The sequence below is a fragment of the Protopterus annectens genome, chromosome 4.part0 (genome assembly GCF_019279795.1).
Source record: "Protopterus annectens isolate FY-2018-M chromosome 4.part0, PAN1.0, whole genome shotgun sequence".
Taxonomy (NCBI): domain Eukaryota; kingdom Metazoa; phylum Chordata; order Ceratodontiformes; family Protopteridae; genus Protopterus; species Protopterus annectens.
The window spans coordinates 565,345,875-565,417,963 of NC_056733.1; the positions used below are offsets into that span (position 1 = coordinate 565,345,875).

Below are 72,089 nucleotides of genomic sequence, written 5' to 3' on the forward strand. Positions count from 1 at the left end.
GCATTCAATGTGGTAAAAAGAAGGGATTTCCTGTCTGAGGGGGTAGTACGTGGGGGTAAATTTGAATGCTGAGGGGGGGGAGGGGCCAGGGTTAGGGTGACTGTTGCCAGAGAGAAGAATGGTAATAAGTTGACTGTTGTGGGAAAAGAGGTGTTTAGAGTTCTTAGTATGCAGTTTGAGAGTCAGATAATATATTGAAATGGGGTTGTTAGGGATAGGATGAGTAGCTGGGGACAGAGATAAGTTTGTAAGGGAAAAGGAAGCAGTTATTGGAGTAGTAGAGGTAGGGGGATATGTAGAGTGTGGAGTGTTTGTCATAAATGTGGTATCGACTGGTTGTGTGGAAAGGGGGAGAGTAGTTAGTATTGGGAGGACTTGTGACAAGGATAAGGTAGGACAGGGAGAGAAGATGGGTTATAAAAGAGGAAGGTTTTAGAATCATAGTGGTGAATAAGTATTTCAAGATATGGGAGGATATATAGTTGAATGAAGAGTAGATTAGACTAGTGCTATTGTGGGAAGAACTAGAGGAGAGGAGGGGTATTAGGAAGGGGAGGGGTGGATGAGTGTGATGTGGAGGAGGGTGGGGAGCAATGATTGGCTGCTCTGGAGGTGGGAGTGGTTTTGTGGCTATAAGTGTAGAGGTACCGGGGCGGGTGGGAATTGGGGGCAGGGTAGGGGGAACGGAATGAGCCCACAGGGCGAACTGAGCAGGTACAGCCGAGCTGAAGGAGGGTGACTTACCAAGAACAATCACTGAATTTGAAAGAAAGGCAATGAGCGAGAGAGCAAGCTCAGAGGTAAGGATACACAGGGATGCACTCTGGGCCAAGTACAGAACTGTAAAACCATCAATAGAAAGAGAATTCACCAAAGTGAAGTTGTGACACAGACTAGGGCTGCTGTGGGATATGTTTAGGAACTGGAAGTGGGTGAACACTGTCACCTAGTGGCAAAAATGCAAATTACTACTGGGATATAACAGATACAGGCATGGGAATGAGGAGAAGATCGGGAGTAATGGGGGGAATATAGACCACAGTTGGCTGCTAGCAAGCACATTATAGAGCACTTTACTAAGCTGACTTTGGCAAAGACAGTAGAAATGACACAATAGTTGAGTTACATACACATTGTTGGTCATGGAGGGAGGCTGTATAGTTTTAAAATACTGTAGAATTTCCATTTGCTGATTTTCAATGGTGGTGAGCCAGGGCAATATGCAATACAGTAGGATACGACAGGGGAGGTGGGAATCCAACACTTAAGCTGTAATGGAGAAAATAAATCTGATTATAGTGTTTTTGCTAGTAAAAGGTGAGAAAAGAAAGAGAACAAACAAAAGAATACAGCTAGGTAGTTCAGTAGAGGTAGTAGGAGAGAGCAGAGGATAAGTTCAGTATAAGAGTGAATGCATACAAGAAAATGAATCTGGAAAGAGGGAAAGAACAGAGAGGTATAGCAGAAGATTAAAACACAGAAGTACAGATAATGTTTAAAGCAGTTATGGCACAGTAAAATGCAGCAGCAGTAGATGGGCTACAAAAAGAAAACACAACAGCAGTTTCAGTTCAATAAATGCAGCAGTAAGTGAAGGGTACAAATTAATGAACAGTTCAACATGAGTCTGGGCACTGCGACTAAACATTAAATATAATTAAAGCAGTTACAGCACAATAAAAATGCAGTAGAATGGTTACAAAATAAACCATGGTAGCAGTTTAGTTCAACAGAAATGCAACAGTAAGTGGAAGGTACAAAGTAAGGAACAGTTCAACATGAGTCTGGGCACTGTGATTAAACAACAGGTTGTCTTCTGCAATCAGGTTAAAGAGCACACACTGACTAATAAGATACAGGGAATACGAGTGAAACTAAGGCTCGGTGCTTTTATAACTGGCTATAAAACAGCCTGTGACACTTGAACAAAAAAAATAGCAATATAACCACTAATATGCACAGAGTTGTGATGAGTAGATGTCTGTACTCGCATAGATATCCTAGCTGGAAGCGTGCCTGTTGAACTACACAAATAACCGCTAACTGAGGTGATTGGTGTAGGACATTGTGTTTACTCCCTGTATTCTTTTTGTAAGGAACCTTTGTGGACACCCAAGTTGTGCATGTGCCTGGTCAGGTACATATCAAAGGGGGCACTATAGTCTATGAATGATGAAGGCCAAGTACGGTGGTATGATGACCTCTCTGACATAGATAACATGCCCTTGCTTATAAGTTGAGCAACATAGAAGGATTTTCTTACTACCTTGGACACAGGTTACTATCTACATGAGTTCCCAGATCCCTGTCTAATGAATTATCTTTTAAGGATATTTTTATTGATGATGCAGTTACCCAGGGTGGCAAACTTCCCAAACGGTACTATAATGCATATCTTAGCATGGAGTTTTAAGCCATGATTTTGGCATCAAGCATTTGTCTGTATTATACCTTTCTAAAGAGTGTTCTTATCTTGTAGGGATTCAATGACTTCTCCCATTTTGCAATCATCTGTGAACTTGGTTAGCCAGAGTCATTTGACATTGGCTTTGACACCTGAGATGTAGATGCCAAAGAGGACTGGCCTCTTTGTGGAGGTGGCCTCACCAATTCTAACCTCTTGGGTCCTGTCAGTAAGCCAGCTAGTTATGCATGTTATAAAGCAGTTTATACCTAGTTCTGTAAGTTTGCTGACAAAACTCAAGTGGGGTATTGTATCAAATGCCCTTAGCCAGATCTAGGTAGACAGCATGCACAGTTTTCCCCTAATCTATTACCTTAGTGGCTTTTTCAAAGAAGTCAACCTGATTCAATTAGCATTACTTTCCTTTGACAATGCAAACTAGGATGGATCCAGTGTCTGGAGGTCTTCTATGTCTTTGGTGATAATTTCCATGATAATTATTTCCATGGCTTTGCACATAAGACTAGTCAGACTAATGGATTTGTAATTTCCAGGATCTGTTGAAGGTTCTCTCTTATGAAGGGGGATGACCATCAAGGCTATAGTTAAATAATTACTCTAAGGGTCCTGATAAGTTGTATATTAGACTATTCAAAAGGCATCATGGGACATTATCAGGTCCCACTGAGGCCATGTTCTTGGCTTTAATGAGTACAGCCAGTACATGCCTCCTAGTTATAGTTGGAAGGGTTATGTTTGAGGGTATTATTGGGCGTGATGGTTGGGGGGGTAAAGCTGGAAATTAATTTGTTTGTTGACAGATTTGCTACATCACCAGGCAAAGTAAATGTGGCACACAATTTCAACATATTGTGTGCTGTCCTTGAGGTTTCTGACATAATTGTAGAAGGTCTTACGGTCATCTTTCACTTGGGAGGCTATCTTAGTGTCAAAGTTGGCTTTATTTGACTTAACTAGCCATCTTAGTTGCCAATTTACTCTGATGAGAGTTTTTATCTTTATGGGAATTACCCTTCCTGATTTTTGCCATGTTTCCCTTTTGATGTATATCCTGTTTAATTTTGGGATGCTACCAGCATGGTTTGGTTCTAGGCTTACTACTGGTAGGTACAGAAGCCTCTATGCAGCCATTGACATGGCTCTACAGAGTTTCTGAGAACAATTTGGCATAGGTTAGTGTATTCTCTGGGTTTGGAGAGGCACTGAGTTTTGACAAACTATCACTTAATAACAAGTAATCTGCCTTAGAATAGTTCTTAACTATTATTGGTTTTAATGGGATTACATAGTTGATTTTCATTTTGAAAGAGACAGCTTTATGGTCAGACCTTGTCAGGGAGGATAATACATCGGGGGAGCATTCTCCCATATTTTGAGCAAGAAGTCCAGTATGTTAGGTTCTCTAGTGGATGTATTCACTATTTGGTCAACGGTGTTTATACTTATGAAGTCCAAGAATCTCCATGCCTGCAGATTTGAGGCCATGTTGAATTCCCAATCTACAAAGGGGTAATTTAAGTCTCCCATGAGTAGGGTGTTAGATTGGATGGGATGTGTCTCCAGTAGATCTAAGTATGCACTGTGATGATCTTGTGACGTGGGACGTAACCTATAGCTGACTAGGATATGGTATGGGATTTTGTCATTGATCTGCATGTGGCGGAACACCAGAATGTCATCTTTTTTGAGCACTCCAGAGGTATGCTTGTTACTGATGTGTACTGAGACACCACCCTTAGCCCTTGTCATTGCAGCTACTGGTCTAAAAGTGTGGAAGGCACTGAAACCTTGTACTGCTGGGGAAATCACTTTAAACCATGTCTCAGACTGCTTGGAGGGAGTGTAATTTTTTTATTTAGGCTCCTGGCAGTGACCAGTAACACACTGAGGTTCTGCTGAGTTGATTTTGCTATGTCAGTATATTTGTCAATTTGGCATTGCCTAAAAAAGGCACCATGAGGGCAGACAAAGCCTTAGTATTCAAAAGCCTAGAGCAGAAGGTGCAGACCATCCTTGGCAAAGCAACATGGTCTGTTGACCAGGTGCTTCCAAGCTGACAAATATTGGATCTCCTTAGAATGACACCAGAAAGACAGCCAGTTGTTGAAATCAATATTTTGCTAACACTGTGGCATCATCCTCGCTGATGGTAATATGCTGCTAAGTGCCAGGCTCATACTAGCCTAAGACAAAGTCTGAAAGCTACATAATGACTCTCTTCATATAATCCAGGGAGGTACATCACAGGTCATTTACACCTACATGAACTATGAAGAAATCATACTGGTGCCTGTGGCATAATGACTTGAGTGCATGCGTGATTTGGCAGATCCTGGCTCCAGATAAGCAATAATAGCTATATTCTCCATGCTCAGACTGGTTAGAAGGACATTAATATAGCTTAAACTGAAGTACCTTATGATGGGAGTCCTGGAAGTGTTTGCTTGCTTTAAGATCTTAGTGTTTGGGGCTCTTTTGAGACTGACAGTATGTGTAGTTTTAGGTGGTGTTTTTTCTGAGTGCCTTTGGGCTTGCTGAGATATAGTTTTGACAGCAGGTGGTCTAGATGATATTTGTTTAGGAAGATTGCTTTTACGTGCCTCAGCATATGTTAGTGTGTATGTTGTATGCTATCTGAGGCAGGTGTGTGTGGGTGTGGTTTCGACAAACTGATATGGACTTGTATGTGAGAGTTTAGCCTCCAGTGTCATTGTGTAATTACTCTTCTTGCATACTGTGTCTGATTCTTTAAGGATTAATAGACTGTCAGTAAACATGAAAAAATTGCTACATTGTCCCAAGATGTCCATATCCACCAATTTGGCTACGGAAAAGTTAGAAAATTGCATATCCATACTGTTCAGTCCTTTGATTTGTGAGCTACAAAGGGGTGGTGTATTGGGGTTAGAAGGCTATTGAGTGCTTTGTTTGTGCAAACTAATAAGTATGCCTTATTGGGGCAGATTAAGCTACTAAACAGTACTAACTTCTACTAACTTTAATGTTTACACAACACTGAATTCTAATAAATCTGCAGGCTTTGTCACTTGAGGTCCATCTAACTGTTCTAAGCTTGTTGGTGCACAAGGTATTTGCACTATATTGCTGCTTTAGAGGTTACAGTTTTATGGACAGTTCTGCAGAGAAAAATTTGCTTTCTGTGGGTTTGCTACTGTACAGACCACTGCTAACTCGTGCAAACATGGAAGATTTATATCAGCACATAAAACTGAATAATGAGCCCTCTGGCCAATAAGGTGACTACACTAGGAGTCCTTTTGTGTACTTCTCAACTCAGACAGACCAGGAAAACACCCCCTGTCACAAGATGAATAAACCCCAGGCCTCGAAGTAAAAACACAGCAGAAGAGACCCACAAGTGCAATGCTAACACAAACCACTTAAACAGCTAGCTGGAAATCCCTTACTAAAGGTAATTTCAAGACAGTAACAGCATTTTTTAATTCAATGAAATGCACACATAAAAACAGGGAACAAATGCAATCACTTAAAATAACTTGTGTAATTTACCAATCAAAGGTACTTAACTTTGCCTGGATGGCACTGGAATGCAAGCTAGGATTTCAAGCTTTGCTGAGCTTCATAAAAAAAAGTACAGCCGAACCAAAAGAAGCCCTTGCTCTAGACTGCATGCCCAATTTATAATGAGAAATGAATGTGTGTACCTTTTGACCAGGTAGGTGTAGCACAAACATCATTGATGGGGACAATGGAGAAGAAGGCTGTAGATGTGGCCAGTGATATAGTTGAATGAGCTTTGGGTTTTGAAGTAAAGCCCAGACCTTTTTGTTGACATACAAAAGACATGCATTGAATCAGCCATCTAGATAAAGAAATCTTTAATACTGTTTGTTCCAATTGAGTCTTTGCAAATTATATGAATAGTTGCTCAGATTTTCTGATAGGGGCAGTTTGACATAAATAAAAACACAATTGGCAATGAATAGGTTCATAGATTCATACTAGGCTATCTGCCCTGGGGCAATTATAAGCCTAGCCCGATTCTGTATGGCTTACACCACCCCTTGATTTGAGTATACTGTGCCCTTTTTAAGGTTTAGTTTACAGTGCCTCTGTCTAATAGTGACACGGGAGTAATCCCTGGGACAAACCTACGATCCCCCATCCACCTATCGAGATTCTTCTTGAAGAGATTCAGTGAGGTGCTCTGCCTCACATGAACTGGAATTCTATTCCAGAGCGAAGGGAGCCTCTGGGTTATGAACCTGTCCCTCCAGCAAGTTCTATTTATTTCTGTGCTGAGGTTCAAGTCCCTCGAGCGTGTGGCTCTAAAGGGATTTAGATTTACTAAGGTGGAGCATGTCCATTAATTTTGGATTTGACATAGCTTTGTATGTCAGGCATAGATCGCCTCGAAGTAGGCGGTATGCAACTGAGTAGAGCTGGAGTTTTTTTAACCGAGCAGCATATGGCATCTGTTTGAGACCCTTGATCATCTTGGTGAGATACTTTTGGGGTCTCTCTAATTGCTGCAGGTGTCGGGTAAGGTACATCCCAAAAGGGGCATTGTATTCTATGATGGGCCTGATGAGGGATGAATAAAGGGGCACGATTACCTCTCTTGATCTAGATGTGAAACCCTTCGTGATGAGGTGGGCTATGTAGAAGGTCTTTCTAACCACTTTGGCAATGTGGTTTTCAAAGGAGAGATTGCTATCAACTTGGGTCCCCAGGTCCCTAATAACTTTCTCTGTACTTAATGGGTTTCCGCCTATGTGGTAATTTGTGGGCACATTGTTTTTGCCAAAGGGTATGACTATACATTTTTGGCATTTAGCTTTAAACCATGGCACTGGCACCAGTTATCTGTCTCTGTGAGACCTTTTTGAAGGATGTTTGTGTCAGCTGGAGAGTCGATTATGGTGCCCAGTTTGCAGTCGTCTGCAAACTTGGTGAGCCATAGTCCTTCCATGTTTGCCTGTACCTCGGAAAAGTATATACCGAACAAGAGTGGTCCCAGGACAGAACCCTGTGGGACGCCACTTATGACCGGTTTTGAGTCTGACATGGCTCCAGCAACTCTCACTCTGTGGGTTCTGTCTTTGAGCCAGTTTGCGACCCATCTTGTGACATAGGGGTTTATATTTAAGCTGGATAGCTTATCTATGATGCCCGAGTGGGGTATTGTGTCAAATGCCTTTGCAAGGTCCAGATAGGCTGTGTGGACTACCTTCCCTTCATCTATGGCTTTGGTGACTGTTTCGAAGAAGTCAACCAGGTTCAAAAGGCGGGATCTGCCCTTGACAAAGCCGAACTGGGTAGGATCTAGTGTCTGTAGGTCCCCAATGTCTTTGTTTATGAGCTCCATGATGATCCTCTCCATAGCCTTGCAGACTAAGCTAGTCAGGCTTTTGGGGCAATAGTTTCCAGGGTCCGTAGAGGCTCCACCTTTGTGGAGTGGGACCACTGTTGCTGTACGCCATTCTGTGGGCACATATCCTGTAGTGAGGCTGAGATTGTATAGCTGTTTTATTTGAGGGATTAGTTCCTCTTGGAGTTCATGTAGGATGCAACCTGGGACGCCATCTGGTCCCATGGAAGCAGTGTTTTTTGCTTTGGAGAGGGCAGCTTTCACCTGAGCATCAGAGATGTTTGGGAGGCAGCCCTCTGCTGGGATAGATACTTGCTCTTTTGGGGGGGGGGTGGAGAAGTTTGCACTGAACCTGTCTGCCAGGATATTGGCGATGTCTGTGGGCTCAGTGTATTTTTTGTCGTTTAGAATCAACTCAGAACAAGTCTGGGAGTTGCATCCCAGGTTCCTAACATAACTGAAAAAAGCCTTATGATTGTCTTTGGTGTCCTGTGCAATTTTTCTCTCGAAGCTGGCCTTGGAGGATTTTATGAGGGATCGTAATTTTTTGCTAGTACTGATCAGAGATGCCTTCCCTATTAGGGATTTTGCTCCATCATGTAGTAGCTTCTTCCTTCTGTTGTACAGTTTATTTATGGCAGGGGTCCACCAGACTGGACGCCTGCCTTTGGATGATTGGGTCTTGGTTTTGTTTGGGATAGCATGATCCATGCATTCCTGGAGATGTCCGTAGAATGCGTTTATATAGGATTCTGCAGTTTGGGCCGTAGTTTCCACTGGCCCTGGGGCCTTGAAGGATTCCACTTCGGTTTTGAGAAGTGAGAAGTTCGCTTTTGAGAAGTTTTTCACTGTGGTTTTCTGGGCTGGGGCTGGGGTCAGGATGTGGACATCCAGTGAAATTAATTTATGGTCTGATCTTACCAATGAGGGATATACTTCTGGTGTGGAGCATAGAGTCCCCATGTTGGTAATGATCAGGTCTAGTATGTTGTCCCCTCTTGTGGGAGTGGTGACTAGTTGTTCCATAGCATTTGAGTTTATAATTTCCAGGAACCTTTGGGCTAAGGTGCTGGGGCTTGAGTAGTGCTCCCAGTCAATGTTTGGGTAGTTGAAGTCACCCAATATAATGGTGTTTGAAGAGATCTTCATGTTCTCCAATGTTTTCAGGAAAGCAGAGTGGGATTCCTGACTTTGAGAGGGTGGTCTGTAGGATGCTATAAACTGAAAAGCAGTCTTGCCCACTATTAGTTGCATATGGATGGTCTCCGATACTTCGTGCAATGCCTCTAACCTGGAGGTGTGGATATCCTTGATAAATATGGAAACTCCCCCTCCTTTTGTGGTTCGGTCTGGGTTTTGGGGCCGAAAAGCATGATATGAGGTATAGCCTGGTAGTGATGGGGTGCTCTCTGGAGCCTTGAACCAGGTTTCTGTCACTGCACAGATATCTATGTTCTCCATACTGAGAAGAGCTTCGAGTGCGTGCATCTTGAGGTTAAGACTTCTGGCATTAAGCAGCATTACCCTTAGTTTCTTGTTCCTTGTGCTGTCTATGGGGGTGGGTTTGACTTTTGAGCCTTGCCTAAAAAAGGCACTATGGGGGTGGCAAGAGCCTTTGCCAATATCCGAAAGCCCAGTGGTGACAGGTGCAAGCCGTCCCTAGCGAAGCAACGTGGATTGTCGAGCATGTCATCCCAGGCTGACAGACACTGGATCTCCTTGAATGACACCACAATTTTAGCCAATTGTTAAAATCGATTATTTTGTCTTTGTACTGTGGCATCATTCTAGGTGAGGGTAAGATGCTGCTCAAGGTCAGGGTCATACCAGCCTGCGCTACATGATCAGAGAGCTCCTCTATGTCTCTTTTCATGTAGTCCAGGGAGGTACGTCTCAGGTCATTCACACCAGCATGTACAATGACCGAGTCATATTTGTATTTGTATTTGCTTTGGAGTGCTTACGTTATGTGGCGGATCCTAGCACCCGACAGGCAGCTCACCGTGACCTTCTCTTTATTCAGCCTGGTGAGCAGGACGTCAGTGTGTCTGACAATAGAGTCACCTATTACAAGAGTATCAGGTGTGTTATTCAGCCTTAAGGGCTGTGGCTGCTTGGCACACTGACTTTGTGGGCTATGTGTTGTGCGTGTTTTGTTTTGAGGTAGCGTTTGCTTGGATGTCTGCTTTGGAGGTCTCTGTTGCTTAGGTAGATTTTTATTTAGAGCCTCCGAGTATGTTTTTGTGTATTTATGTGTTTGGTTCGCTGATGTGGTGGGACTATGTGATACTGGAATTGTGTTGTGTGAGGTTACCTTCTCCTCCTAACTGGTTACACCAGTTTTGAGATGAGAGAGCTCAGCCTCCAGTTTGGCTAAATAGTTGCATCTCTCACATATATTTGAACCTGTTTGGAGGAGGAGAGGGTTGTCTGTGTACATGAGACAGTTGTAACATTGCCTCAAAATTCCCAGATTCACCAGCTGGACTGGAGAGGAAACCATTGACTGACCTTTGGACATGCTAGAGTAATATAGGGAAACTGAATTTAAGACGGACCAATAGAGGACAGGGTAATCAGAGGGCCGGGTAATCATAGAGAGTATAAGAGTAAGTAGTGCTTATGGTTTAATAGTGCTAACTTGTAGGATTACTTAATTGGACCAATGAAGGACCTTAGAATGAGAATATGGTGTTTAAATTGAGTGACAGAGCAGTTCTAAGGGAAAAAGTGAAGAGCAGACTTTGTGGAGCCAGGAATAGTTTAAACCCAATTTGGCGGCACTGCCCGCTGTTGCGCTATGCACAAAAATGTGCAAAACCACGCAAAAGAGGGTTTTAAGATAGGAAGATGAAGGAGTTAGGAATTGACCCACAATGGCCAATAAAACTACAGTTTCAAGTCAGTAACCACTCCCACAGGGGCAGGCAGGCTGCTCAATGTTTTTCACTGCCACTGATCAACAGAGAGACTTCCCTTTAGCCCAAGCAAAAAATGGCCTCCAAGAAACTTACAAACAGTTCAAGAACAGCAAGCCTGTAACTGAACTTTTTTAAATCTCAGAAAAGTGGGATAAAAAGCAAGATTTGTTTTGTTTTTTCAGAGATAGCAGAGGTTCACAAGTATCAACAAGTTATAACAGTGCAGTAAATGACCCCACACAAGAGTGCTAGGCCAAAGACAGGTAAAATGCAAGTTTTGAGAAAAAAAGGATTTTAAAAATAAGTGCAAACAGGAAATTCAGTAAACAGCTCTAGGTTGTGCTCTAAATACAGTTACTAATGCAGAATGTCCAGCAAATGCAAAGTGCATTTACCCTTGTTGGAGAAATTCAGAAAGAATACTGGCAAATAAATATATGGCCTGATTGATGGAGGATTCTGATGCCAGCTTTTGGAGAAAGGATGGATTTGCCCTCAAATAAATTCTATCTCTATAAAAATGCAAGTAAGGGGATTTTGAAGAAAGCACTTGCAGCTCAGAAATCATTCTTGCAGAGGTTATGGCCACCAAAAATAAAGTTTTCCATAACAGGTACTTCAAATCAACTTAAGCAGCAGGTTCAAAAGGGGGTCTTGTCAAAGACTGTAAGACAACTGTAATATCCCAAGGTGGAAATGAATCTCTGAGAGGGGGATGTAGCAGGAAAGTACCCTGAAGAAAGGCTTTAGATAACCTGAGAGAAGCCACAGGGGTGTGCCCTTCTCCTATGTGAAAGGCAGAAAATGCTACCAGCTATACCATGACAGCTGAGTAACTTGCTCCCCCTTGAGATTAACCAGAAAATCCAAGATTGCAGGAAGAGGAACTAAAAAGGGGTCAAGGTTTTCTTCTGATGCCGGAATAGAAAATCTTTCTTTGTCTTACTAATAGAAAGTTTATGAGAGGAGGACAAAATGTGAACAATGGAAGGGGAAAGCCTGGACTGTCAAATCATCAGCAGAACTGGAGAAACCATGCAGTCAGTTTGTATCCGTATGACCAGGTAAGGCTCTCCAGATGGGCGATATATCAGATCTGGATCTGAGCCCAAGTCCTAAGGTGGATGAAGTAGATGAGGCCAGAGGAAGGGAACCTACACCTGTCAAATGTTGATTTTCCATGAGATTTGCATTGGTACCAGAAAGCACAGAGAAGATATATTGCCCACTTCCCTATTCTCATAAGATTTGATTTCTCCCTGCTTGTTGATATGCCAAACGATAGCCATACTGTCTGTTTGAATGGAGATCACATCCAAGGGGAGAATGTCCTGGAATGCTAGGAAGACTGTTCTCATCTCCAGGATACTGATGTGTAGACTGGTCTCTAAGGGAGACCATATGCTCTGGACTGTCCTTCCTAAATAATGGCTCTCCCATCCTAATAGGGAGGCATCTGTGGTCACCACTGCCTCTAGAGCAGGAAGAATAAAAGGATGTCCTCTTTAAGTAGAGGGGTAGACAATCACCAGTGAATGTGTTGTCTGCAAATGTTTGTGAGAATGATCAGACAATTCATTGATTGATGCCTGATGGACCATTGTACTGAAAGTGTCAATTGAATTACTCTTGTGTAAAACCTGGCTAGAGGGACCAGAGTAACAGAGGCAGGGAGAGAACCAACTTTGCTGGTGGTTTCTTTCATGATAGAAGTTGTTGAGCTTGTGACATGATGTGTGACTGAGGAAGCTTTGCAGTGAATGTTGCTCTGTCTAGATGGGCTTCGATAAATTCCAGAAACTGAGTTGGCTGAAACTGGGACTACAGAAGATTCACTGTGATTCCAAGATTTATACATAAATAGAGCAAGTAATCCCTGACAAAGCAGGAATAGATCCTTGGATGGGGTGGTAGTGAGCTAGCCATCCAGATGGAAAGACCCAGAATCCCTGCAGATGTAGGTAAGCTGCCACTATTGCTACACACTTGGTGAACACCTGGGAGGTTGTGGTGAGACCATTAGGTAGAGCTCAGAAATGGAAGTGACTGGCTCTCAGCTGGAAGTGAAGATGTTTACTGGAGTGCCTGTCCATTTTGATGTGGTGGTACACATCATGGAGATCTATATCAAGCAGATCCAGTCATTTTTCTTCAACAGAGGAAAAATTGACTTACTGTGACCATACGGAACTTGGTTCAAACTACAAATCTTTTCAATTGATTTAGATCCAAAACTGGTCTTAGGTCCCCCACTTTTCTTTGGCACTAACAAGAATCTTGAGTAAATTTGGGATCCTGTCTGGGTTGGTGGGACCACTTGGATGACTCGATTTTGTATAAGCTTCTCTAATTCTGAAGCTGAAAATTCCCTTTGTAAGGATGGAATATTGGGAATTTTCTTCTGAGGTGGGGGAGGAGGGGGGAAGGGATGAAATAGCCTGTGGTTATTATTCTCTGTATCCACTTGCCTTGGGAGATGGATGTCCAGGCCGTGGAATGCAGAGACAAGTGGCCCTAACTGCCTCTGGAGTAGGACAGCTGGGCAACCTTTCAGGAGTGCTGAAAGAGCTTTTCTGAGAATGGACTCTGAATCCTGATTTTGAGGACCACCTCTGCCTCATGGGAGATGTCCTTTGTTTTAAAAAGAAACCCTGTCCTTATGGAAAGTGAGGTAGAGTTGGCTCACCATATGTGCTTCCAACTCAAATACCATTCTTGTAGAGGTGAGAGCAGGCAATTTTTCTGTTAAGAACCTCAAGTTAGCCAGATTACCTGGTTCAAATGGGACAAATGTTAGCTTCTCTAGTACAAAATTAATATCCAAGGAGGGGACTGGTTTACTTGGTGGCCTCTTATGCAAAACCTCTTTCAAGAATATTCAGACATAAGAATGCCTTGAAAGAGGAGGATCGATGGGCAGACATGCTGAAATGGTTGATAAATGAACCTTGATAGAAGACTAAGAAAGGCCAAAGGACAATAACGCACAAATATTGTAAAACCAAAGAACAACTAGTCCTGAATGGGTGCTGGTTTTGTCATTGGCACCATCTAGAAAACCTTTTCCATTTCCTAACATATGATTTTCTAGTAGCAGGGTTTCTTTTCTCCATTAGTACCTGCTGCACACCTTCAGTAAACAGATACCTAAAAAGAATTAAGACCTTAACCTCATCATATAGGCAAGTCAATTGAAAATGATTGATGTTACAGTGTATCAAACACCCCTGTTGTGTGAGTAGATCTAGTCTGCGAGGAAGTTTGTGGTAATTGCCCCCTGGCCATTTCTGAAATAAATGAGAAACACAGTTACCTTGACCAGAAGGGAGTTCCCACAAAGATCTTGGGGGATTCCTTCTGAATCTTTAGAGGTAACCTGGATATTAGTGGAAAGGGTGTACAGCGTACATGAACATTCCTTTCCAAAAAAAAAAAAAAAGAAGGCATCTCACTTCCAGGCCTCCTCCTCCTTGCACAGACTCCTGGAATAGAATCTTGTCAGCTGGCTGTTCAAAGAAGAGGCAAAAAGGTCTACTTGAGGAACTTTCCACAGACGGATCAAACCTTGGAAGATCCTTGATCTAGTTTCCATTCTTGAGGGTCTGCCTCATCCTTCTCAGTTTGTCTGACACACATTGTTGCTCTGACAGAATGTAGGATGCCTGTAGAGTGATATTGCGCTGTAAAGCTATATTCCAAGCTAACATGGCAAGTCTGTAAATGGGGGTACAACCTGGTTCATCCTTGCCTGTTGATGTACCACAAGAGTGTGGTATTGTCTGAAACCATTTTGAAGAGGTCCCAAGGTCAAAGATGGTTCAAAGAGTTAAGTGGCTTGATCAGGGCAAGCATCTCCTAGATATTTATCTGCTTGCATATGTCCTTGCTGTCCCACTTGCCTGCATTTTTATCCCTCCTGAAACTGCTCCAAAATCAAGGTCTGAAGGACCTGTGGTGACTGACTGCTTTGGAGTAAGGAGAGAGAAGGGGAGACCTGGATTTCAGGATATCCATTGTCTCTACCAAAAGATTTGTCTTTTGACAACCCCCAGCACTGAGACTTGAATAAATAAAGGGTGTTGATAACTAGGACCAAAGAGTTTTCAGATACCACTGTATCTTTCTCGTGTGGAGTTTTGCCAGGAGTATCATGAGAATCACAGATGCCATTGAGACCCAAAATCCTGAAGTATTCCCCTCACAGTGACTGAAATCTGAATGGCAAACCTTAGAAACAGATCTAAATAAGGATCTATTGTTTTCTTGTGGAAGAAAAGCTCTTTGAGCTGAGGTGCCTAGTTGACATCCCCAAGAACAAAATCCTGTGTGAGGAAGTTAGGACAGTTTTTTGACTGTTCTCTTGGAATCTCAGCATGTGTAAGTCATCTCTCACCCAAGAGAAAGATTCTGGACACTTTGAAAGACTCTGCAAAGATAAGCAAGTTGTCTTAATATGGAAAAATGTGGATACCCCATAGCCTGTGATGAGCTATAACAGGAGCTAGACACTTCATGAATACTGTTGGCACAGTGGAAAGTCCAAAGGCTAAGGGTAGAGAACTGATAATGTGATCCAGACATACAAAATCTTAAGAAACATCTGAAGTCTGGATGAATAGGGATGCAATGATAAACATCTTATAAGTCTAGTGTTATCAGGAAACTTGAAAGAGAAAGACAAGAAGAAAGGATTGGGAAGAGAAACTGGATAAGCAATTCACAAAAAAGAATGTGAATTGTGCTTGGAGTGGGTGTAGTGTGAAGAAAGAAGCTGAGGTTTTCATCGGTGGTAGTGTAAGGTATTTTTTTCAGATGCTGGCAGTGGTCAGCAGCTAACTTGGCCAAAACAGTTTGCAGAAGGAAGGTGAAAAGGCCAAAAACCAGGTATAGATTTTAACTATTAATATAATGTTCTTAAAAAGTTAATAGAACATATTTTGCACATCAGTGTACATTTTCTGAACAATAAGGATGAGACTGCATCGCTTGGCATTACTGATGGACTGTAATCCTTAGTAATTTACTTGAAAAATCAAACATTTTGCAAGGGACACCACAGCAAAATCAGGGAGAACTGAGAGGTATGGTGAAAATGAATTTACTTATGTGTGTGTGTTTGTTTGTGTGTACATATATATATATATAGACACACATACACATACACACACACACACAAAATCAATGGTTATCTAGTACATTCATAAAGTAACTATAATTGTTGGGGCTGCTTTGGAAGAAAATGCTAGCTGTTGATGTTTGCTCATTATTCTAGCATTGTGATTTATGTAAAGCATCTTGGAACCATTTGGAACTAGATGGGGATTGAGGGTTATCTGAATGAAAGTAACTGACCCTCTTGTGAATTGCTCAGTCTAAACAGCCACTATTTGTCTTTGAAGGACTAGTGTGCATTTGTGTGAAGTAAGATGGACTACTTACCTTGACTTCTGAGATGCATAACAAAGTAGGTATAACTGATGGGTTGTCTGTGGAGGAAAATAACTTGCTGACTGTTGTTTGCTCATCACTCTGGTCTAACAGGATTAATGTGATTCGTGTGATGCAACTTGGGATAATTTAATGTTTGTCAACTGTTTGTGTGGCACAGAAATGAAATGCATTACATGGCCATCCTCATCACAATTAAATGTCTGAATTGTACACAGAAGGGGCAATGACAATGAGCTTGGTTGGGGTTGTTTGAATTTGCTTGGTTTAAACAGTTATCTTTAAAAAAGTAAGGCATAAAATGCATCCCAGAATATCTTGTCCTTCAGAGCTTCTAAGGGCCTACTGGCCCCCCTCAACTCAATGCTGTATGAATCAATTTTACTCAGGATAAGTAGTAGACCATGTTCTGGATCCCCAGCTTGTCTAATTCAGTCTTACTCTTCAGAGGTATGCACAGATGATCTCTGCACCTAGTAAGGGAGCTGTGGTAATGACTCTTTACTTGTCCTTCCAAACCTCAGTGGTGCACATAAGGCACTATGTCTTATATTAGACTGGGGACAGTGTGGTTATTTCTTTAACATTCTGCATAAGCTTCAGGGGTATGCATAGAGGATCACCATAACTTGCAGGGGAGCACTGTACTGACAAGGAGTATCAAGTTGGAAATATTACTGTGAACATTATTTTTTCAATTTCCTCGAAATCATAGATCAGATGCATATACTGGTGGCTGTCTTTGTTTTTTTTGGGGGGGGGGGCTATGCTGTTTGCATATGTCTGACAGCCAGCAAAATTGTTTTTATAGTGTTACCATGGTTTAACATCAGAGTGATAAGCAGACTGTATCTGTCTTTTGATGATTCAATTGAGGAGATGTACTGCATATATGGATCATATCATATGATCAAATTGCAAAAGATTGATTCTAAGAACATGAAACCAGCATCTTCTTTAGAAGGCAGAAACACAATCAACAGTGTTTCTGTAGGGGGCATAGCTCCCCCCATTCTGCAATTCCCACAACCCCTGCATGTTATATATAATAACTCGAAGATAATTTCACATTGAGGAAGGGGCAAACACCTGACCCCCAAAAATAGTGACTTCCAGAAGCTGGCTCTATGTTCCAAGAATTGATCTTTTGAAATTCAATCATATGGTCTTAACAATCATATGATATAGACCCCTTTTATACATAAGTCAGCAGCAACTTCTTCAGCCCACCTCCCTAAACTGGTTCCATAGCTATCTCACTAACCATCAGCAAGCTACCAAATGGGAAAACAGCCTTTCCACCCTCCTACCCATCTCAGTTGGCGTACCCCAAGGCTCCATACTGGGCCCACTCCTCTTTAACATATTTACAAATGACCTCAGTTCTGCTACTAACCATGCCTCTCTATTGTACAATATGCTGATGATTCCACCCTTATATGTTCAGCCTCATCTCCCCAAGAACTTCAGGCAAAATTGCAGTCTTCCTTTCAAGATATAGAAAAACATCTAGCCAACCATCAACTTATTCTAAACCCAAATAAAACTAAAATAATAGTCTTCACAAATAAGAAATCAATACATTGCCAAACCCCTACTCTCCGTCCTCTCCTCCAGTGGAACCACGTTACTTCCAACTGACCAAACTAAACTTCTAGGCATAACAATTGACTCTCATCTAAAATTTGATAAACATATTTCACTGTCTATCAAAAAGGTACATACCAAACTAGGAGCACTCTATAGAGCAAATCTATTTCTAACCAACAATGCCAGGCTAGCCACTGACCAGTCTCATCTGCTCTTAACTCTCCTCTATGGCTCTCACACTTTCACCAATCTGCATAAGAAAGATCTCAATAATCTTGAAGCCTGTTACAACAGAATTGCAAAATTTGCAACCAGTCATTCTCATACAACCCACCACTGCACAGCCCTCTCTTAACTAAACTGGCATGAACTCCCTAACCTTTAATCCCTCAACCAACTTACCATAGTCCACAAAATCATCCACCATCGCAAAGACCTCCTTGCACTGGCTAACTTAGTTCAACCTAATTGTAATTCCAGACCCCTCAGATCAACATAAAAACTAATGCTAAACACCACCTGCTCCCACAACCTTCAAGGGGACTCCCTCTACTCTTACAAAACTGCCAAGCTATGGAACACACTTTCTCAGTCAATCACAAAAAACCCAAAAAAAACAGGAGTTCAAAAAACTCCTAAAATAGCACCTAGCAAACCACTGGCTTTGCACCTGCCATAATCCAGGTTAATATCATCCAAAAAATCCCTCAACTGCCCCCTCCCTATTCCTACCTCTTATGTCAATCATCACACCTATGAAGACAAAACCCTGCAGCTTGGAAATGAGCAGTCCACTCACAAAACTTTGCTTACAACTGTATGCTCTCCCACTTACTGGTAACCACATGTAATCTCTGTATCTTCTCAGAAACAGTTTGTCCAATCCTTACATAGTCTATCAACAAATTTAACAACATTCTGTTTAACTATATAATTTGTATTTTTTATGCTGTACCATGCTTACACAATTGGAATGATTACCTTCTATGTAATTTTTTAACCTGTTGCATTTGAATGTATGATATAACTGTACCTCTAGGGCACTGAAGTTATTACCATATCATCTACAATACATTTTCTCTATCATACTGTATTCAACTAACTAACTAGCTCTATTTTTAGCTAGATTATGTCTACTCATAGTATGGTTATATTTTTAATTTTTTTAGATCTGTTATTGTTTGCATTTTTATACCTGTTATTGTTTGCATTTTTTTATCCGGAGCTTTTCTCCCCGGGTCTCCGCTGAAAATGGGCATTTAACCCAGTCGGACACTACCTGCTTAACAAATGTAATAAATAAATAAAATAAACTTGAAATATATTACTGTGGTGATTTGTGCCTTAATTTTCATCCCAGTATAACATCAGAGGGGGATATGGAAGGTGACTTTTTTGTAGGGCAGGTACAATTCCCAGATATGATTTAAGTAGCCTGGCAAGCATTTGTCTTCTGAGTTTATTGGGAATCACTTTGTGTGAGCGTTGAGCATTAAAGCCTTGGATACAACTTTTCTTCCTTGTAATAAAAAAGTAAAACTGATTTTGTTCCTTAGTCTTGATTTTTGTTAAAACCATCATTGGATCAGAAGCTTGGAAAATACCTCTAAAATATACCTCACAGCATGTAGAAACTCCAGAGCTTCTGTAGGCCTAGTGCCCCCAGACCCCTAGTGTAATGCAATTATTTCTTCCACATTTGCTACAGTGTAATCTTAATCACTTAGGATGTGTTAAAAGAATGTAGAAAAAAGAAAAATTGAAGAGCAAGACTGAATTTCTTTCATTAACCATTTTCCCCCAGGCCATAACTGGATGCAAAGGTTATTTAAAAAACTCTCTAAATTGTATTTTAGACCATCCCCAGCTCAATGCACTTATTTCCTCCACAGTTATCAGAATGCAGTCTTGCCTAGTTAGGACGTGTTGAGTGAGTGAATATAGGTGAGAAATAAAGGCTAGGGAAAACTGTGAGTCAGGAAAAAAAAAAGTAATGTGGATGATGTGAATCAGCCAGGATTGAAGGGTGAAGAGACCATGGGGATAAGCATGAGGAGTGGAGGGTAGCATGTCATGGAGCCCTTCACCTAGGTGAAATGGTTCACCAGAGGCTGGCCTTTCCAGCAAGTCATCCCTTGCTTCACTACCACAGAGTGGTACAGTGCCTCCAGTAGTAACTTTGGTGTTTCCATCAACTGGTAAGTCTTATCTGTTCTCCTTCATGCACAAGACCTCAAAATATGTGAACTCTTTTACCTGGAGTGGAGTATTTAATTACCTCTCATTTTCAGAGAGTGATCCACTCTTTTTTGAGGCAGGAACCACAAATTCTGTGTTGAACATTTCATGTTTCCCTAATCTTTTCTACACATTTTTATAGTTATGGTAAAACTGCTTGCCCGAAAAGAAAAAAAAATAAAGGTAGTAACTTGGTTTTAAGGCAGCTTAAAGAAATAAGACATGTTCTCACTTTCATAAAGAGTTCAGCCACACAAAGTTAAAGTAGATTGTATGGCAAGTTATGTTGTTGGCATTCATATCCATTCTGAAATACAAGAACTATCAGGTAAGAGTATAAATTCTGGGAAAAAATATTCAAAATACGTCTTCATTGTATTTCTATTACTGAAAAAAATTAGCTAGTGTTATATTTCTGTAATGGAGGAGGTGAAACCATGCCTGTCTGAATAGTCACATTTTGATTTTAGACACTAAAAATAATTTTGCCTGTTCAGTTTTAATTTATGTAAAACAGACAAACTTGGTTCATCCTTTTATATTTAATGTTAACCAGTTCTTCAACAACTGTAAACGTCTGGTACATCCCGTATTACAAGGCACCGGCTATTAACCTAGTATAGTATTACCAGCTCAACGAGAAAGGAAAACACTGACCCTTGTGTGACGCCCGTGCCCTGGCCCAGCAATCAAGGAGTCTCAATCCTCACCACTAACACCAGAGAAGGCATCTCATAAAAGAAGAAAGGATAACAAATACACACAGTAAAGTACAATTCCCTTAAGTGCACACAGAGATCACAGTCAAGCTGGGGCTGTTTGCTCCCTTGCTCTCCAGGTCCCCAATAAGACTCCCCACTGGCACAGCTATAGGGTCCAGATCTCAGCCTAGCTGGCAAGCTAACCTCCAGTACCCGCTCTGTCCAACCAGTGCTTCGTGTCCCTGCCCAAGTAGCTGACACACACACTTTGAGATAAGTATTTATATAACTTCACAGACACTCCTGGGAAAGGCTGAGACAGATTATCCAGCTGTGCCCCTTTACCCTGACTATACAGTAGTAATTACTGCCACCACCAGCTAATAATTATCAGCTAACCAAAGGCCCTTAAAAGGGTGTCCAATTAATACTGTGCAATATTATTATCCAATTGGTAAGTGTGACTTAACAGTCTAAGGCTTATTAGAGTGGCCTTGTACAATAAACTCTAAATATGCAATGTACTCTAGAGCTTAACTTGTCTGTACACAAACCAGCTACAGACAAAAAGTTTTAAAATATTTAATAATAAATAATTAAAACACAAGACAATACTACTACACCACAGTGCTATTAAAGAGTTCAGAGATCACACAGAAACTTAAAATAATTCAGTAGACATAACAGAAAACACTTAAGTCTAATCTTTATAGTCCTAGCTATTTCTACAAGAAAACACACTTCTAAGATAACTTACTTAAGGCAACAGGCAGTGCTGAGGTTGGATAGCAAGAAAAAATACTTAATCTCTGGCTCTCTCTGTTTAAATTGAAACTCCAGTTCTGATAAACATTACATCATCTTTTCCCCCCTTCCTGGGGTTCCCAGGTTACACATTAACTGCATTTACATTATTTTACACTTAGAGCAATAAAGGACATTCAACATGTAAATTCTGGTCATTACATTTAGCCTTAAAACAATAGGCAGGATGCTTACTCTAGACACATCGACTCCAAATTCTAACTTCAAAGGACATAGAAAACATAATTTTAATTTCAAAGAACATTTTAAATGCTTGGCTTAGTTTTCCTTACAGCAGATGGCAATGTTGCTACAATCTTGAGGTTCACATTTTACAGTGTTTTCTTTCATTTAAGAAACAAGCCTGTATTTTACATTTATATTTACAAAGGATAGAATTATCTATAAAATCTATCTGGCTAGACTGGCAGCCTTCATCCTTCTCTACCAGTCTGCACATCTCCCCCCCCCCCCTGGAGAACTCAAGCTAGTGTTTCAAGTGACCCTTGATAAACACCACTTGAGAGGGTTAGGTCTGAGTATACCTTACTCCATTCCCTGTCTTGAGAGTCCTTCTGTATTGGCATTGCTAATCCAACTGTGGTGCTGCACTGACATATATGCTTGCAACCCCAGGCTCCATCTTAGCAACTTGGCATTTTGCTGACTGGCTCTGTTTAATCATGTTAGAGGGTTGTGATCCATCATAACAGTGACTTTCCTTCCATACAGATAAGGCTGAAGTTTTTGCAATGCCCCCACTATGGCTAGACATTCCTTTTCTACAGCTGCATAGCATTCCTCCCTGGGTTGGAGCCTACAACTGAGATAAACCATTGGGTGCTCTTCCCCCTCTGAAGAAATCTGGCTAAGTACAGCCCCCACCCCATAGTTCAAAGCATCCACTTGCACAACACATTATTTGCTGTAATTTGGACTGGCTAACATGGGGGGGGGGTCCTCCTAAAGATCCTCTAAGCTTCTGGAATGCCTGCTCACATGCTGGGGTTCAGACTACCTTATCTGGCCTGTTCTACCTTATCAGGTCTGTGAGGGGAGCAGCTATGGTACTATAACTAGGGACAAACTTTCTGTAGTACCCTGCTGTCCCTAAGAATGCCCTCACCTGCTTTTTGGTAACAGGTGTAGGCCATGCCTGAATGGCTTCCACTTTGGCAGGTTCTGGCCTTATCTTACCTCTCCCCACTGTATGTCGTAGGTATGAGACCTCTGCTATACCCACCTGACATTTGCTCGGTTTAATGGTCAACCCTGCCATCTGTAGTCTGCCCAGCACCTCCCTGACATGCTGAAGGTGCTCTGGACCGGAATGGCTGTAAATGGCAATATCATCTAGGCAAGCAAAGGCAAACCCTCCTGCTCCTGCTAGGATATGATCTACCAGCCTCTGGAAAGTCATTGGGGCATTTTTCATCCCAAAGGGCATCTTTGTGAACTCATACAAGCCAAATGGAGTCACAAAGGCTGATTTCTCTCTAGCACTGGGAGACAAGGGCACCTGCCAGTAACCCTTGGTAAGATCAATGGTTGTAAGACACTTAGCCCCACCAAGCTGCTCTAGGGCCTCATCTGTCCTAGGCATGAGGTAAGCATCAGACTCTGTGTGACTAATTTCCTGTAGTCCACACAGAACCTGGTGCTGCCATCCTTCTTTGGCACCAGCACCACTGGGGAGGCCCAGGGACTGTTGGACTCTTGAATCACCCCTAGTTCCAACATCTCCTGTATCTCTTCCCGCAGAGTCTGTCTGATTCTCTCAGGCACCCTATAAAAAGCCTGCCTAATAGGCCTTTGGGGTCCTGTACCTACCTGGTTCTGCACCAGGTGGGTGCACCCTGGTTTCCCAGTGAACATGTCCCCAAATTCCTGCAACACCGCTTGGATTTCCTGAACCTAGGTAGGAGATAGCTGCTGGGACATTGCTACCCCTTCCACTGAGGTATCAGCCCGAGCCTCACTGAGAAGATCAGTCCCCAGATCTCCCTCACACTCCTCCTGCAATCCACTGCAAATGCTCATCACAAGGGCCTCCCTATCATGGTAAGGTTTCATCATGTTAACATGGTACAATTTGTGCCCCTGCCTTCTGCCTAGCAGTTCCACCACGTAGTTAACATCACTTACCTTTCTTACCACCTAGTAGGGTCCCTCCCAAGCTGCTTGCAGCTTGTTGTGTCTGACAGGAATGAGAACCATTACCTGCTGCCTCAAAGCATACTCTCTAGCTCGATTATTCCTGTCATACCACACCTTTTTCTGTTGTTGGGCTTTTGCCAGGTTCTCCTGGGCCAAGCCTATGAGTTCCCTGAGCCTTGTCCTGAGGTATAGGACATATGCCACGACAGACTCCTTCTGTGTCTCGCACTTACTTTCCCACTCATCTCAAATTAAATCTAGAGGTCCCCTTACCCTATGCCCACACAGCAACTCAAAGGGTGAAAACCTGTGAATTCCTGGGGAAACTCTCTGTAAGCAAACAGATGGGGAAAATATTTGTCCCACTTCCTCTTAAACTGATCTGCAAATGCCCACAACATGGACTTGATTGTAGAGTTTAACCTCTCAACAAGATCATTAGTCTGGGGTAAGGGGTGGTCTTCATGTGCTTCACCCCACAGGACTTCCACAGACAGGCCAGCAGGTCTGACATTAAATCGGCACCTCTGTCAGACAGTATTTCTTTTGGGAAACCCACCCTGCTGAAAATCTTTAACAAAGCATTTGCCATCTTCTCTGCCTCAATGGAGGAGAAAGCCACTGCCTCAGGGTATTGTGTAGCATAATCCACAACCACTAGGATATACCTTTTCCTGTGGAGCTTGGGGTACTCAGAGGACCCACAATATCCCTAGCTACCCTCCGAAATGGCTCCTCAATCACAGGCAAAGGCATCAAAGGAGTTCTCACCTTGTCTCCTGCCTTGCCTACCTTTTGGCACTGCAGTATTCTGTTACATCTCTGGAAATTCCAGGCCAATAGAAGTTTTGCATAATACGCCTCTTTGTATGTTTTATGCCCATATGACCTGCAAAGGAAATATTATGGGCTATGGTTAGAAGCATCAGACGGTAGACTCTAGGCACTACCAACTGCTGTACTCTCACCTTCTAGCCCTCGCTCAGGGGTTCACTCTCTGTATAGTAACCCTTTGTCCCAGAATACAGATTCCCCCTTTCCTTGAGAATCAGGTGCCTCCCTAGCTACCTGCCTCAGGCCTTGCAATGTAGGGTCTGAGAGCTGAGCCCGTCTCAACTCTCCTTGTAACTCTTCCCAGCTCCCCTTTCACAGGACGTCTGGCATCCTCTGACAGCTGTGCCTCACTGTCAGCCTGGGTACTACTACTCACCTCTACCTTTGCAGTTACCCTGTACAAGGAAACATCAGTACCCACAAGCAGCTGGGGCTCACCTTCAGTCTCACTGCTACAGAGTAGCTCACTCCCTGAAGTAACCACCTCACCAGTCCTGGCTGCAAGTATGCAGTCTGTCTGGGTCTCCCCCAGGCTACCAGACCCACATGCTTGTCTCCTAGCCTGACCGTTTGTAACTGCATAAGTACATGGTACTGCCTCATCCAAATCCTTCCCTCTCATGACATCTGCAGGATGGTAGTTTAGTACCTCTGTTGTCTCAAGACAACCTACTATTGGCATTTTGTCTTTCCCACTTACTGGCTCCCTCACCTTTGGTTCCCCACCTTGCCTCTGTGGACACCTGTATGGTACATGGCCCCACTGGTTGCATTCAAAACATTAAACCCTAGCTCCTGGACATGTACCTGGACTAGTGGCTTCCCCTGCTACTGTTAGATTCTGTTGGGGCAGTCTGTGCTGCCCTCCATGGGTTCCTTTAGACCTATGAGCAGTACTGGGGGTCCCCTTCCTGTGCAGGGCTGCCCTGCTTGCTAGGTATAGGTCTCCCTTCTTCCCCAACTCATCTGAAGTAGCACATTGTCTATCAGCTAACCAGATCCTCATGTCCTCAGGCAAAGTGCTAAGGGCTTCTTCCCTCACCAAAAGGTCTGCCAGCCCTTCAAAAGTGGTGACCTGACATCCACTCACCCAGCTATGAAAATAAGTGCTCAGTTCGGCAACATATTCACTTTCATCTACCTTGCGTCTATGCTCATGAAACTTTTTCCTATACAATTTAGGTGTTAGCTTAAAACATTCTAAGAGACATTTTTTTACAGCAGTATAATCAAAACAGAGTCAGGCATTTTTGATAGAAAAGTTACAGCTTTCCCATGGAGTAAGGGGGTCAGGAACCGTACCCAGAGCCTTTGGTCAAGACTATACTGTTTGCATACCCTCTCAAACATATGAATGAAACTATCAAAATTATTCCCCTCTTTAAATTGCGGAAGAAATTTATTGACCTGTTGTGCTTCTGGGGTCCAGTTACTCCCTTCCCCATTACCTCCATGACTCTGGCGAACAGTCAGCACTTCTCTCTCATGCCTCTGCTGATGCTCCTTTTCTTAGGCTTCTATCTCCAAACGCCTGGCCTCCAACTCAAGTGTCTTTAGCGCCAGCTGGATTTTTAAGTCCACTGCAGAAAGGTTGAGCTGTCCATTCTCTGAAGATATTGTATCTCCACTGCCAGTCTGACTGTCCTCTGCAGAAAGGATGAGCTGCCCATTCTCTGAGGATATTGCATCTCCACTGCCAGTTTGATTGTCCTCCTGGATGCTGTTTTCTGATGCAGCTGTAACCAAGGCTGCAATCAAGTCTGCCTTAGTCAGGTTTCCATGCACCAGTCCCCTAGCCAGGCACGTCTCCACCAGCTGGCTCCTTGTCAGCTTTCCATACTCCTCTGCTGATATGCTGCCTACTCACCCTGACTAACTAAGCTGAAAAAAAAATAAAACAATTGTGATCTGAACTCTGAGTATTCACTGAGTGGCTGTTTTAGAGTAGAAAACACCTTAAGAGATCACTGCACATAAGCTACAGGATTCACTCTACCCACACCATTACATGACAATTAGTATTTGCCAAATAAATAATATATGGTGTGGACATACCACTGCTGCCAAACACATGTGACTCCCGTGCCCTGGCCCAGCAATCAAGGAGCCTCAATCCTCACCACCAACACCAGAGAGGGCATCTCATAAGAGAGGAAAGGATAAATACACATAGTAAAGTACAATTTCCCTTAAGTGCGCACACAGATCACAGTCAGTCTGGGGCTGGTTGCTCCCTTGCTCTCCAGGTCCCCAATAAGACTCCCCACTGGCACAGCTATAGGGTCCAGATCTCAGCCTAGCTGGCAAGCGAACCTCCAGTACCCTCTCTGTCCAACCAGTGCTTCGTGTCCCTGCCCAAGTAGCTGACGCATCCCACTTTGAGATAAGTATTTATACAACTTCACAGACACTCCTGGGAAAGGCTGACATGGATTCTCCAGCTGTGCCCCTTTACCCAGACTATACGGTAGTAATTACTGCCACCACCAGCTAATAATTATCAGCTACCCAAAGGCCCTTAAAAGAGTGTCCAATTATTATTGTGCAATATTATTATCCAATTGGTAAGTGTGACTAAACAGTCTAAGGCTTATTAGAGGGGCCTTGTACAATAAACTCTAGAAATACACAATGTACTCTAGAGCTTAACTTGTCTCTACACAAACCAGTCACAGGTAAAATGTTTTAAAATATTTAATAATAAATAATTAAAACACAAGTCACTACTACTACTACACCACAGTGCTATTCAAGAGTTCAGAGATCACACAGAAACTTATAAAGTAATTTAGTAGTACAGTTCTGACATAATAGAAAAATACTTAGTCTAATCTTTACAGTCCTAGCTATTTCTACAAGAAAAGACACTTACTTAAGACAACAGGCAGTGCTGAGGTTGGATATCTAGACAAACAAGCTTAACAATCTATGGTTCTCACTGTTTAAATTGAAACTCCAGTTCTGATAAACATTACATCATCTTTTTCTCCCTTCCTGGAGTTCCCATGCTACACATTAACTGCATTTACATTCTTTTACACTTAGAGCAATAAAGGACATTTCACCACATATAAATTCTGGTCATTAACTTTAGCCTTAAAACAATAGGAAGGATGCTTACTCTAGACTCATCGACTCCAAATTCTAACTTCAAAGGACATAGAAAACATAATTTTAATTTCAAAGAACATTTGAAATGCTTGGCTTAGTTTTTCTTACAGCAGATGGCAATGTTGCTACAATCTTGAAGTTCACACTTTACATTGTTTTCTTTCATTTAAGAAACAAGCCTGTATTTTACATTTATATTTACAAATGATAAAATTCTATCTGGCTAGGCTGGCAGCCTTCACCCTTCTCTACCAGTCTTCACACCTTGTCTGGGGATTGGTCCAGTAGCAGTTATGACTGTATGGAATGGAGCATTTTCAAGGTTCAGTCCTCAGACAAGGGTTAGTGTTTTTCCTTTCTCTTTGAGTCCTTATAAGGAAGACAATTTCAAATAAATCGTATTGAGGAAGCCCTACACCAGGGGCTGTTTTTAAGAGTCAGTAGTATATATTGTTAAGGCAAAACAGAGAACAACAAAAAGAAAAAAAAAAGAGATTATGCTCCATACAGGCATTGTGGTAAAAATGTATTATTCTGACACACTTTGAATGTGTATTTTTTTTTTTTTTAACAAGAAACATATTTATTGAATTATTACCTATGGCATAGGCAATCCTACATTTATATAAAAGAAAAACCATATTGACATATTTTCAATTGCAAACATTAATACATCACATATAAGCTTCTACACAGTCATTGTCAATCAAACATTAGTTAATTCTATTCCTGCCTTCCCTTAAATCTCATTCTTCCTCTAAAACACTATTCTGCATGTATTGTAACCACAATTCCCATTTTTATTCTATGTAATTTGCTTCTACCCTTTTTTTAAAGATCCCACTTCCAGTTCTTTTACGTCTGTTACTATATACACTGCTTCTAGTATGGCTGGTTTAGACTTTGATTTCCACTTTCTAGTAATTGATTTTATGGCAGCCACCAGCATTAAACTCAGCATGGCCTTACTATGTCTAAGCGATTCAGATTCTGTATCACAGCTCCAAATAAATAAATAAATTAAAAAAAAAAAAACTTTTTTTCTTAGTTACATCAATTTGCTCATCCAGTATTCTGACAGAGTAGTCTTCAGGGAGTTTTTACAGTCTGCCAATTCATACACTCCCAAAGATATGTTCCCAGTTGCCTCTTTCTTCCCCATCATTCCACCAACATTCCATCATTCCTCCAACATTTGCAATCTACCTGAGCAAAAATTCTTTCGAGTCTTCTTGGGGTATAAAAATACCTACGCATACTCTTCCAAGCAAAAATCCTAAATCTTCTAGATGTTGCATATTTGGGAGCTATACATAATATCCTCCCATTGTTGTACTGCGTGGGCTTTTCTGCAAGTTCAAGTATAATGAGACTTGAATGCTATAGGCATGTTTTCTTTAAACAGGGGCACCTCAGGACATTTAAACATTTTATTTATTTATTTATTGAAGCAAAGAAACTGCATTTTATTGCTCTAAAAAAAGAAATAAATAATTGTGGAAATATACCCCTGGAAGAATGGTGCCATGGGATGCCTAGCTGGCCTTTGTATAAGGCCAGCTCCGCTTACAAAGTAAGACTCTAGTTTATGTCCCCGTCATCACCTGATGTCATGTGCTTTCAGTACAAAATGAAAGAACGAGACTGGAGGTGTGAGTGATGGAACTAATTTTCCTTCGTTGGCTTGCTGGGCTCATTCTCCATGAAAGAGTGAGGGAGCCAAGCAATATGGTAGGATCTTAAAGTCAAGTTGCAGCTTTTATGGGTTCACAGTAGTCAGCTAAATTCGTCTTGACATTTAATAAGGATGGCTCTTACTTGGAGGTGTACCAAACGTATCTGAAAGTAAGCACTAAGGCAAACCTAGAATATGCTGGAGATTATACTTCTCAGGTTGTCCAGAAATACCCGTGGATCCCATAGGATGAAATGTGAACTGTCATTGAGAACAGGAAGGGTCTGGTCTTCTCAGATGAGTTTTATACCACTGCAAGCTTCACCAAGAAAAGTGGTTTACTAAACAGAAGGAGAGATGGATGAAACCTACAAGGAGTTATACAAATTATTTCCAACTTTTCATTCTGTGATAAATAAATGTACATGCATATTTAGGTATCAATGTTATCTGAAAAGTTAAACAAAATAAACTGAAATGAAATAAGCAGATAAAGCTCACAACTCATCATCAGCAGTACCACTACAACTGTGAATAAAAATATACTCTGTTTAACAAAAACAAGAAAAGAAAGCCACTTTAATTTTGCAGAAAACAGCAGAAATAAATAGAGAATACAATACAATACTGTACTGTTTTCATCCTTTTCATTTTGCATGTTTACATATGTAGGTCAAGCCTGTGGCAAAGAAATGATGTCCATCACACAATAGTATGATCTAAGTTTAATGATCTGAGTACTAGCATGTGTGATTTTTAATAACTGGCTTAGTTTCTGGTGTCACTCCAGGGGGATCCAACATCTGTCATCACGGAAGGACATGGCAAACAGACCACGTTGTTTTGTGAAGAATGGGCTGGTCCAGTCTGCTGCAGGTTTTTCGATATTGGCTAAAACTTTATCCACCCCCTTAGAACCTTTTTTTAGACAATGTCAAAAAGACAAAACTATCAACATAGTGAAAAAGTCTCCAAGCAACTTTAAGGTGTTACTGCTTAATGCTAGGAACCTAAACAAAAATCTCTGCACCCTTCAAACCCTCCTAATTCTGAAGAATGAAGGCATCTGTGCCATGACAGAGAATTGGTTTAAAGTACTCCATCACTACAAGGCTACATAGCCTTCTGCACAGTTAGACCAACAGCAGCACAGAATAGGGGCAAAGATGGAGGTGGCTCAATCTACATTAGCTATAAATATACCTCAAGGTTGGTCAAACAGGATGATAACACAGAGCTCATCCACTTGCAAGTACACAGAGCTCATCCACTTGCAAGTCACCATAAGTAAGGTCCCTTAGCATATTCATCTATGCCCTTAGAGTCACCCTGTTCAAGGGTGATTTTAACTACCCCCTCTACAGACTGAGAAATTTACACTGCCTCAAACTCACACATATAATGCTTCCTGGACTTTAACATAAACACTTTAGAACAGACAGTGCACACTCCAACAACAGGATTAAACATACAAGTGCTGGTACTCTTCAACATGCGACATCATTGCATCCCTCCCATATCACGTCCTCAGTAGTGAGGTTGGATCATGAAGCGGTCTCCTTTGAAGTAAAAATCAAGCTGAAAAACCAAGTATAACCCGAATAAACCAGTAACAGTTAGGCACTATTCAAAGGCAAACTACATCCTATTAAGTGAGTTTGTCAAAATTCAAGGCTCCCTTAACCCTGAAACCACAGCTACCGATGCAGAATTATTCACAGAGACCCTATACAAACATGTGAATGGCTGCATAGAGGCTGCCGTACCTACCAGAAGTAAACCCAAAGCAAACACAAAAAAAAAAAAAAAACCTCACTGGTGGAATCCTCTCTCAAACATATATATAATAGAAGAAGAAAACTCGTGGCCAAAAATCAGGAACAGCAGCTACCTTAAAGACAAGTGCTCTCTTATACAGCTAAGTAAGGGGCTAAGAGACCTAATTAAGTCCAACAAGACCAACTATGAGGTCAAGATAGCATCACAGGCTAAGGACGATCACAGGTCTTCTCCGACTATCTGGAAATTTAAAGGTAACATGCAGCAGTACACTAAACTAGTGATGAATGATACCACTTTCACTGATCAGTATGACATAGCAAATCTATTCGCTGATAAATTCAGCTCAAACTTCACTCCCCAACACTTGTCCACCAGGTAAAAATCCCCCTCCAACCTATTAGCAAAGACCAGGTGCTGGCAGCACTCGCTAAAGCCAAGAAGACTGCCTCCACAAGTCCCAACATCCCCAGTTGCCTTCTGAACAGTCTAAAACACAACCTATCAGGACCACTTGAGGCACTCCAACTACAGCCTGGAAATAGGCTACATTCCAAGTGAATGGAGGACCATAACAGTCATTCCCCCCCACAAGGGGGGACCACCAACTGATCCAGGGAACTAAACACCCATCAGTCAAATAAGCCTAATATGCAAAACAATGGAACAAATTAGCATGGAAATGATAAACAATGATATTGGCTACCTAGAGAAAGCAGACCCATCCCAATTTGGCTTTAAGTGAAGGTCATGCCTTCTTAACTTGGCAGACTTTTCTGAGAGGGTCACCAATGCAATAGTCAAGTGCATATTGCGTATCTTGACCTATACCATTCCCCACTCCAACAATGCTGACAAGATCTCTGAGCTAGGCATAAATCCCTACATAGCTCATTGGATTGCTGCCTGGCTGACAGACAGGATCCAAGAAGTCAGGATCAATGAGACCACCTCTACCAAGGGAGAGGTCACCAACAGAGCACCCCAGGGCTCTGTGCTGGGCCCACTCCTATTTGACATTTTGACATCTACTTCTTATAAGTCAAGGCTAATGTTCAAGGTCTCTGGCTCACCAAGTTCACAAACTATAAATTGGGAGCTATTATAGATTTCCCCTGAGATACCAACATCTTGCAAGAGGGTTTAATACAGACAAATAACTGGTGCCAAAGCCATGGCCTAAACACCAATGCTGAAAAATGCATTATAATGCCGTTTGGGAAACTGTCAACCCAAGTTTATTATTCCATTGATAAAACAACCCTTAGGGATCTGAGAACATATGTAGACAGCAATCTAGCCTTTGACCAACATGTAGCTAAGACAGTAAGAAAATCATTCTATGTCGCTCAATTTATAGGTAAGGATACAGTATCCAGGACCAAGGAAGTTATAGTACCACTCTACATGGCCCTTATCAGACCTATCATTGAAAACAGTGCCCCCTTTGATATGTATTTAACCAGACACTTGCAACAGTCAGACTACACACAAAGGTTTTTCATCAGGAGAATTAATGGCGTGAACACCCTGTCCTACACTGATCACCTAAAAGCTATGTCTCTGTATACAGTCTCCTACAGGATGCTGAGTGGTGATCTTTCCCTGGCTTACAGGGCTTCCTCAGACCCATTACTGATAAATCTGTTGTATATGCATAAAACAAACAGCACCAAAAACACTAGATCCAAGGATCTGAACTTCGCTTGTAACAAACAGAACATGTTGGAAAGAGACAGATATATGTCCAAAAGGATCTCCACATTATGGAATAGGCTCCCCTTCCATGTAAAACAGAGCTCATCCCTGACCCTATTCAAATGAAACCTTGACAACTGAAATGTACCCCCATCTCTGGCCCCCATGTCCCTTAGTGTCAGAGGCCATCAATAAGAAAATTATTATCCTAACATCCCCCCCATACAAATCCTTAGTTACCTCCACACTCAGGACCCAAATGGTTTGGGATGAGCAGCTAGACTTGTAAGGGCTCTATTGGTTATTAACCTAGTAACAACCTGTGAACCTATAAGGGTACTGCTAAAGAAAGGAAAATAATTTCCTGGTATACTACATCAGAGAGTGGCAAAATCAATGCAAGATTAAAATTTTTTTTATTCCAAGACTAAACATTGGACATTATTAAATATGGCAGTGGGGGACATTATTTTCTCAAAAACTTTGTATACTCCAGAATTATATTCAGCAGTTTTCTATTTAGAAACAAAAAGGAAAGCATAACTAGTATAGAAACTTTAGCTTAAGCTTTGCTCCACAGTTCCCAACAGCAAAAGCTCCTCTAGTGTGGCTATACCTCTATCAAAATGACTTGTATACTTGGCTAGAAGAGATGCAGCATTCATTAATGCCGTTTATGCTCTCAGCATATTGAAAAGCTAAATGTCAAAAATGTATTTATACCCTTTATTAAAAGCATGGTACAAGAAACTAACAATATCAACATGGTTAGTGAATACAGCATTATTTTCTGCAGCAAGTAGGCAGGAACAAGCCTTTCATGGAATCATTAAGCCTTGATACATCAGAAGTGTTGCATCTTCAACAACTTTTTTTTTTTGCTCTTGTCCTCTCGACTATAAAGCCTGCCTCCCACTCTGCCGCTCAACTGGCCTATTTGTTCCTCCCAGGCAGTCCACTTTTTCCCTGTGGACAAGGGTTAGGTACAGCTAACAGTGGCCATCACTAGTGAGTGGAATGGGATTTTCTAATGCCCAAAATGTACTGGCTGCACCATGCTCGTTTTGTGTGCCAGTGTGCAATGGGAGACTACAAGGGAAATGTCTAGCTCTATGGTGACATAACCCTTGGTTGGAGCCACTCACATGCTTGCAACTGATTTCCATGACCTTCAGTAATACCATGCATGACAGACATGCTCATGCTTCCAGCATATCCTGTACAACCCTTCCACCACCCCACAAGACAGGCAAGAGAGTTAAGCTTCATCTTTCCTCTCCTTTGCCATGCCAGCACCAACAGGAGATTGAATAGGTCATAGTCATCTCTTTATGTCAACAAAGCTCTAAGTAAGTTATTTTAAGAGCTGTCAATGCACAGCATTTGTTAGATTTACCCAGTCTGAATCATTGTCTGGATGCTGATTTCATGGTAAGGCTATACTAGAAGACTTGCAGTCCTGCACATTGCTACCCACTGGTATTTGCTTGTTCAAGACTCATTCATTAGAGCAAGGGTCTACTGACTGGTATTGCCTTGAAGGGGCAGGATTGATCATGCTGGAAATTTTAACTGATATAGTCAAAAGCAGCACAGTTAGCTGATAAGCTAAACCTATTTCCAATTTAATTTTGCAGGAAAAATGTCTCTCTTCCTAAAGCTATATTTTAGCTTTTGTTCAAGTCTTTGCTTTAGACTTAAGCTGAAACAATAATTTCACACATCCATAATGATGTCATAAGTTGTAAAGTACAGGAAAAATCTCTCCTCTACTGAGGACTGCTGAGAAGAATTTTGAAAAACTGTTCTTTCTGGCAAATCAAAGTTTATGATGCAAGGAAGTATCAGGAGATAATTTGCAAGATCCAGGATTAGAGTAGATACATAGGTAGCCAAAAAGTTTTTAGTCAGTGATAGTTTCCTCAGCAAGTCACAGACAGAATTTCTGGACACATCAGGACTTATTAAAAGTTTTTCTTCATTTTTCATAACAGTTTAACAGTCATCTAGTACAACATCCACATCACTTTAACTAGTACTTTGGTAAAACAAACTTTGACACCTTCTTAAAGTCATCATGCCAAACACCGTCTCTGTTATTCAGGATATACTTCTCTGAGATGCAGGCCAAAACCAGTGGGCTAAGGCTGAACAAGTCTGCAGATGACTGCAAGCTGGGCACAGTCAACAATTGCCCAAGTGATGTGGATGTCCTCCAAGAGGGTCTCACCCAAACAAATGACTGGTGCCAGAAACATGGCCTCATGCTGAATGCCAAAAAATGCATCATCATCCCCTTTGAGAAGAGTGACATCCTCACATATTAGCACATTAATAACAACGTCCTAAGTACACAATCAGTAGTGAAGGATTTGGGCACCCAGGTTGATAGCAACCTGACTTTTGACCACCATGTTGCTTCTGTTGTATGGAAAGCTTTCTATATGGCCCACCTCATAATTAAGGGTATCTCATCCAGGGACAAAGAGGTCATAACATCCCTGTATTCTTCCCTTATAAGACCAATTATTGAGTATAATGTCCCCTTCGGCATGTACTTCGTAAAGCACATGCAGCAGTTGGAGAGACCACAGAGGTTCCTCACCAGGAGAATCCAGGGCCTCAAACATCTATCCTACACAGATAGGCTAAAAGCCCTGTCTCTCTACTCAGTTTCATACAAACTCCTCAGAGGTGACCTCTGTCTGGCATTCAAAGCAATCTCAGACCCCGTCTTGACTGGACTGCTGCATATCCACAAGTCAAGCTCCACTCAAGCAACCTGTATGCATGACCTCGACCTGATCTGTGATATCAGTAGGACGTGTTGGCAGGACAGATTTGTGTCCCAGAGACTCCCCCATCTGTGGAATAGACTGCCACTCCACATCAATCAGAGTACCTCATTATCCCTTTTTAAGCACAACCTGGATAACTGGATGGGAAACTGAAAATACACCCCTGGGAGTCCACCTGTGTCCCTGCTGGACAGGGGCTTTGGGTGCTGACTTGTCTAAACATGGGCTAAACTCTTGGCTTGGTTTATAAAGGGCCTCAGGGCCAATAGCCTAGTAACCTCCTATGATAAAAAAAAACTGCAGATTTAAGGGCGCTCTTCAAAAGGTAAAATGAGTGAACCCCTTATAATAAACTGTTAGTATAATTAATCTGATGAGTAATGTCTTTTCCCCCTTTCTATTGTGACTTATTTCCCCTGCTGAATGCAATGTACAATTATATGCCTGATATGTACATCTCCCTAAACAGAAGATGGCTTCACCGTTATCAATATATCATACTGCTGATACTTGCTAACCACAAGGTGCAGTTAAGTGAGAGTGCATGTTTCAGATTCTCAACTCCTAATTCACTTTTTTCAGAAAGCATCAAGCCTTGCCAGTATGCTATAGCTTCCCTCATTGCTGTGTACCACACTGTTGGCTTACATGTATGTTATGAATTTTGCAAACTTTATATTTTTTAAAACATTTTCATTTGGTTAGTATTTTTATAAATACTTAGGAAACAGCATTATTCCTTCAAGGAGCATGCAAAGCCGTATTCTGGCATTTAAGTGAGAAGTTCACAGATTCTCTTGATCTTAGCTGAAATTCAGTGATATAAAGATGTGAGCAGTACATCATATGCACATTCGTAAAAATTAATTACAATATATCCACATTTTTTCAGTTTTCAAAGTAATTTTACAAATATGTTAATTGTGATGTTAAGTATTAACTGCAGGCCCCTCCTTTTCCAGCTAAAATAAAAAAAAAATCATTACAAAATTACTTGTTTATATACTTGGGGAAAGAATAGGATTTTTACTCGCTTAAAGAAATATTCTTTAAGGCACAGGATGTTCACAAAAGCTTTCTGCCCAGAATCATTCCCAAATTTCTAACATAATATTATGTTTTAATGTAAATAGTCCAAAAGCAGACACTGAGTCAGAGCCCATCCATGGTGATATTATCTGGCTGCTGCAAAAATACTTCAGATTAATTCCTGTATTCTTAATATGCTGGAGAGACAGATTGTCTCAGACATTTCCCCTTCTTTGGAGCAGGCTACCTATTCATATTAAGCAGAGCCCCTCCCTGGCACTTTTAAATGCTATCTGGATCAATGGACAGGGAAGCGAACATTCACGTGGGGTAGTGCCTATGTCCCTTATGGACAGGGACAATCTGTAACATACTCAAAGCACAGGGACAAACCCATGCCATCCTCTTGCTCCTAGGGGCCATATATTAGTACAATCAGGTTATATTGGTTAGGCTTGTAAGGTATCTTAAGCCATTAGCCTAGTAATCTCTCATGAACTTATGAAAGACCCACTACCCAGTACTCTTAATACCCCATATTCTTCCAACGTGAAAGCGTCTTGTGGGGTGGGGGAAATATTAAGAGTGGAGAAACCACCTACTACACTTTGTATTAATCTGGGCCATTAACATCTTACAGGCTAGATGAGTCATTTATTTTTAAATTAGTAGGTACAATAATATATTTTTTTATACTGGTACCTAACTGCTATGATGTGTTCAATTAAAAAGAAAAACAGATGAAGCAATATATGAGTTATTGTTTAAATATTAAAAAAAAATCTCTCTCTCCCTATATTTATATATATATATATATATATATATATATATATATATATATATATATATATATATATATATATATATATACACACACACACATACACACACATATATATTTATATACGGGTCCTGTTTGTTTTGTTGACAGTACGGTTCATTGAACCGTACTTTGTCAAAATTACTTTAGCGAAAGTGCATTTTGTCAAAAATGCACTTTCGCTAAAGAAATCAAATAAAAAACATGCCGTTTGCATGTAGCATTAGTTGTACATTAATGTATACCGTTGATGTACAACTACGGAAACTCTTGTTGAGACCGTAGTACAGTGGGGATAAGGGAATATTCCCTTTTCCTCACTGTAGTGCGATTTAGGAGTGAGAATATTAAAGGAGGGAGGGTGTGGGGGGCGGAGCCCCCTGCATAATACTGTATAGTATGTTATTTTTTTTAGTTTTTTATTATTTTATTCTGCAAAAGTGCATTTTCGATGGAATGCACTTTCGCGGAAATGAGTTTGACAAAGTATGGTTCGATGAAACGTACTTTCGATTTAACAAAGTAGACCAATATATATATATATATATATATATATATATATATATATATATATATATATACACATATATATAAATACACACACATATGTACATACATATACATACAACAGCTGATAAGATTACCTATAATTCTTAACATTCAAAAACGGAGTGAAAAGAGTTTTCTCAAAAGGGATTTAGAACAATCACATGTGCCGCACTACTGCATGCTGTCATGCAATTCAAAGGAGGGAATTTATCCACATAAGGCAGTAAAGAGCCCATGGAGCAAGGTCCAATGCTCCTTCTCTTATCCTAACCCCTAACAATGGACCAGGAAAGGGAGCGTGCACTTAAAAAAAATATGACCTTTACAGAACAAATAGGGAAGGAAGAGAGGAGACACAGATGGCCACTTTCCTTTTCCAGGGCCCTAAGAATGAAGCCAATACACTCAGGCAACGCCACTCTGAAAACTGGCACAAATAAACTTATCCCACTGGGTCACTAGACCTGAAAAGTGAGAAATGCTAGATTATTCCCAATGTTCAAAACAGTGTAAGAAACTTCTGTGTGTGGAAAATTTTCAGTCTATATATCTCTAGTTAACCACTGTATATTAATCAGATCAGACAATAGTAGTAGAAGTAGCAAACTTAAAACTCGTTTTAAGTAAAAATAAATAAATAATAAAAAATATATAATTGTACAGAATTAATAAGTATTTGAAAGTAATCCAAGCAAGGCAGGCAGTCTGTTTCCAGTCGAAAATCCTTTATTAAGTACACAGACAAGCGATCCAAGTAAAACAAAAACAGAGTAATAGTTTCCTCACAAGCTTTCTAAATATATATATATATATATATATATATATATATATATATATATATATACTTTTTATCTCACAAGGGAGTGGTTTATTGTGCTGTAAAATAAAATGTTATTGGTACACATGTCAAATTCACATCCCTTCCCCCATCAGTGTGACTTTCAAGCTGGTACTGCTCTACTTAGTAGCTGTCATAATACTATAACCCTTATGTACGTTAAATAAAATTTATATTGATGTGGTACCTCTTATTTAACCAGTTATTAAGTAGATTATTAAATCTGTGATTTTATCCAAGACGATCAACCTTAGTCCATTTGGCAATCAAAAATTATATATATATATATATATATATATATATATATATATATATATATATATATATATATATATATATATATATATATACATACATACACTTTGCATGTAAAAAAAATCAGTTACTTCTTCAGGTCTTTGTACAAGAACCCTAAAACTATCTATAAAATATATATAATTGTATAATTAGTATTGTTATTATACATCATTTTGAATAAAGTATCCTTGTACACAGTGCTCCCTTTCAATTACTGTATAACAGCAGCTATGGAGTATTTTAAGAAACATAATTAAGGTACACAAGCACAACTGCAAAAGTTAAGCAAGCTCATTAATCTTGTACTGGACTTCACTTTCTTTACTTTCAATGGCAAACACTACATACAAAAAAACTGGTTTAGCAATGGGGGCTGCCATGGCTCCCAGCATAGCTAACATAGCCCTGGGCAAGTGGGAGAAGGATTTTGTGTTAGACTACATGCAGCATATTACATGCTATTTACGTTTTATTGATGACATCTTTATTGTGTGTGGGAAGGTGGCAACTTGCAGCTTGGAGATTTTATCACTTACCTCAATCAAACTACCTCCTTCCTGAAGTTTACCTCTTCCCATAGCTATACTTCAACCACTTTCTTAGATATACAGATTTCCAAGGACACCAACAATAACAGAATCATCACTGATCTATTCAGAAAGCCAAGGAGGGTTCACTTATTACTCCACAGTAAAAGTCTACATCCTACAAAAAACAAGTATAATGTAGTGTAGTCCCAAGGCTACAGATTAGCTAGAATTACCACAGAGATGGAACCATTTTTGAGAAACCTGAGCAACTTTGAGAATGATTTTCTAGTGAGAGGCTATGAAAGAAAAATGTTAAAAAACATCCTGGAACCCATTATAAAACTGAAAAGGACTGAAGCACATTCACTCGACCTCCCCAGTAGGAGAATGTTAAGAAATTCCACAGAGAATAACACATGCAAAAAGAGCTGCATCCTGACATACACTTTGGATTATCACAGTATCAAAAAAGTTATTGAAGAAAACTGGGACATTGTTACAGGAAACCCTTTTCTGATTAACATCTTATGTGAAGCCCCATCCTTCGTTTATATGAAGGCCAGGAACATTAGAAGTTTTGTTGAATTTAAACCTAGACCATATGAGAGAAACACTAAAAGATGTGAAACTAATTGTACATTTTGTATATTTATACAGCAAGGTGATAGCTTTTATTGCCCTTATTTAAAGAAAATGATTAAGACCATTGCAGGGGGTTACTGTAACACTACAAAGCTATACTCTGTGGCATATCATCTACTCAAACGAGATCTCTGCTTAACATACAAGGCCATGTCAAACCCTGAGCTGTTGCACATGCTCCACTTAAAGAAATCCCAATCTGTCAGAGCCACACCCTCCAGGGATCTAAACCTTGTCATCACAATGAACAAAACATGCTGGAGGGATAGGTTCCTGACCCAGAGACACCCCAGACTCTGGAATAGACTGCCCATACATGTTAAGCAGAGCGCCTCCTTGGCCCTCTTCAAAAGGAACCTTGATGATTGAATGGGAGATAGGAAATTCACCCCGAGGATCATGTAAGTCGCCTTGCTAGACAGGGATCCAGGGAAGTAAATATTGTGGGAAGAAATATCCAGGGAATTGTTTGGCTAGGCTTGTATAGGCCCTAGGGCTGATAGCCTAGTACCAACCTATGAACCTATGAAAAGTAATTTACAGGGCACAGTGCAATGAATATGATGCATTCTATGTGGGCAAGACTGTTAAATAAACTGAAGCGTAGGATTTCATGTCATCTGTCAGAAATCCACTCTGGATGTAAAAATAATGCACTAGCCAAATACCTTTCTCTTCATAAAAGACACACAGGTTATAAGTTCCAGATCCTGGATCACATAGACATGGTTGATCTTGAAGGAGACATTCTGAATTTTCTGGAGAAACATGAACTCATGTGGCAATTAAAGCTGAACTCTTTTAGGAAGCCTGGACTAAACTACTACTGTTCAATTAAAAGTGCACTGGAACTTAGAAAATTGCCACATTGTTTACATGACTAATTTTATTTTATTTTATTTTATTTTATTCTACCAGTTGGTTTTAAATAGCATTTTAAATCAGTTGTAATTTTTTTCTTATTATTTTTTTCTTTTTCTGGTTCTCTTTTTTCCACTTTATTCAAAATGATGTGTAATAACAATACTAACTAATTATACAATTATATATATTTTTATAGATAGTTTTTAGGGTTCTTGTACAGAGACCTGAAGAAGTCTAGAAGGACGAAAGCGATCTTTGTTAACAATAGGTTATGAAAATAGAATATGATTTTACAATTGATTTTTTACATGCAAAGTGTATATGTATATATAGTTTTTGATTGCCAAATGGACTAAGGTTGATATATTTCCAGCCATGTAGTATATTGTCTTGGATAAAATCACAGACTTAATAATCTACTTAATCTGGTTAAATAAGAGGTACCACATCATTATAAATTTTATTTAAAGTACATAAGGGTTATATAGTATTATGACAGCTACTAAGTAGGGCAGGGCCAGCTCGAATGTCACACAGATGGGGGAAGGGGTGTGAATTTAACATGTGTACCAATAACACTGTTTTACAGCACAATAAACCACTCCCTTGCCTGATAAAAAGTGTATGTATATATATATATATATATATATATATATATATATATATATATATATATATTTAGAAAGCTTGTGAGGAAACTATTACTCTATTTTTGTTTTACTTGGATCGCTTGTCTGTGTACTTAATAAAGGATTTTTGACTGGAAACAGACTGCCTGCCTTGCTTGGATTACTTTTGAATACTTAGTACATCTGTACAATTATATATTTTTTATTATTTTTTTTTTTTTTTACTTAAGACGAGTTTAAGTTCGCTATGCCTACTACTATTGTCTGGTCGGATTAATATACAGTGGTTAACTAGAGACATATGGACTGAAAATCTTCCACACAGAGACATTTCTTCCACTGTTTTATTTCTGGACCCACTACACTTGTTTAGTGGGTTGTTTTGAGACTTCAGGGATACCACAGAGATTACTTGTTTTTTTATTTCCAATGTTCAAGACCTCCCCCAACATAGGTGCCTCAAGAGTCAAGTGCTGAGATTTGGTAATACCCTCCTACCTACATCATGGAACCATCTCATCAGCCTGGAACTGAATTTAGTCCCTGCCACAGGCCTCTAGCAAAGACAGGGAACTCAAGTAGTGACTGAAAAGGTGTTCATTACCCCTTCACTATCCTGTAGAATAAAGCCTGCTGGGACTATTAGGAGACTTCCCTGTGGATCACAGCCTCCACTGCCAAATCCCACAGAACTGAGCAATATTCTTGGGATCAAAACTCTAAACCAGAAAGGAGGTGGTTAGAAGCCTGACCATGAGCAACCCTTCCCAGCTGGAGAAGGATTCTTAGTGCCAAAAGGCAACGGTTGATTCTCGAAGCTCTATCTCAGTCATCAGGCAGCGAGCTAAGGAAAGGACATTAGGGCACCAAGACTGATGGCTGCGAGCCACTATGACAAAAAAAGGACTGAGATCCATGCACTCAGACAGCTCAGTTCAAGCCCCTCCACCTTGCTTAGGAAGCTTAGAGAAGAGAGAATTGTATTCCCTTATGAAGTGAAAGGGTGGGTCTCCAAAGAAAGGTCACCATCCCTATTCTGGGGAACTACCTTGCAGCCAGGCTCAAGGATGGTCCCTTCTCTCTGAGATGGGAGGAAAACATGAAAATGCCATCTCATAGGGTTTAACCTATCCAAAAAACAACTGTTATGGATGAAGTATTGAAGTACGTGCACTGAGATGAGAATGAATGTTTTCTTTTCTAATCACCTGGAATCTCCACAGATCACCTGCTGAATCAATACAGGGAGGCACCGCCAGGAGAAAAGAGGATGATTAAGATGCCAGCCATCAACCAGCATTGTAGTGGGACCTACTATTTAAAATCAAGTTTTTAATTTAGTTAAGACAAGGAGTTACCTAGAAAAAAAGAAGGGACACAGACCTCCTGCCCGGAAGCTGTTGCACCTGCCATGGGACAGAGACTTCAACAGACCTTATCCTGTTTTCTCCAGTACAGTTCTACATGTAGTATTCAAGAGTTGTGTATCTATACATTATGCAGATCTACACAGCAAATACTGTACACATATTGTTACATCAAAAGTGCATCTCCTTAAAGTATAAAGCCAAGCCATATCCACAGTGTTTGAAATCAAAAGGGATAAATAGATAATAAACATAGTTACAAATGTTTATAGAAATGCCAGTAAATAACTGAGACTGCAATGTCATATCACACAGTGAATACAAGTTCTCAAATAAAACAGAGATAAACCACCGTATGTGTCATAATATTAGATCAGTTTTAGCTCCAGTCTGGTGGACTTCTCCTTAAGGGAATCATACTTAACTGCAAAACTAGTACAAATATAGGTCTAAAATTATTATAAGATTTTAAGTATTTTCTTCTGAATTTTTGTTTAGAATTACTGCTTTGCTGCCTACTTTTCGGCATTTTCTGGCTTGCTAAAGTTTATATCTGTATTAGAAACAGTATTTAGAACACATCTAGAGCCTGTTTACTGCATTTCCTGTGTTGCACTTAATTTACAATCTTTTTTTTCTCTTAAAATTGCAGTTTACCTGACTTTGGCCTAGCACTCAAGTGTGGGGTCATTTATAGCACTGTTGTGAATATTTTGCTACTTGTGTATCTCTGCTACCTTTAAACTAAAACAAAAAAAGAAAAAACAAAAAAAATCTTGCTTTTTTCCCACTTTCTGAAATTTACGAAAGTTCAGTTACAGATTTGCTGTTCTGAACTGTTTGTAAGTTTCTTGGAGGTCGGTGCTTGCTTGGGCTAAAGGGAAGTCTCTGTGTTCACCAGTGGCAGTGGTTATCACTGAGCAGCCTGCCTGTCCCTGTAGGAGTGGTTACTGCCTAGAAGCTGTAGTTTTATTGGCCATTTTGGGTCAATTCTAAACTCCTTGATCTCTCTCTCTCTCTTAAAACCCTGCAACTCTCTTTTTGCACGGTCTTGCGCACAGAGCAGCGTCGGGCAGCGCCGCTTAAACAGGTTTAAACTATTCCCGGCTCCACAAAGTCTGCTCTTCACTTTTTCCCTTAGAACTGCTCTAAATGTCTAATTAAGCACTCTATTTTCATTCTAAAGCCCAGCACTTGCTTGTATAAGTAATCTCATAGGTAAACACAAACTAAAGCTCTACATCCTCTTATACTCCTTCTAAGCACTTGCTCCCTATTAGTTCTTTCTGATCAGTCAATAAGTAGTTCCCTATATTATTCAGGCATGTCCAAAGGTCAGTTTCGAGTTTACTCTCCAGTCCAGCTGGTGAATCTGGGAATCTTGAGGCAATGTTACAACTGCCTTATATATACAGACCACCCTCTCCTCCTCCCAACAAGCTCAAATATATGTGAGAGATGCAACTATATAGCCAAACTGGAGGCTAAGCTCTCTCAACTCAGTACTGGCACAGCCTGTCAGAAGGGGAAGGTAACCACACACACCACAAATCCAGTCTCACATAGACCTATCGTATCAGCAAACCAAACACATAAACACACAAAAACATACTCAGAGGCTCTAAATAAAAATCTGCCTAAGCAGCAGAGACCTCCAAAGCAGACATCCAAGCAACACCTACCACGAAACAATATCCACGTAGCACATAGCTCACAAAGTCAGTGTGCCACACAGTCACAGCCCTTAAGGCTAAACAACACACCTAATACATTTGTAATAGGTGACTCTATTGTCAGACACACTGACATCCCACTCACCAGGCTGAACAAGGAGAAGGTTACTGTAAGCTGCCTGTCGAGTGCCAGGATCCGCCACATAACACAAGCACTCAGGTCACTCCAAAGCAAGTACAAATATGACTCTGTCATTGTCCATGCTGGTGTGAAAAAAAGATGTACAGGAGCTCTTTGATCATGTAGCCCAGGCCGGTATGACCCTGACCTTGAGCAGCATCTTACCCTCAACAAGAATGATGCCACAGTATAAAGACAAAATGATCAATTTTAACAATTGGCTAAAGTATTGGTGTCATTCAAAGGGGATCCAGTGTCTGTCAGCCTGGGATGACATGCTCGACAAGCCATGTTGCTTCGCTAGGGACGGCTTGCACCTGTCACCCCTGGGTTTTCTAATACTGGCAAAGGCTCTTGCCTCCCCCATAGTGCCTGTTTTAGGAAAGGCTCAAAAGACAAACCCACCCCCATAGACAACACAAAGAAAAAAAAACTAAGGGTAATGCTGCTCAATGCCAGAAGTCTAAACCTCAAGATGCACGCACTCAAGACTCTCCTCAGTATGGAGAATATCAATATCTGTGCAGTAACAGAAACCTGGTTCAAGGCTCCCAAGAGCACCCCAGCACTAACAGGTTACACTTCATACCATGCTTTCCGGCCCCAAAACTCGGACTGAACCACAAAAGGAGGGGGAGTATCCATATTTATCAAAGATACCCACACCTCCAGGTTAGTGGCACTACATGAGGCATCGGAGACCATCCATGTGCAACTAACAGTGGGAAAAACTGCCTTTCAGTTTGTAGCCTGCTACAGACCACCCTCCCAAACCCAGGAACCTCACTCGGCTTTCCTGAGAACACTGGAGAATATGAAGGTCTCTCCAAACACTATTATACTGGGTGACTTCAACTACCCAAACATCGATTGGGAAAACTACTCAAGCCCAAACACCCACGCCCAACGGTTCCTAGAATTTATAAACTCAAATGCTATGGAACAATTGGTCACCACTCCCACAAGAGGGGATAACATATTGGATCTGATCATCACCAACATGGGGTCTCTATGTTCCACACCAGAGGTATACCCCTCATTGGTAAGATCAAACTATAAACAAATCTCATTGGACATCCATATTCCATCCCCACCCCTAGCCAAGGAAACCACGGTGAAGAACTTCTCAAAAGCAAACATCACACTTCTGAAAACTGAGGTGGAATCCTTCAAAGCCCCCGGGCTAGTGGAAAATACGGCCCAAAATGCAGAATCCTTCACAAAAGCATTCTATGGACACCTGCAGGAATGCATGGAGCATGCTATCCCAAATAAAACCAAGACTCACTCCTCCAAAGGCAGGAGATCTGTCTGGTGGACACCGGCCATAAATAAGCTATACAACAGAAGGAGAAAGCTACTACATGACAGAGCAAAATCCCAAAAAGGGAAGGCGTCACTGATCAGTACTAGCAAGAATCTACGATCCCTCATAAAATCATCTAAGGCCAGCTTCGAAAGAAAAATTGCACAAGACACTAAAGATAATCACAAGGCCTTCTTTAGTTATGTCAGAAACCTGGGAGGCAACTCCCAGATATGCTCTGAGTTAGTGCAAAATGACAAAAAATACACTGAACCCACAGACATTACCAACATCCTGGCAGAAAGGTTCAGTGCAAACTTCTCTCCCCCTTCCCCCCCCAAAAGAGCAAATGTCTATTCCCAACAGAGTGTAGCCTTCCTGAAATCACAGATGAACAGGTGAGAGCTGCCCTCTCCAAAGCAAAAAAACACAGTATCAATGGGACCAGACGGTGTCCCGAGCTGCATCTTACACGAGCTCCAAGAAGAACTAAACCCTCATACAAAGTCACTGTTCAATCTCAGCCTTACTACAGGATATGTACCTAAGGAATGGTGTACAGCAACAGTGGTCCCACTCCACAAAGGTGGTGCCACAACAGACCCCAGAAACTATCGCCCTATAAGCCTGACTAGCCTGGTCTGCAAAGCTATGGAGCGTATCATCATGGAAATCATAAACAAAGACATTGGGAACCTCCAGACACTGGATCCTACCTAATTCGGCTTCGTTAAGGGCAGTTCTTGCCTCTTGAACCTGGTCGACTTCTTTGAAACAGTTACCAAAGCCATAGATGAAGGGAAGGTAGTCCACACAGCCTACCTGGACCTCGCAAAAGCCTTCGACACAATACCCCACTCGGGCATCATAAATAAGCTCACCAGCTTAAATATCAACCCCTATGTCACAAGATGGGTTGCAAACTGGCTCAGAGATAGAACCCACAAGGTCAGAATAGCAGGTGCCATGTCAGACTCTAAACCAGTTACAAGTGGTGTTCCACAAGGCTCAGTCCTGGGACCTCTCTTGTTCGGTATATATTTCTCCGAGGTACAGGCTAACACGGGTGGACTATGGCTGACCAAGTTCGCAGATGACTGCAAACTGGGTGCTGTAATTGACTCTCCGGCTGACACAAGCATCCTCCAAAAGGGTCTCACAGAGATGGATAACTGGTGCCAGAGCCATGGCCTAAAGCTAAATGCCAAAAAATGCATAGGCATCCCCTTTGGGAAAAACAAAGTGCCCACAAATTACCACATAGGTGGTAATCCATTAAGTACGGAATTAGTAATTAGGGACTTGGGGACCCAAGTATATAGCAATCTCTCCTTTGACAATCACATTGCCAAAGTGGTTAGAAAGACCTTCTATATAGCCCACCTTATCATGAAAGGGTTCACATCTAGATCAAGAGAGGTCATTGTGCCCCTCTACTCATCACTTATCAGGCCCATAATTGAGTACAATGCCCCGTTTGGAATGTACCTTACCCGACACCTTCAGCAACTGGAAAGACCCCAAAAGTATCTCACCAAGTGGATCAAGGGGCTCAAACAGATGCCCTATGCAGTTCGGCTAAAGAAATTCAAGCTCTACTCAGTTGCGTACCGCCTACTCAGAGGCAATCTGTGTCTGACGTATAAAGCCATGTCCAACCCAGAATTAATGGACATGCTTCACCTCAGGAAATCCAAATCCCTTAGAGCTACACGCTCCAGGGACTTGAACCTCAGCACAGAAATAAATAGGACATGCTGGAGGGACAGATTCATATCCCAGAGGCTCCCCTCACTCTGGAACAATATTCCAATCCATGTTAGGCAGAGCCCCTCACTGACCCTCTTCAAGAGAAATCTTGACAAGTGGATAGGAGATCGTAAGTTTACACCTGGGATTTCTTCTGTGTCCCTGCTTGACAGAGGTACAGTAAACTAACCTTAAAAGGGCTACTTTCTGTGACCACCTATACAGAGGCACAGTCAACTAATCTAAAGGGTGGCGAAAGCCAAACACACTCTGGCCCTAGGGCAGATAGCCTAGTATCAGCCTATGAACCTATATAATATATTACACAGAAATGCCAAGAACAAAAACATCAAAATAATCTATTTATAAAAACTCAAATAAATCTGACAATTAAAAACAATGAAGACTATGCCAAAAAACTGCATATAATTAAATGTCACAAAACGCTTGATTTAATTATACAAGTTAAAAAATGTAAAAATCCACAATAAATATTTAATGTAAACATTAAATAGGTGCATTCAGAACATAAATACGCAGAGTACTTTGAAAAAAAACCTTATGGACATAACACAAAGTGTGATTATCTCCATAACATTCTCAGATAAGACAATGACTGCCATTTGGATGTTACATGGTTTCATTGCCTGTCTGTACTTATTCCAAATGCAGATCAAAGATTTAAAGCATTCACAATTAGTCAGTTAAACTTTCAGACAACTAAAACATTATGATGGAGCAGGTGTGGAGAATTAAAAGATGTGTAGTTCAAAATAATGTTGATATAGTACTGATAAAATAAATATGCATGGAAAAAAGATATCTGAAAAGTATAATACTTTGGTAAGGTAATTTGCAACTAAAAATACAAAGTCAAATGATAAGAACATCCAAAGTCAAAAGAATATACACTAACCAACAATTTAAAATGAATACACAATAATGTAATAGAAACATAGTGACCTACTGCAGACTGCTGCTCACCAAGCAAGACATTTGGGCAATGTAGATCAGTAGAAATGACAGTACATAAAGAAAACATGGAACTAGCTCAGCTAATCCAGGATTGTGATTTTTTTACTCGTATGATCTGTGTCACAGCTGCATTGTGAGGTGAAAGCTTTTGCTAAAATGTCAGGGGCTTTGCCTCTGTATCTTCAACTAGTTATTTTTACCATAAGCTCATAATGCTCAACTCTGAAATAAGAATATTTACCTGCCCCCCATCTGTATGACTGAGCTCAGACCTTTAAGCATCAGTAAACTTCCCACAAAACATGCACAAAAAAAAAAAAAAAAAAAAGACCATAATGTAAATGTGGAAAACAGCATGCACTTGCAACACACAATGAATCACAAAACAGATCTGATGTTGAAAGCAGGGTAATTTTCAAGCAAGATAGACTACTTTCACAACAGCAGCTTCAAATGAAAAAAAAAAGTTAATGACCGTGATTACCAGCTTAGTATCAATGCAACATTATCAGACTTTCCAAAAGAACAGGGCAACAATGAACTGGAATTATGTCAAATATAACATAATGAATATTAACAAAATTTTAAGTTGGCTGTTTGCTAAGTAGAAAATGAATGGAAAATATGGTCAGGACAGCTAATCCTAGTTAGCTGAACAGAAAATGAATGGAAAGTATAGTGCACAAAGTTGCTCCTAGTTTCCAAGTCGACCTCAGTACGAACCCCATTATGAGTCTCCAAATATGAGGAGGCAAATAATAACAGGAAGCTGTTTCACCTGGTGTTAATATAAGCCAGAGACTATCAATGCAGCAATGATGTACAAAAAGTACAGCTGCGGATACATACTGTATGATTAAGAAGTGGTTACTGTAATAGAAGATTATTACATTAAGGTTTACTTACCTTCTCAGGTATTTTTTCACAAAGCTGCTATCATCCTTGTGAAAGTTAATGATACTTCATCCAAATGAAGGTACTACTCATGTAGACACATGGGCCATTTCTGGCGATTCGAGGGATGATATAAGCCTCAACAGTAAATACTGTGCTTATAGTAGGCAAATTTAATAGCCCAAGTACAGGAACTGCAAAGACTAACTAGTTAGTAAACTGGAAAAGAACCACACTAGCAACCAAAAAAGAAACTCGACAACTACATACATGCCCCTTGACATTAGGGGTTGAAAAGTAGGAAACTTTACTGCTACAGTGACTGCCTGCTATGATAAATAACTTATACAACTGTGCTACCTTTTTCAGAAATGTACAGTAAACCATTTGATCTGGGCAGCAACCAAAGCATTAAAGTAATCCTAGGAAGTAGAGGTTTACATGATTTCATATATCACAGCCATGGCAAAACTGGCTGTTGTTCTTGAGGAATGAGATGTAATAGGGCCCACGTTTTTGCTGTAGTTACCATAACAAGCAATACAAATAACCAACCACTTAGTTTGTTTGGTGGTAAGAAGGCCTTCCTTCTACATTTTAAAAGACACAAACAGCTGTTCTAGTATATTGACCATGGACATGAAAAATCTAATGGCTCAGATACCTGCTGGAAATGGGGAGGAGAGGAATGCAAACCTCAGCCAGTTCATCTCTCTTCAGAGGAAGGTCAAGGGCATATGCTCATAGCATACACTCAGTGGTAGAATCCTTAGTAAAAATTGGGGATCACATGGAGGTTCCTGCCTACAGAGAGATCACAGCCAACTGAGCTCATCACACAGAAATATGGCATGCATAACATTACTCCTGCTGCATGCCAACACCTCAGTCTTTAACAAGCATGCATGTGGAATTAGGGCTTAACACAAACTGTGATCCTTCTCGCAGATGATGGGGCAAGTCCTAAAAATGCTTGAATCTTGCTCCAGGGTACAAAGAAGCCATAGTCCTCTCATTGCAGGGATAATGAAAAGGTCAATATACCAAGTGTGGGACTATGTAAGCTTGATGGTCAAGAGGAAGACTGCAGCAAAAAGAATTAAAAAAAAAAAAAAAAAAAAAAAAACACTAGTAGTACGATGAACTGGTTCAAATAACCCACTGAAATGTTTTTTAAAATAAAGGAGATTCTGATTTTCAGAGATACGCTGTCATCATGGAAAACTATATGCAGGTTTGTATATGAATGACTGTAATTTTGAAATTCTTTCTGAATAACCGTCACTAGAAAGTAAGCCTACCAGGAGAGATGCCTGACGTCTTGATGTTCCTGCTTATTTAACTGGTGGCAAAGTTTCTCCAACATGAAGTTAGAATTCCAGGAGAGAGAATTCTGTCTACCTAGGCATCTCAAGCGAAGTACACATTTAAAAAACACTAATAAAATGGTTGGATACACAATGGGAAAACAGGAATGCATGCTGATATTGCAGAAATGAGAACCTTGAGAAAGGAATAAGCAAGCTTTACTTCAAAAAGGTAATTGCTACAGTCTAATAATCTTAATAATGCACAGCGCAGAGGGTTTATACATTTTCTAGAGGACCAAATTACAAATTTTCAATTTCAAGAAGTAGGAATTACCAGCATTATGTCTCAAACTTCCTGAGGATGCTCAGGACACGTGGGAGATAGTTCATTATGAAGGATCAAAATCTGTCCTTAAGGTGACAAAATGAGCCACTTAATGATAAGGCAGACATACTCCATTTGCTGAGACAGAACTTTCTGAAATTGAAAAGCCACAATGGGTGAGTAGAAATCTGCATAAAAATAGAAACCATAGCTGTCCTGGCTGGGCTGGACCACTGAAAATAGAGTGAGGCTTGCCAGGCCATGCTTTGAGTAACATGTTCTGAATCCTTCAGGTAAAAATAATCCATTCATCAGTTTCTTACACATGCAAAGGAGAACATACCCAATGTTCACACTGTTGCACACTGTATTACAGAGCAAAAGCAGTGTCATTTAATTTTAGAGATAACTGTCAAAGAAGTTCAACTGTTGGTAACTGCATAGGTTCATAATTAAGCACTAGGCTAGTTGCCCTTGTGGGCCATTTTAAGTTTAGCCAATTTCTCTTTTCGAGGTGAGGATCAAACTTTGTCTGTGAGGTAAGCACCTTAAACGTTATGCCTACCCTCCTCATAAATATACTGTCTCATAAAAATGTGTTGCAGCTGCAATTCATAATCAAGGTAGATCTGTATACTTAGGGAGTCTACCAGTATAGTACTTATTGGGAAGTAAAACACAGCTAATACAAGTTGTGTGATGGGGGCAGCTTGTTCACGCACGATGAACAGATTTTTTAATCAAATTTTCTCAGTCAACAATTTCTCAAAACAAGGCAATTGTAACAAAAACTAGAAAACTGGAACCAATACAGACTTCTTTGAAGAAAGGAGATTCAAAACAGTCACCATAGCACTATACAGAAAGTAATCAACATGGCCATGATGAAACATGGGGAAGTTCAAGAAATAACAAGAGAGAAGGATTCTGGATCCAGGCTCTTAAGCAGAATAACAAAAGCTGCACAGAATATTATATTAATAAAATAGTAAAAAGAGTTCTAAAAACAAAGCCAACACAGGAATGGAAAAGGGTGATTTTGCCAACAGGGATAATTGCATGTAGGGTACAGAAAAAAGGCAAGAGGGGGCTAGAATTTACTTGAGAAAACATGGCAAAGGAACAAAGGTATTGACAACAATTAATTAGAAAAGGATAGGTAACAGAGTGGGACGAGGCCAAGCAGAAGTTTAAATTGCAGGTTAGAGAATGTCTTCCCTAGCAATGACTGGTAAGAGTAGCAAACAGAAAGATATGAGAGTACTAAGTGAAAGACCAGTTTTGGTAGTTTTTAGTTGAGTCTACAACAGGACCCGTTGTTGAAAAATTAATAATTAGTAAGGTATAACCATTCGATTCTCAGCTAGAGCGTCTTCTGTGTGGAGGCATGCGTGAATGGGTGTACCTTGGTTGAAGGTTGTGCATCAGGGCTGGTAACTCGGCACGTAAAAATCCGCTACCAAAACACTGGCGGACCAGAGTTCCTCTGTGGCGACCCCTAACCGGGATAAGCCGAAAGACACAACAATAACAAGGTATATAAAGTATTACTACAAGAATTGATCTGAGGAGGTAAGAAAAGATTGTGAACTGAGTCTGGAAAGGCAATTTACAAAGGAACAATGGGAGGTTACCTGCAATGCTTTCAAATTATGCAACAAAGGTCAGAAGTTTGGAATTTTAGCTTGACTCTGTTTGTATAGGTATTTTTATATCCCAAGCAGACTTCGGATTTTTTTTTTCTCAGCTAGACAGAAAAAGTGGGATGGAAAGAAGATAGGTAACTGGGAACATGTTTTTTGGGAGTGTAACGAGTTGACGATATTTAAAAAAATAATCCCTACAGTCAATCCATACAGTGTGTTTTTTCTCAGCTAGACAGAAAAAGTGTGATGGAAAGAAGATAGGCAACTGGAAACATGTTTTTTGGGAGTGTAACGAGTTGACAGATTAAAAAAAAATCCCTACAGTGTGTTTTGTCAGAAATGTTGCTGGAACAAATAGTTATAACTAAGGAAATGATTCTTTTGAGCGGGGACACAGGATCTGAATTGCCTAGATATAGTAAGGCCTTAATAAGTTTAATGCTATTGCCTGCTAAAAAGCAATTACTAGAAAATGGAAATCAAAATCTAAGCCAGCTGTGATTGAAGTACTCAATATTGTCAATGATATAAAAGAACTGGAGAATGGATCCCTAGAAAATGGAAGTTGCAAATTACATAGAAATAAATGGAATTTGTGGAAACAATACATGCAGGATAATACTCATCAGGAGTGAGGTTTATGGAAAGGCAGAAATTGAGCAATGTATATAATTTAATGCTGGAGTGAATCATTATTAAAAAGAAAATACACACACACACCACGAAAATAAAAATGCCAAAAAAATGGAGGAGGGTCTTTAGAAAAGGGAAGGAACAAATTACATAGAAATAAATGGAATCTGAGGGAACAATACATACATGCAAACTAATGTGGAGGAGCAAGAGTTACATTTAACAGAAGGCCGGCCTTCAGCAATTTAAGCAATGTCGGAATGATTAATTGTTAAAAAAAAAGAAAACATTTAAATATAATATATCAAGCTAATGAAAATGTTCACAATGGTTTGTTTTCTTTTCATTTACTATATCTGTACCTCTGTCACCTTTTAAAAACTTCAAGTTTAATAAAGAAACATGTCATGTCTACAACTAGTGGAGTCTGGTTTTCTTGGCCTGAATGCACCAGTAAAGAGTTAAAAGGTAAAACACAAGGTCATGAGCAATCAGCAGCCATGGGGATGAAACACTGGTATGGCCTTAAGGGTTCATTTACAAATATTTCATGGGTATTCATTACATGAATTTAAGGTATTAATTATACACTGAAGACCCTAGCTTAGCTGGGTCTTTCTTAAGAGTTTTTACAGAACATTTTTTCTTGGTGACCTTCTTATTCTTTGGTTTGGAGATTTAATAAAAATGTTAAACAAATACTAAAGCAAACTGATAAAAGGTGTGAAGACACCAATAAGGAAGGAGAATAAACCATAAAAATGAAAATGTTCAACAAATGGGCTGAACAGCAGCTTTGGAGGCAAACAGTCGAAGAATCACAGACACCAGCTAAGCTAGGCAATTTCCACACAAGCTGCCAACAAATCTCTCATAAAGTGGTAATTTTAAAACTTGTCTGCATACAATGAGCAGCAAATAACAGCTAGAGCAAAATGAAGGTGAAAAGGAAACTGTGAGCAAGAGGAAGAGCTGAAGCCTGGGAAAGCTTTACTGATACTGAGATGACTGGATGCTGGTGTTGTAGTCCTTGCAGTAGAGGAGGATGAATCAATCCATATCAGACTACTGTTTTCAAAGTGATCAACTATAACTTCTTTGTTATCAAAGACTCACCCTGGTTTGATAGGTCTAGAATTGGCCAAGAGGAAGAGCTTCAGGTGGAAGTACTCTATATTGTTTTGTTAGTTTGGGACATTACGTATTGCCTTTTATAAAAAAAGAACACTTGTGTAAGTAAAAACATAACAACAGAAATTCTAATAGATCACTGTTGAAGTAGCATGTGCCTATCCTTACTGCAACTTAAGGGTGCCTTCCATATGCTCCAACCATCAGAAGATTCCTTACAGCTTCATAAGAGAACAGCTGGAGAGAGAAACGTTTAACTGCAATTTTTGCCAAACAAACAGTAACTATATACAAAAGAGGGTGGACAAATCCACACCCTGGCAACACAAAAAAATATAAGCAAGAAAAAGGGGGGCATGTGGAATGGGAGGCTACTGGAACAGTGATCTATTAGAACCATCTACGTTTTATGATAAGTTTTATGCACACAACTGAACTGTGTTCAAACACAGAATACTGTTGCTGTAGCCTAGGAAAAAGAAAAAAATGGAAGAGGCCAATAAGGTAAGACTCCAGAAGCCCCTGGAGAATGGTCCACGTAAAAACTTCTCTTGACCTGGAAAAGTAATGTGGTTTGCAGTGCTTTATAAATGTGTTTACACAGGACCATGCTGCTGCCTCAAGAATACGTTTAGAGTCCACCTTTTCGAAAAAATCACCAAACAAGCCAAAGCCATTGTGGAACTGGCTCTAAACCCTGCCTGGAAGTGACTTATTATGGTGAGTATAACAAAAGGAAATAGCATTAAACAATCACCTGGAAATGGTCTGTCTTGACACTAGTTGTCCTTTTCTCTTACCTTCAAATGTGACAAACAGCTGAACAGCTTTCCTGACGATCTGAGTTTTGCCTAGACAGTTATCTGAGTTGCCTATGGACATTTACATTGTGAAGAGTCATTTCTCCCGTTCTTAGGTTCAGGAAAGGAAATTGGGTGATTAATATTCAAAGTAAACTCTTGAGACTACTTTAGGTGTAAAGATAATATTTGTTCTCAAAGAAACCCTGTCCCGGTGAAAAACAAGGTAGGTTTGACTCACCATAAGGAGCCTGCAACTTAGATACTGTCCTACAAGATGCCAAAGCAATGAGTAAAAACGGTGTTCCAAGTCGACAACCTCAATTCAGCCTCATGAGTTGGTTCACAAGCAGAAAATAAGACTGCAAAAATAAGACAATTGTTCAAATATGGATAAATGTGAATACATTGAAATCTGAAGAAAGCAACGGTTGGAGCTAGGCTTTATTAAATACCCTTGGTACAATGGAGATTCCAAAATGTAAAACAGAGAACTGATGTAGGCCAGCTACTGTAAATCTTAAACACCTGAAATGCTCTCCAACTAGGATGCGATAAAGCATATTTTAGAACCAGCTTTACCATCAAAGCTTGGGGAAAGATCAGAAGTATATGAGACTAAAGAGAACATCCTGAACTTTGTAAACTTGGCATAAATGTTTAGAAAATAAAGATCCAGCATAGACCTCAAGGATCGTTTTGGGAACTATAAAAATTCTTGAACAACACCTTTGCCTAGGAGAGTGGGGAGCACAGATTTTCAATGCCTTAAGACATCATATGTTGCAGGATGGGAAAAAAATAGACCGATCCGATTCCATGGACAACAGGAATGCCTTGGAATGGGGGGATTCCCATTGCCAACTGTACCCCCAGCTGGGTTACTTCAGACCACATTAAACAATGCCAGAATGGGAAGGTGGCATTTCAGAGACATGGAACAGTTGCCATAATGGGACGACGAACAGCCTAAACAGGCAGATAACCATGGTGACAGACTGTCCTTGACTTTTAAAGTCCTTTCCTTTCTTTTTAGAGCCTCCTTACCATTGTTTTTAAAACCCTATTTAATAAATCCTTGCTGCTTAAATTGCTTAGAGAAGGGAGCTGAGGCAAAAGGGAAATTACTATTTGCTCTAGATAGGGAAGGTTGAAAAATCTGTAACACTCGTTGAATCAGTGTTCCCCTTTAATCACACCTTTAAAGCAGCTGCAGAGTGGCCAAACAGAACATCTTTATCTAATGGAGAATTCAAAATCTCAGATTTAACATCATGAGGAAGATTTTGAAAACAAAGCCACACATCTTAATGGTTACACTGCTAGAGACATACACTATTTTTTTTTACAGTGTTTTCCTAAGATGCTTGACTCCATATTGGAGTACAAATAAAGGAATATTCTTCTGGGAGAAAGAAAGTGAAGTAGTGGAAGAATCTGACTTTTGGTTTTAAACAGATCTAACTTATCAAATAGAACTCTGTACAGTTTATCATCTACTACTTTTGGAACAGATACACGTGTCAGACTGCAAGTAGTTAGCAAGGATTCCGTATTTAAATGTGTTAAACACTGTGAATACAAACTCATTTAGCTTGTTTTAACCTCTTCATTCCAAGATACTTTTTGTTCTTTTTCTTAGTAGATGTGGATCACCGGACAGCCAGCCCAAATATTCTGCCCTGAAATTAAAAGGCTCTGTAAACGTAATATCCTCAAGAGGGAAAAAGATTAAGAGATATGTGAGTGTGAGCTAAGTCAGATTCTGGAAGAGAGTTAACCTTGGACATGTAACACTTCTCTTCTATTTTTTTTTTAATCTGATGGCATGGAAGTGGATTTTTTTCTCACCCATGCCCAAATAAAGCTTTTAAGTTACTGGAGAAGGTACCTCATGCTTTGTCATTAGCTGACACTGCTCTATTTCAAATGACCTGACGCTGAAGCCAACAAAGGTTCTGAATGGGAAACAGTAGCTTCCTAAACCATTTGTAGTACCCTTTAGGGAACAGAGGATAAAGTACAGTTGTGTCACACTTACCATAACGGAATATATTTGAGTATACCAATATTGCAGTACTGATCCTTGGGCCTACGGGACTATTTTTTATAGATTTAGTTATGTTTTGTTTGAAAAATAATTTTTTAATGTTTAATGGAGACATTTTTCAGCAATTACAGGGCATTGCTATGGGGGTAGCTTTTGCCCCCATGTATGCTAATTTAGTTACGGCTAAACTTGAAGATGATTTTGTTGATATACATGATTTTTTTTAGATTAAAAGTTATTTTATATTTTAGCTTTATTGATGATCTTATTTTTTTATGTCAAGGAAACCAGACAGAAGCCCTTGGGTTTGTCGATGACTTACAATCTAATACTATGGGCTTAAGCTTTGATGGTATACAGCTTGGCCCACAAGTGAATTTTCTGGACATTAGCTTGTGTAGATAGATCTGAGCCGGCAGCTTTCCAAGCTAGAGATCCAAGCTCCAAGCTCCTCTCCCTTACCCATAACACCCTGCTACCTCCCTCCAGTCCTCAGATCGAGTTTGCCCAATTATCAGACAGCACCAAAACAAGCAAAAACCTGAACATCCTAACCTGACACCTACCAGGAGTGAATCACTTAATTATTCAGGTAACGAACTATAGGTTAGGGGGACGTAGGGGGGGTCGGTTGCTGACAAATGAAGTTACCTACTCAGATGGAACATTATGGTGAGTACATAACTTCTTTATCTGAAGTAGTTAACTTCATTTGATCAGCAACCTGTGGGACAGAGTCCCCAGCTACCAAAAAACTTGGGAGGTCCTCAAGGAAGAATATTCCAGAGCACTGCAGAGCCAAAGGCTGCCCTCCCTCTGGATATCAGATCTAATTTATAATGTGAAATAAAGGTATGAGAGGAAGCCCAAGTAGCCGCAGAACAAATGTCATCCAAGGGTACCCTTGACCAAAAGGCAGCAGAGGTAGCCATAGAACGGGTAGAATGAGCACGAACCCCCACAGGCTCAGGCCGACCAGAAATTTTGTAGGTGAGCAAAATGCAGTGAGATATCCACCTAGCTAGAGTCAACTTCGTTACTGGTTTACCCAAGGATGGTTTAGCAAAGGAAACAAAGAGCTGCTCTGACTTACGAGAGGCAGCTGTTCTGTGCAAATAAAAGCGCAACTGTCTATGCACATCTAATGAATGGAGTCTGTACTCTCCTTTGTTCTGGTAGTTAGGGAAGAAAACAGGCAGATTAATGGATTGGTTGATGTCAGCCTCGGAAGCCACTTTAGGTAAAAAGGAGGGATTAGTCCTGAGGGATACTCTGTCCTTATGGAAGACAAGACACGGAGGTTTAGTACAAAGGGCCTGAAGCTCCGATACCCTTCTAGCTGAGGTAATAGCAATCAAGAAGGCAGTTTTCCAAAACAAGTACTTTAAGTCAACCGAAGCTGCAGGCTCAAAGGAGGGGGCCAGTAAGAGCCTGGAGGACTAAGGTTAGATCCCACGGAGGAACCACATTCTTGACAGGAGGTCTTAAAAGAAGAGTGCCCTTCAAGAAGGTCTTACAGATCTTAGAGGAAGCTAAGGGACCAAGATTGTCTCCGATGTGGAAGTGGGAAATGGCCGCCACTTGACCTTCACAGTTGAAGAACTGGCCCCCTGATGAAAAATGTGGGATAAGAACTCAAGTACTGCTGGATTGGGAGCCGTAAAGGGGTCCAAATTCCTATGCCCGGCCCAGATAGAAAAACGTTTCCATTTACTGTTGTAGACTTTCCTGGTAGAAGGCTTATGTGCCGCCACCAGGATGGATTTAACTGCGGACGAGATGCCGGGAGTCCTAGCCACTAACGGAACTGGATCAGCCAAGCGGAAAGCTTGAGGATGTCCAGGTTCAGAGTTTTCAATCCTGAAGTATGAGAAATCAGAACCGGAATGGGATCTAAGATCCAAGAAGGAGCTATGAGATGAGACTGCAGGTATGGGAACCAGGTTTGACGAGGCCAGAATGGGGCTATGAGGATAACCTTGCTCCCCAACCGACGAGCTTTCTGCAAGAATTTTGTCATTAACGGGAGAGGAGGATAAGCATAAAGAAGACCGGATGGCCAAACATGAACTAGAGCGTCTCTGGGTCTCTCCCCCGGTGGAGAGATTAGAGCGAAAACCTAGCTGCACTTTGCGTTCAAAGGCGATGTGAACAGATCGCAGCAAGGTTGACCCCATTTGAGGAAGATCTGTTTCACTACCAAGGGGTTCAGAGACCACTCATAAGATGAGAGGATAGTTACCGACCCGGGATGTGCATTGCTAGCAGAAAACGGTTGGTGGATATCGCCCACTCCCAAACTCTCATGGTCTCTCGGCAAAGGGGGTAAGACCTGGTCCCCCCCTGTTTGTTGATGTACCAGACCACTGACATGTTGCCTGTCTGAATTGCAATAGTCCCTAGAGGAAGAAGGGCATGGAGAGCTTGCAATGCTAGAAGCACTGCCCTCATCTCCAGAACATTGATATGCAGAACGGTCTCTGTTGGAGTCCACGTGCTTTGGACGGTTCTGCCCATGCAATGCCCCCCCCACCCTAGGTGAGAAGCGTCCGTGGTCACCGTGGCTTGGGGTAGAGGCATCAAAAAGGGCCGCCCTTCCCGAAGCTCTCGGGAATGGAGCCACCAAAGCAGAGATTCCATGCAAACCCTGCTGAGGGGAATCGGGGAGTACAAAGGATGTCGAAGGACGGACCACTGGACCTGCAAGGTCCATTGAAGAACCCTCATATTCAAGCGGGCTAGGGGTGAAAGGTTGATAGATAGGTTCATAGATCCTAGAGCCCTCAGGACTAATTCCACTGGTGGGGCTGGAGACTGTAGAAGAGCTAAGACATGGAGAGTTAGGTTGTGGAGTCTGTCCGACGTCAAGAAGGCCTTGGACTGAAGCGTGTCTATTCTGGCCCCTATGAAGTCCAGGACCTGAGCAGGCTGAAGGGACGATTTTTTGTAATTTATAGTGATCTCAATTGGTGGGCCAAATGCATGAAATAATCCCTGGATGAGCATAGTAGATGCCTGGTGGGAGCGGCGAGGAGCCAGTCGTCCAGGTAAGGAAAGACCTGTATTCCCTGAAGCCTCAGGTGGGCCGCTACAACCACCATGACCTTGGTGAACACCCTGGGGGCTATGGTGAGGCCAAAAGGGAGGACCCTGAACTGATAATGACTGGCCCCCAACCGAAAGCAGAGAAACCTCCTGGATCGCCTGTTCATTAGAATGTGATAGTACGCATCCTTGAGGTCTATGGAGCACATCCAGTCATTCTCCTGCAGAAGGGGGAGAATAGATTGAATGGTGACCATCCAGAATTTCTCCTTTCAATGTAGACAGGTAGAGAATTGGCCTCAAGTCCCCAGTCTTTTTTTGGCACCAAAAAGAATCTGGAGTAATTGCCTGATCCGGACTGGCCTGGGGGGACGTGCTGGATGGCTCTTTTTCTTAGTAGCTCTTTTATCTCTAAAGCTGCCACCTCCCTCTGATTGGGTGAGACATCGGGGAGGTGCCCCAACTGAGGGGGAGGATTCACGAAGGGAATAGAGTAACCTCTGGATATTATTCGGAGCACCCAGCGATCTGTCGTGATGGACTCCCAATGTGCTAGGTGTTCCGAGAAACGCCCCCCGACTGCCTCCAGAGAGGAGCAGTTGGGCAACCCCTCTGGGTTGCTGCGCGGGTCAGTCGGAAAAGTTCCCTCGACCCGAAATTCTTTGGCCCCCCCTCTGCCTCTGGGCCGGCGTCCGCCTTGTCCTTCCCTGCCTCTGAAGGACGAAGGGTCCGGAGCAAAACGGGATTGTTGAGATTTCCGGAACCACATCTTCTTTTGTCCTCTCTGGTTCCTGGAAAAGGATCTTTGAGGAGCCGAGAAGTGGATTCCGACGGCAGACAACGTCTTCCCGTCTTTCTCGCTCTGGAGTAGCGTATCACGGACGGTCTTGCCAAACAACGTAGAACCGTCAAAGGGAGCGTTCGTGAAGGACGCCTTGAAGGTTTCCGCAAAATCGCAAAGATGGAGCCAGACATGACGCCGCAAGGCGATGCCTGCTCCACTGGCTCTAGCCACCCCCTCCGTGGCATGGGAGAGAAGCCGCATAGAAGTGTTGGATACAGACTTTAGAGTGGCCATTCGTGTCGAGAAGGTTCGTTTGTCCTCGGCCAACATAAACACCGGGGGTGACCCAGCGTACTCTTTGATTAGATCCCACTGAAGGCGAATCACGTGTGCCAAGTAGTTCAGCGCCCTTACGGAGAAGGTGGCTGAAGCGAACATCCGCTTTCCAATGCGGTCCATCGTCCGAGACACCTTGGGAGGATGTATCGAGGAACTATCCTGTGCCAGTTCCTTCTTGGTGGCAGCCACCACCACCATGGCATCTACTGGGGAACCTTTGCTCCATGCCGTCCTGTCTGTCGGGGGACTAAGGATCTTATCTGGTCTCCTGGGGATCGGCTCTACAGTGTCCGGCTCCTTCCATGCCCTGGTAGTTATAAGATCTACAAGGGGGTCGGCCAGAGGGGACACCCAAGAGGTAGATGGGCCTGCGTCAAACGCCTCCAGAAGCACAGACTCATCTGAGGAAGGTTTTTGGGCTGACCACCCCCCTCTAATGCGCAGCATCTCCATGATGTCTCCGAAGGAGACATCCTTGGGAGGTGACCTGGGTGAACCTTCCCCTTCCTCCACGTCAGTGTCTTCCGTGAGGGACTCGGGGGAGTCCAAGTGCCTCCTTTTATACTTTTGTTTGTGAAGAACCTTTTTGGGGGGGCTGTCCGAGGAGGGCTCACCAACCAGCTTCTGTTCCTCTAGGGGAACTATCTGGGACGTAGACGCAGGCTATCCCTGGGGCCAGATGATGGAAGACAGGTCCGTCTGCGAGGGAATGGCGGGTGTATCTGTAGCATGAGCCTGGGGCCACGAATCCCACGAGAAGACCCTCTCCACGACATCGAAGGCCGAAGGTGAACCGCTCTCACTAGGATCTGAGAGCAGCCCCCTCGGATCCGACATGTGGATCGGCGCCGGAGCCAAAGCGATCGGACCCGAAAGAGAAGTGTGCTCCGACCGCATCGGAGCTGAAGACACAATCATCCCTCCGGATCCGAGGCTCGGCTCACGGCCCCGAGAGCTCGGATCCGAAAAGGGATCCGACAAACTCGAGGGTACAGCCAGCATTGAAGTAGCGATTACTATTGGCGCCGACTCCCCGGCTCCGATGCTACCTGGATCCGACGGCTCCAAAACCCGATAATGGATAGGAGAAGGAGCAATGGGGGCAAAGAAAGCGGCCGAGCTCCCCCCCCCCAGAGGGGGGGAGGCAAGAGCACTCCCATCTGCATCTGGGCCTGGAGGAAGCGACGCATCATCCGGTCCATGTCCGCGTCCGAAAGGCTCCTCGATCTAGAAGACGCCACCGAGGCTGGCCGGGTCTCATCCTCCATCTCCGGAGAGAAACATGGAGAACGGAGCCAAGAGGGGGAAGACCCGGAGTCCTTCAAGGGAGAACAGAGCTGCTTAGCCGGCAGGGCCGAGGGGGCAGAATCGGCCTGCCGCTTGTGGCTCCTATGCCTCTCCCTGCCTCTTTCCTTCTCTCTATCTCGCCTATCTTTCTTTCTGGAGTCCCTCTCTCCATGGGACACAGTGGGAGTTTGAGTCCCGGCCAGGGAGCAGGAACAGTTGGCTGAACAGCTGCAGCCGCATCTGGTGCCACTGAGGGAGAGGAGGAAGAAGCAGAATCTGCCGGCAAAAGGCCCGCAAGGATTAACTTGGTCCTCCTGTCCCTCAAAGCCCCGGGGTTGAAGGCAGCACAGATCTGGCAGCCTGATTATAAATGAGCCACCCCCCAGGCAAATAACGCACTGAGTGTGGCCATCGGCTGGAGACAGCTTATGGCCATACTCAGAGCATTTAGAAAATATGGCCTTAGGGCCTTCGGCCATGACAACTCACACACACCCTCACACACAGATAAGGGGAAGGAAAGGTTAAGACTAACTGACTACTAAAACAATTTAAGCTAAATAAACTAAGGGTCGAGTAATACACACACACAATTTAGTTTGAGAAAAACAGAGCAAAAAACCCTATTAAACCACTCACAAAACCGCCAGGAGCTTGTCACTTGTGCTTCAAGAAGCCGCGGCAAACGAGATCTGGGGACTGGAGGGAGGTAGCAGGGTATTATGGGTAAGGGGGAGGAGCTCGGATTTCTAGCTTGGAAAGCTGCCGGCTTGGATCCGGGTCGGATCCGATACCCACAGGTTGCTGATCAAATGAAGTTAAACTACTTCAGATCAGAATATATGTTTATTAAAAGAGGCTATGATGTTCAGTTGGTTAGGGAAGCTAAACAAAAAAATCATGGACATGAGGCATTCTTCTAATCCCCAGGGATACTCTCATTATGCCCGTGTTAGTGGGAAATATAAAGTTGGTACATGTGGAAACAAATCCACTAACACAGTTGGAAATAATGGGGACCAGAAGAAAGTTTTCTTAGTGACAACCTATAATGTTATAACTGAGGAAATAGTTAAAAAAGCACGTAGTTTGCGGCCCATGCTTCCAAGGGATAAAATGTTGAACTCTATATTACCTGACTTTGTGAGTATTGCATATAAAAGAGCTAGGAATGTGGTTGATATTCTGGTACATAACCAGTTTTGTTTACCAGATGTTAATGCTAGTCAGAACTTGAGCACAAATAAGGGCACTGTTCCATGTGAAGGCTGTTCCATCTGTCATTATGTAGTGAGTTATTTTCCCTAAATTAATGGTATTAAATTTACAGCTAGGTATGAATACATTTGTAATACTAAGGGGCTAGTGTATGTGCTGAGATGTGGATGTAATAAGTCCTACATAGGAGAAACTTATAGGAGTTTTAGGGTCCAGTTACAAGAACATATTAAGGACATAAAAAATAAAAAACTACAGAGTCCCCTTTGGAGGCATTTCATGACAGCACATGATTCTGATCCTGATTCTCTTAGGGGTTGTGTTCTGGAAAAATTGCAAGTTGGTATATGTGAATGTGTGTTCTTAAAAAATAACCTTTTAAAATAAGAAACCCTCTTGATTTTAAAGTATAGTACTTTGGAGCCTCAGGGACTCAACAAGGAATGTAATTGGAAGTATGTGATTTAAATTGTATGCTTAATTGATTAATTGTCTTGTGCAATATGCTGTATTTAAGTAAATAGTGTTTTGTAGTTTTTTTACTCTTGGAAGGCTGTGCAAGCCGAGGTGCTAAGTGTTTCATTAAAATTGCTTACTTCTTGGATTGGTGGTCTTGGTGGTATTTTAAAATTTTAGTTTTTGCTTTTTTTAAGTTGTATTTATTGTTTTTAAAACCTTACTTAATGAATCATTGCTGCTTAAATTGCTTAGAGAAGGGAGATGAGGCGAAGGGGAAATTACCATTTGCTCTAAATTGGGAAGGTTGAAAAATCTGAGACACTCCTTGAATCAGTGTTCCCCTTTAATCACATCTCTAAAGCACTTCAGCTGCAGAGTGGCCAAACAGAACAGAACATCTTTATCTAATGGAGAATTCAAAATCTCAGATTTAACACCATGAGGAAGATTTTGAAAACAAAGCCACACATCTTAATTGCTACACTGCTAAAGACATACAATTTTTTTTTGCAGTGTTTTGCTAAGATGCTTGACTCCATATTGAAGGAGTATAAATAAAGGAATATTCTTCTGCGAGAAAGAACGTGAAGTAGTGGAAGAATCTGACTTTTGGTTTTAAACAGATCTAACTTATCAAACAGAAGTCTGTACAGTTTATCATCTGCTATTTTTGGAGCAGATACACGTCAGACTGCAGGTAGTTAGCAAGGATTCCATATTTAAACGTGTTAAAACTGTGAATGCAAACTCATTTAGTTTGTTTTAACCTCTTCATTCCAAGGTACTTTTTGTTCTTTTTCTTAGTAGATGTGGATCACCGGACAGCCAGCCCAAATATTCTGCCACAAAATTAAAAGGCTCTGTAAACGTAATATCCTCAAGAGGGAAAAAGTTTAAGAGATATGCGAGTGTGAGCCAAGTCAGATTCTGGAAGAGAGTTAACCTTGGACATGTAACACTTCTCTTCGCTTCTTTTTTTTTTTTTTTTTTTTTTAATCTGATGGCATGGAAGAAGTGGATTTTTTTCTCACCCATCCCCAAATAAAGCTTTTAAGATACTGGAGAAAGTACCTCATGCTTTGTCATTGGCTGACACTGATCTATTTCAAATGACCTGACTCTGAAGCCAACAAAGGTTCTGAATGGGAAACAGTAGCTTCCTAAATCATTTGTAGTACCCTTTAGGGAACAGAGGATAAAGTACAGTTGTGTCACACTTACCATAATGGAAGATGTTTGAGTATACCAATATTTCAGTACTGATCCTTGGGCCTTCCTGCCATGCAGGAGCCTGCAACTGGCTTAATTTTCAGTCTTTTCATCATCCCTACCCAATGGACATTTGATGGCTGACATTTAGATAACATGGTAAAAAAGGGGCATCCATTGGTGCCATCGTCAGGTCTTTCTAGACTGTGAACATCTGTCTGATTCCTGAGGACAGCATGACCCTTCCAGATGTCAAAAGACTTTTTTGGACAGGAACAGGAGTGGGTATCTTCTCTGTTTAAGAAGTAAGGTAAGGTATGATGGTGGATAAGACTACCCATCTAAAATGCCTTCACCCCTCCATCCCACTGTAAAAAAAAGCAGTGAGGAGAGGGCAGTAGACATCAGGGTAGGAGAGTGCGAATGCGTACTGTAACACTGATATATTTACACATCTACAATTATGGTAAATGTGACACAACTGCACTATGTTCTTTATAGTTAATGTTGCAGTACTGATCCTTGGGAGGACTTCCAAAGCTATGAGTTGGGGGGAGGGGGCAGGCTATCTATTGAATCTTGGGAAAGCAGGTTTTGTTTGTAAGATGGCAGTAGCAAACCCAGCCTTGGAGGCAGTGGCTTAATGGTAATGTTTAGTGAAGGTGTGGATGGATGTCCATGTGGCAGCTTCCAGAACAACCTGTGTAGGGACAACTTTAAAAAAAAAGGCAGAGGTGGCTGCACAATGTTTGATGGAGCGGGCCCTGACATGATGAGGCACCTTCTTGTCATGATGGGCATAACAGAAGGTAATGCAGTTTGGCTATCCACCTAGTTATAGATTATTTGAAGGCTGGTCCACCTTATTTTCCTTCTGGAAATGCTGCCAGTAGCTGTTTGGCTCTGTTAGGGGATTTTGTCCTCTCCAGGTAATACCTGATCTGTCAATGCATATCCAGGGAGTGCAATATTTGCTCTGCTTTATTCTGTAGGTTAGGTTACAGCTGTTCCCTTGGGGTGGACAGAGTATTTGTACCCCAGTCTAGGGCACTATTCAGGTTGCCATCCCCTGGGCTGTCTAGGTCTTTTTGGTCAGGTAGGCCTCCCTTTATCTTGACTAGGAGGGGAAGGCCAAGGCTTGGAAGAATTATTTCTATTATAACTTGTGGTTGCAGACAAAATTCTTTCACAGTTTTGTTTGTTTCCCTTTTTATCCAGCTTCTTGAAAATCTTCTCTGGAAGAGACCAAAACAGATTTTTTTTTTATCTTAAAGGACATCCAAGACTTCGGCCTTAACTTGGTCAGAAAATGAGTGTATCCTCAGTCAAGTGTGCCTGCAGATAATACAGCCAGTAGCAGCTAATCTGCATGATGAATATAAAGTGTCTTTACCACACTTCAGAGAATGTCTGGAAACCTGGAGCGCTGCTCTAGCGGTGTCCTGCATGTTCCTTAGTAATACCATATCTACAATGCCCTCAGCTTTGGTAATGAGTTGTTCCTGCAAGGACTCTATATATTTTAACATGTGAAATTGGCAATTGAGGGTCCTCACAGAAAGGGTAGTAGAAGTGTAGGTGTTTTTTCCGGACCTGTCTAGTAGTCTACCTTCCCTGTCATTAGGTGGCAGGTGTCTAGCAGCAGGATTAGGTCCATCTTTAGTGGATTTGGTACAGACTGCAGATACATCAGCTTGTAGGATCTTTTACAGGTGTTTGTCAGTATCAAGCACTCTATAACACCTGTTTGGCATGTAGGGAAGAGAGTCTGGCTGTAAAGAGACGTCTTCAAATACATTATTTAATATATGGACTGGTAGGACAGTAAGCTTAGAAATTGCCTATAGTGTGTTTGTGCCTGAAAGCCTCCTTCATCTTATGTAATGTATTTCCAAAAGATAAAGCTTCTGGGGAAGGAGAAGAAAGGGTATCATCTCCAGTATATGAGGCATCCTTTGACCCATTACTAATTGATTTACTGCATATCAGCAAGTCAAATGACATCAGAAATACTCAGTCTAGGAAACTAAACCTCTTCTGCAACATCAAAAGAATGGTTTGGAGGGACAGGTATATTTCGCAGAGGATACTGATGGTGTGGAAGAGAATCCCCATCCACATAAAACAAAGTTCTTCCTTGTCCATTTTCAAGCACAACTTACATCTATGGATGGAAAACAGAAAATTTACTCCGGGACTGCCCTCTGTACTACTAATGGACAAAAGCAGCTCCTAAATGCTTTATCGTATGCATGGATCTGTGCTCATTATATATTGTATGAATGCAGTTATTTTCATTAGGCATGATATATAATTATCAACCATGGGATGGCTAAGGCCAATCTATACCAAATGGGATGTGTTATTCTGAGCATAAAAATGGGAATTGGCTATGCTTAAAATGGCCTGCAAGGACAGCTAGTCTAGTACTTATATATGAAACTATCAGAGTCAGAAGCAGGATAGGATTAAGGGGGGAGGTATTCAGAATAAAGTAATGCTTCCTTATCCTCAGATCCTGAAGTATGAGATTCCTCTTGAAAAGAGACATCACTTGGTCCATTAGTGGGAGAGGATACTGGGGGTAGTCTGTACTGCCTGGCTGATCTCCCTAGATTTCATAAAGGCAATGAATTCCTAGGCAGTTTTAAAGGGGTCCTGAATTTTGGCCTGGGTAGTAACAGCTGAAGACTGAGGCACTGGCTGAGGAAAGCTGATGGGTCTCAAGTTTAGGCATATGCTCAGCAAGAGAGGACTTGGTCCACGGTCAGGTGACCATAGCTTCAGTCTGGGTGAAAGGCATGAGTTCCTGCAGAACAACTGTGGAAGATGAACCATGTCCCACAGTAACTGGCATTCAGACATTGGAAGATGAGGCTTGCTGAGTGACCTCAGACTCAACTGATGTAGACATCAGCAATAGCACAGTTGAGTAGCCTGCTGCTATGGTGGTCTTCTGAGGGGTAACGCCAGGGGCTTGGGCCTAGTAGATGTGAGACCTAGGGGGCTGCAAAGTACCTCATCAGAGTCGGTCGACTTAGACTCATATGTGGATGTATCACCATTGTCTACAAAGTCTTCTTCTTTTGGCTTTATTAATTTTTGTTTCTTTGGTAAAGTAGTGGTAGAAGACAAGAAAAGTGGAGTGGTGGCAGGAACCAGGTCCAAGGACTTTGGCCCTACACTTAGAGTCTTAGCTTTAAATCTAGCGCAATCCTGACAACTGCTAACGCCACGCTGAGCCCCAAACAAAACAGACAAGAGTGGAAGTCTTTATGGGGATTTGCTTCCTACATTTCAAGCAGTTATTAATGTTTGTGAACATTAATCAGAAAAATAAATTCCACAGTGGAACACTTACCCTTTAATTCATATGAATAAACTTTGGAGAAGATGAACTGGTTGATAGACTGCGAGCATTTGTTACATGTAGAATACAACGTACTTCACAGCTAGAAAGAACTGAAGATGGTGCTGGTGGATGCCCCACTTATACCTTGATATCCACATATCAGCTGTCACATGCCTATTAACTGGAGATGATGAAAAGACTATAACTTGGGCCAGTTGTGGGCTTTTGCATGGCAGGAAGACCCAAGGATTAGTGCTACAACATGGACTATGAAGAACATCTAGGAGTCTGAAGAAAATAAACTGTAGTTCTGCAAGTGACTTGCACTGGCACAAGGCCTTAAAACATCCTTCACAAAGTTAGCTTGCAACTTCAGGTTTCCACCAAGATGGAAAAGATTTTGTTTTGGATGCTCTGTGACTGGTTGAGAAGTCTCAGTTCCAAAAGTCATCAAATTGGAAGACCTGTCATTTTAATGAGATGTGGATTTGTGCTTTTCTAACTTTCCTGATGCAGCCTATTTTTCAGATGATTTTTCACGTTTTTCATGCTTCTCCCTTATTTTTCCTCCATAGTAGTAAATGTGGAGCATTATATTTAAGTAAAGACTTTGAGAAAGATTTTTACACTTTTTCTTTATCAAATGAAAGGGTAACTCTTTCACCCACCTAGGTCTGGTAATGTTACAAAACATTTGACAGATACTGCAAGAAACTATACTGTGTTTTGGAACTAGAATTTGCCTTCATTTGTTAAAGCAAGCATTAGCCTAAGGATGATTACAGCTTTGGGGAAAAATGTCTGGATCAACACTACAGGAGGAAAAACACAAATACAATGAGTTACTGTGATTCTCCACAATGACTAGCCCATGAGACAGTGAATGAAGATATGCCATGGTGCTGATCCAAGGAACAGGTTTAGACTGAACCACTATAATTTCCTTACCATAAACTAACTAGAATTTTCAAAACATGTATTTTTATGGTGCTCATACACAACATGTTTTAAACTGATGTTCCTAATACGTACATTGAAGAATACTTTTTTGCTGAAAATACTCAATTCTGCAAATTAACTTCTGCTATGAAAAAGCAGTTATGGCATACTATATAAAATAGTTAATAATATAAATACATTACACACAATTCTAGTAGCTTTTTTAAATACAGTATTGCTTTTCTCTAGCAGATGAGTTATGATCAAGTTAGGTATTTTAGTTTCCTGGCTCTAATGTGCCTGTTTTTCTACCAGCAGTGTTACACATTTCAGTGACTTATATTAGTGCACAGCCAGTTGCTTAATCAGCACATATTCACATCAGGTCCATGCTGTTCTTGGTCGACTGTGAATCTGTAATAAAAAAATATATAAAGTAAAACACCTGAGAATTCTAACTACAATATTAGTAACAGTCAAAAAATAGACCCATTAAATCCCAGAATCTACTGAATGGTGATTTACTCATTCATACAAAAACAGCTGGACATCCACATTTACAGAAACTATACAGAGGTTTGATTTCAGAATTACAACCTGAATATTTTCCATACAGAACCACTTCTATGCAGTAAATGAAGTACACCTATATTACCTAATTCCTGGTATCAATTAACGTGTAAAACTGCAGGCATTCTTCCTACCAACATTGCACTGCATTTATGTAGTTGAAACTACAAAGACATTAACTGGGTCTCTTGGCAGCTTCAAACTGTTGCAGTCACTAAAAGGTGCCTCCCCCTTTTATCAACTAAGTTCACAGTAATTTGCTGTCTGCAAGTACAGTTAACGCACAGGTGGGTGACACCTTCAGGTGTTTCTGCAGTTACACCCTACTGATGCTTCTAGGTGTCAAATATTGCTTGCATACATTTGCATTAATAATTCCAAAACCATGCATTTCATCTTAAAGCTTACACAATGGCAAATGTAACTCTATTGATATTTGACCTCTGTCTAGTGCAGGTAAAGATAAATTAACTGTTATTCCTATAATATTTATTTATATTGTTATAAGTTTCAAGTTTTTCTAAATATCTCAACAATCAAGTAGCACAGACAGAATTGCTTAGCCTCATATGAAAGCTCTCAGCTGGGTGAATAAGTTACACATATACTATCAGCAGTATTTTAAGTCATTGCTGAGATATTTTAAGCTGTTTACAAATTACCACAAACTTAATAGTGAGTATGTTTACTGTAACTTATAAAATCCAGTTTAAGATATATAACCTTAAGAATACTACTGCTATAAAAATAGCTTGTGCTGAAGAGTTTGCAATTTACATTTCTTTATAAACCCCTATGGTTCTAGAGATAAGAACATTTGTTTGAAATGTGAGTACATAATTGCATTTTATAAAAAAGCTTACACAAAAAAAGGGCTTCCAAGATGGCTGCACATTGAATAACAGCTTAATTATGACTCTCCCAGTCTAAAAAGAGAAACTTAGCAGAGAAAGTGAACTGACCTAGATTTCTGGGTAAATTTCAGTAACTGACTAATAAGTGCACTGCCTAGATGCCAGTAATAAATAAATATAAAGAATCTGGAGGAAAAATCAGCTACAAAAGTTAAGGAAAAAAACACAAGACTAGGAAAAGTACTGCAACTGTTCAGAAAGAA

The 72,089-nt window shown here is 41.1% G+C and overlaps 1 protein-coding gene across 2 annotated transcripts in view; it reads right to left on the bottom strand.

Moving 5' to 3' along the window:
• Window positions 1-70,081: 70,081 nt before the first annotated feature.
• LOC122799442 (trichoplein keratin filament binding) overlaps window positions 70,082-72,089 on the bottom strand; it is a 1,060,398-nt gene continuing 1,058,390 nt past the window's right edge. For both annotated transcript variants that reach the window (XM_044068500.1, XM_044068499.1), the window contains exon 13: window positions 70,082-70,816. In XM_044068500.1, the coding sequence (XP_043924435.1) occupies window positions 70,784-70,816 (33 nt within the window). In that variant the 3' untranslated portion in view covers window positions 70,082-70,783. The remainder of the gene's footprint in view (window positions 70,817-72,089) is intronic.